The sequence below is a fragment of the Poromitra crassiceps genome (genome assembly GCF_964638095.1).
Source record: "Poromitra crassiceps genome assembly, chromosome: 17".
Lineage (NCBI taxonomy): Eukaryota > Metazoa > Chordata > Actinopteri > Beryciformes > Melamphaidae > Poromitra > Poromitra crassiceps.
In genome coordinates, this window is record NC_139635.1 from 18,724,162 (window position 1) to 18,796,250 (window position 72,089).

At 44.4% G+C, this 72,089-nt stretch overlaps 3 protein-coding genes across 4 annotated transcripts in view; all 3 read left to right on the forward strand.

Annotated features, from left to right (window-relative positions):
* Positions 1–14,709: 14,709 nt before the first annotated feature.
* On the forward strand, positions 14,710–42,464 carry LOC310792036 (reticulophagy regulator 1-like; the record flags this gene model as incomplete). The annotated part of the gene is made up of 8 exons (XM_083653718.1): positions 14,710–14,741; positions 25,059–25,176; positions 28,629–28,713; positions 31,490–31,612; positions 38,521–38,591; positions 38,970–39,093; positions 40,806–40,961; positions 41,911–42,464. The coding sequence occupies 8 exons, from the start codon at positions 14,710–14,712 to the stop codon at positions 42,264–42,266; spliced, it is 1,065 nt and encodes a 354-aa protein (XP_083509844.1). The 3' UTR covers positions 42,267–42,464.
* Positions 42,465–51,581: 9,117 nt separating this feature from the next.
* On the forward strand, positions 51,582–59,781 carry LOC310791691 (mammalian ependymin-related protein 1-like; the record flags this gene model as incomplete). The annotated part of the gene is made up of 3 exons (XM_083653346.1): positions 51,582–51,814; positions 54,760–54,968; positions 58,902–59,781. 3 exons carry the CDS (start codon positions 51,582–51,584, stop codon positions 59,093–59,095), a joined length of 636 nt encoding a protein of 211 aa, XP_083509472.1. The 3' UTR covers positions 59,096–59,781.
* Positions 59,782–62,153: 2,372 nt separating this feature from the next.
* The window catches only part of LOC310791771 (STARD3 N-terminal-like protein), a 46,846-nt gene continuing 36,910 nt past the window's right edge, over positions 62,154–72,089 (forward strand). For both annotated transcript variants that reach the window (XM_083653426.1, XM_083653427.1), the window contains exon 1: positions 62,154–62,294. The gene's annotated coding sequence lies outside the window, so the exon portion shown is untranslated. The remainder of the gene's footprint in view (positions 62,295–72,089) is intronic.

Below are 72,089 nucleotides of genomic sequence, written 5' to 3' on the forward strand. Positions count from 1 at the left end.
TGTCTCTCTCTCACTCTGTTTATCTTTGTCTCTCTCTCACTCTGTTTATCTTTGTCTCTCTCTCACTCTGTTTATCCTTGTCTCTCTCTCACTCTGTTTATCTTTGTCTCTCTCTCACTCTGTTTATCTTTGTCTCTCTCTCACTCTGTTTATCTTTGTCTCTCTCTCACTCTGTTTATCTTTGTCTCTCTCTCACTCTGTTTATCCTTGTCTCTCTCTCACTCTGTTTATCTTTGTCTCTCTCTCACTCTGTTTATCCTTGTCTCTCTCTCACTCTGTTTATCTTTGTCTCTCTCTCACTCTGTTTATCTTTGTCTCTCTCTCACTCTGTTTATCTTTGTCTCTCTCTCACTCTGTTTATCTTTGTCTCTCTCTCACTCTGTTTATCTTTGTCTCTCTCTCACTCTGTTTATCCTTGTCTCTCTCTCACTCTGTTTATCCTTGTCTCTCTCTCACTCTGTTTATCTTTGTCTCTCTCTCACTCTGTTTATCCTTGTCTCTCTCTCACTCTGTTTATCCTTGTCTCTCTCTCACTCTGTTTATCTTTGTCTCTCTCTCACTCTGTTTATCTTTGTCTCTCTCTCACTCTGTTTATCTTTGTCTCTCTCTCACTCTGTTTATCCTTGTCTCTCTCTCTGTTTATCTTTGTCTCTCTCTCACTCTGTTTATCTTTGTCTCTCTCTCACTCTGTTTATCTTTGTCTCTCTCTCACTCTGTTTATCTTTGTCTCTCTCTCACTCTGTTTATCCTTGTCTCTCTCACTCTGTTTATCTTTGTCTCTCTCTCACTCTGTTTATCTTTGTCTCTCTCTCACTCTGTTTATCTTTGTCTCTCTCTCACTCTGTTTATCTTTGTCTCTCTCTCACTCTGTTTATCTTTGTCTCTCTCACTCTGTTTATCTTTGTCTCTCTCTCACTCTGTTTATCCTTGTCTCTCTCTCACTCTGTTTATCTTTGTCTCTCTCTCACTCTGTTTATCTTTGTCTCTCTCTCACTCTGTTTATCTTTGTCTCTCTCTCACTCTGTTTATCCTTGTCTCTCTCACTCTGTTTATCTTTGTCTCTCTCTCACTCTGTTTATCTTTGCCTCTCTCTCACTCTGTTTATCCTTGTCTCTCTCTCACTCTGTTTATCTTTGTATCTCTCTCACTCTGTTTATCATTGTCTCTCTCACTCTGTTTATCTTTGTCTCTCTCTCACTCTGTTTATCTTTGTCTCTCTCTCACTCTGTTTATCTTTGTCTCTCTCTCACTCTGTTTATCTTTGTCTCTCTCACTCTGTTTATCTTTGTCTCTCTCTCACTCTGTTTATCCTTGTCTCTCTCTCACTCTGTTTATCCTTGTCTCTCTCTCACTCTGTTTATCTTTGTCTCTCTCTCACTCTGTTTATCTTTGTCTCTCTCTCACTCTGTTTATCCTTGTCTCTCTCTCACTCTGTTTATCTTTGTCTCTCTCTCACTCTGTTTATCATTGTCTCTCTCACTCTGTTTATCTTTGTCTCTCTCTCACTCTGTTTATCATTGTCTCTCTCACTCTGTTTATCTTTGTCTCTCTCTCACTCTGTTTATCATTGTCTCTCTCACTCTGTTTATCTTTGTCTCTCTCTCACTCTGTTTATCTTTGTCTCTCTCACTCTGTTTATCTTTGTCTCTCTCTCACTCTGTTTATCCTTGTCTCTCTCACTCTGTTTATCTTTGTCTCTCTCTCACTCTGTTTATCTTTGTCTCTCTCTCACTCTGTTTATCTTTGTCTCTCTCTCACTCTGTTTATCTTTGTCTCTCTCACTCTGTTTATCTTTGTCTCTCTCTCACTCTGTTTATCCTTGTCTCTCTCTCACTCCAGCAGGGTGGGGATTGTGTAGTTGTCACCTGCTGTTGTCTGTCAGAGAGGTGTCTTGTGGGTAATTGTGAGTTCAGGGTCATGTGCGGGAGATTATCCCACGACCCAGAATGCAAGCGGACAGCTGGGGCGTCTGAAACAACAGGCTGTGTGTGTGTGTGTGTGTGTGTGTGTGTGTGTGTGTGTGTGTGTGTGTGTGTGTGTGTGTGTTGCTCGGAGTGTGAATGCGGTGAGGCTGCCCTGATGAAAGTGCAACAACAACAAATAGTTTGTGTCAGTTTTCCCTGTAATTCCAGACTCTTCACACTCTGTGGATTCTGATCACCTGTCCTGAGGTGACCGGCAGAATTCACCTGATATGCACTGTGTAAAAATGTCAATATCTGCATGCTTTTTTTGCGTTGTTTATGGACTTATGGCTGCGAACGCTTTTTAGTCTTCGCTCTGTTCTGCCACCGTTGAAATCCCTCCCTGCAGCTATTGCCAAAATACTAATAGCATACAAAATAAAATGATCATTAAAGCCTCTTTTTTTGATATATCATGTAGTAAGCGTAAAAAAAAACAAAATATTAAATGTTAAAAATAGTCACGAATAAGGGCAAAAAATAGCAGGGGAAAAAAAAAGAGGCTCAAGAGGCGAATAGCTAATGTACACTCTGAGGACACGGCCTGGAATGCCATGCCATGTGGCCCTGGTGCCTTCTGAGGGTTGACTCCTTTAACAGCTCTCCTCACATCACCCGGAGGAGTCGTCCTGCTCCTCTGGCTAGCCACACTAGGGATGGTGTTACTCACTTCAAACCGTGCGTAAAAGGTGTTGAGCCAGGCGCAGACTGCATAATCGGGCGCTTCGGGCAGATGCCCGGTGGCCTGGCATGGCCTGCAAATTTTTTTGTTTTTTTGTTTGTTTGTGTGCAGGCCAGGTCATTCACTGAACAGCAGTCCAGTATGTATAAGTGTTCCTAGTTGCACAGATTGCAGGCAGGCAGGCTGCAGGCAGCCAGGCAGGGAGGAATGAGTTAACTTTTCAGTCAGAAGCTGCTGAGACCCCAGCGTGGGTGGGCGGGGCTTGCTGTTCAATGGTGCCAAAATGGAGAAGAAAAGAGGTGCAGAGAGGCGTGATTTCTAACCCCACATAGGATAAGCAATAACCACGCCCTGTGGCGCCGGGATTGGCCAGGAGCAACACTGGAGGGCACGCAGCCCAGCGATTTCATGAACCAAGTGAATAGCTCTTGAGAACGGACAGCGATTTCGAGAGCGGACATTGAAATGAATTATGGTCACCTACCTTCCTTAGCATAGTAATAATAATAAGCATAATAATTGTAATCTACACAATGTACACAATCTACAAAAACATGCAATAATATAAACGGTGTTGTGTTCACGTTCATAGCTCATATAATATAATGTATCATATCGTTAATTTCAAGCTCAATTCTTACCCAGAGAAAAGGTACAGCACTGAAAATGTAACAAGCAATAGTTTTTTAAACATCTTTATTTTAAAAGATGAAAAAACCCAGGTTCTTTAGGGTCAAACTTCAATGCTCCTGGCCAATCCCGGCGCCACAGGGCGTGGTTATTGCTTATCCTATGTGGGGTTAGAAATCACACTGCAGAGAGGTGGAAAGCAAGGAGCCTATGTTGTGTCTTGGCCTAAACTACAATATTCGAGAGAAATTAAATTAACACTAATTTGTATTTATTTATGTATTTATTTATTTATTTATATTAGGCTATATTTTTTTTTTTTTTTTTTTGAGAAAGGGACAGTGCATATTGATGAACAGTACAGTCAGTACATGTAAATATGCCAGATTATAGCTCGAAGGCTAGTTTCCATCTGGAGTCCCTTAGCAGGTTGAAAGCAAAGTGACAGATACAGTAACACATACATACATTAGGAAATATACAATATCAGTAATAGTACAATTAGTAAAAGAGAGAACAGGAAAAATAAATGATTAATGTAAAAGTTAGTACATGTGTGAGCATCCTGCACAATCACACATGGTCACAAGACTGGTTAATTCTCAGCCACGCCTTCAGATGGCCCTTGAAGGTGGCCAAGCTGGAGCTACCCCTTATAGAGGGAGGTAGGCTGTTCCATACAGCGCTTCCTTTAAAGGATAGCACGTTTTGACCAAACAGGGTTCTTCTGAGCGGAACTTCACAATCCCTGTTGGTGATGGCTCTAGTTAGCCGGGTCGGATTGGCAGTAGATCTATATTTTATAAAGGTTACAAGAGGTGGAGGTGCTAGGCCATGCAGGACTTTGTATATCAAGCAGGCAGAGGTGAATTTCCTGAAGTTGTCAAAGCTTAGCATGTTGAATTTGGTTAGAATATTGCAGTGATGATAGGTGAAGGGTTTAAAAAATATAAAAAATCCCATTGGTCAAATGTAAACAGTAGTGGCTGATCTGAAAGTATGGGTTGGATTGCTTTTGGGGTTTTCTTCACAAAAGTGGAGAAGGCGGCAGAAGCAGCACTAGCACTGCAGCAGGTGCTTCTGCAGAGCTGGAGGTGGTGTTGAACTTATCAGAATCAGAAACGTTCAGGTAGGCTACAATTTCAGAGCATAAAGTGAAACATGTAGGCTATATGCTTATTGCTTTCACATTAATGTGCTTTATGGGATTGTCAGTACAGTACAATACAGTTTAAAGTGGAGATGAAGCAGTTAGATTTTTTGATATTTGTATTTAACCTCAGACAAGCCAAGACAGGACACTGCACTCTTCCTTAAATGAAGTTTGCTGTGAAGCTTTTGTACAGAGGCATGTTTTTGTTTTTACGTCTTCATATTATACTTGCAGTTATCTAGGCAATGTTGAATTCTATTAGTGAACAAATAGGTAACATAACATGTAACATCACGTTAGCATTATATTCACCAAATCTTTCTTCAAATGGCCCAAAAATTGGATGCTTATCGCTTTTCGGGCTCTCCTGCATCTCAGCTGCAGGGCTACTGCGTGCGTAATTACGCAGCGTTCTGAGAGCCGTGCTCAGTGATGCAGCTCTATTTGAAGTTGAATTTCGTTCCACCAGCACACATTTTATTAATCAGCTACTTTTTTTTATTCGTTTCTATTAATATATATACATTGAATCCCACCAATTTAGTACGTAATTTTCCCCTTGGCGCACATAAAGACACATGCTTCCATCACTGTCTGCTTGATGGCGACAGGCACTTCAGCTGTAGGCTACTCGTGACAAAACCAGACATAGAATTTTCAGCAGTTAACTTTTGCAGTAGCTAGGCCTAGGTTACTGGCTATTAGGCTACTAGGAGATGAGGCAGTTAAGTTGAGCTGGGTAGTAACATTATAGGCCGACAGTATGCCCCGTGTCTCTCTCTCTCTCTCTCTCTCTCTCTCTCACTCTCTCTCTGTCTCTCTCTGTCTCTCTCTCCTCTCTCTCTGTCTCTGTCTCTCTCTCTCTCTCTCTCTCTCTCTCTCCCCCCGACGGGCTATTGCAGTGCTATTAAACGTAGCCTAATGGTTGGAAAAGATCAACATTTGCTTTTTATTTTCTCCTACCCTCTCCTCCCTAAAGTGATCTAATGTTACACCACAGACCTGTATGGTCAGGAATTATGTAGCCTAATAAAACCAGACAAACAAATTCTCATTTTTAAATCAAGGTGTGTTTTTTCTGCAATGTAGGCTATAGTTGAAAATCAACGTGGCATTCTGAGGAGGGAAGAGTGTCTGCGTGCGCGAGGTGTTGGAGAGAGAGTGACATTGTGACGTGCGTAATGTATCCAAGCGAGGATTTCCTGCACTGCTCGGAGAATACTGTGTGCGCTCAGGCGTACGCCTGGCGTAGTGGGTTTTGTTTACTGGCGTAGTGGGTTTTGTTTACTGGCGTAGTGGGTTTTGTTTACTGGCGTAGTGGGTTTTGTTTACTGGCGTAGTGGGTTTTGTTTACTGGCCTGGCGTAGTGGGTTTTGTTTACTGGCGTAGTGGGTTTTGTTTACTGGCGTAGTGGGTTTTGTTTACTGGCGTAGTGGGTTTTGTTTACTGGCGTAGTGGGTTTTGTTTACTGGCGTAGTGGGTTTTGTTTACTGGCGTAGTGGGTTTTGTTTACTGGCGTAGTGGGTTTTGTTTACTGGCGTAGTGGGTTTTGTTTACTGGCGTAGTGGGTTTTGTTTACTGGCGTAGTGGGTTTTGTTTACTGGCGTAGTGGGTTTTGTTGCGCTAAGACCTGCTATTTGGTGGCATCACAATTGAGAGCACCCAAGGCCCGTTTTTCTAACACATTGCGCTGGAACGCCTATTTTGGCACGGGCAACGCCCAAACCCCTGTTTACGCTCGGAACATAGCGACGGTATCTTCGCCAGAGCGCAAAATGACACTTGCGGGAGGCAGATGATAGGCTAAGAGGCCCACGGACACGGCTGGGCCGCGCCTACACCTGTGTCTGCGCTTAGATCCCAGCGCAAAACTGGACGGTGGAGGCAGACGATAGCTTAAAGTCCCTGGAAACCAAAATCCACAAAAACGTTCTAACTATGTTATTTAGGGTCTTATGTTAGTAATTATATGCCTCCGAAATTATTATGCATTACTTTCAACCCAAAGCCTTAAAATCGACACTTTTCTACAAGATTCTACAAGATACTTCCTCATTGAAGAGAACAGTGCGCGAGGTGCTAAAATGCAGGAGCTTATGACGTCATAAGCTCTATATAACCTTTGTACACGCGCTAGGGGTGCACCGCTCACGTTTTTTGCCACCGATCACCGATTGCCGATCACCTATGAGAAATATCTGCCCAACAGATCATCGACCGATTACCGATTACCGATCACCGATATATATATATATACGCCCTGGGGTGTCCGTAAAAACACGAGGCAGGAGACAGATGGGAGTTCAACCGTTTAGTTGTCAGTTCTCTTCAGTACAGAACAGCAGTATAGGCTCTTTACAGCATTATGACAGGAATAGTAGGATTGTGTGTGGTCTGGAAAAAGGAGGCAATAAAATATACAAACAGGTCAGTAACCAAGCTTGCTGTTATATAGGCCAATTATAGTGATAATTAACAACTAATAATATATAAATGATAATTAGGTAAACTGTAAGTCAGTTACTCTTAAACACCAGTCTTGAACCATGACTAAAGCCAAAGAGCTCCCACTCATAGAACCGGGGTTATGCACAATAACCGTCATACATTGGGATCCGCATCAAACGAACATCAAAACGACCCGCCCATCGAGGCCGAGTTACAGTGTTATAATTAGCAGCACTATGAGTGAGATCTACATAATGGTGACAGGGTTACATGACGGGAGAAACAACAGAATCACAAGCTACACACGAGCTAAACTCCATCTGAGTAGTGGCATTAATTAGCGCAACAGACAATTAAACCGCAAGTGCACGCCTAAACAAACGTTATTGCAATGATTGCAGGTAGATCGATCTAAAACCAAAAGGGAATGCAATACAGGAATATTAACATAATAATGACTTACTGGTTGGTCATATACGCACACATGGAAGAAGGGGATTAGAACATGTTCAACTGTCCAAAGAAAGGAAGAAAGTCCGTCTGAACGGAGCGCACATCCACATACTCAGCCGCACACTTTCGCTTCCTTCAAAGTGCCCGCGGGAACATCAATGCTTGCGTGGAAATTGTCTGTGTGTGCGCGTGCACTACCCCGACTACCACAGTACCACCGTGTCAATCTGGGACTTTAATACACATGGACTTAACAGCATGCAAATGCCTCGGTAGGCGGGAGGACTGGAGGTAACTTCTCTCTGCTGAGTCTGCTCTAATCACCAGCTGATTTGTGTGATTCAAAGACGCAAGGGGTGTGTTGACAGTCTGGTGCGGTGTGTGCATGGAGGTGAGTACACTGACGAAAGCAAAGCGTGTGCTTTGCAACACAATGATATAAACGTTAGAGCACAAATATGAAAGTTAAACGATAGACATTGAAGACATGAAAATGGGCTGCCTCATGTTTCTCACGTGCAGCATGATCGGCTATGCGATCGGCAACATTAAAGGAATATCGGAAACAGCAGATCACATATTTGAGGTCCAAATCGGCCGACACAGATTGCGTGCCGATCGATCGGTGCACCCCTAACACGCGCACAATCTGCCCTTCTCCTTTTGTCCGTTCTTTGCCCCCAGTGACAGCGCTCCCTCAGTGTGCGTCTGCCTCCCACTCTGTGCCGAGCGCTATGCTGCTCTCTCTCTCTCTCTCTCTCTCTCTCTCTCCTCTCTCTCTCTCTCTCTCCTCTCCTCTCTCTCTCTCTCCTCTCCTCTCTCTCTCTCTCTCTCTCTCTCCTCTCTCTCTCTCCTCTCCTCTCCTCTCTCTCTCTCTCTCTCGGGACTAGTGTGAGAGAGAGCACAGAGAGAGACACACAGCCTGGTGACGCGAGGTTAACTCACACATACACACACACACTGCGCTGTGCAGTCGCAGCAACATCTCTTCCTCTCCGAGCAACGAACACACGCGCACACACACACACACACACTGTGTGTGTGTGTTCGACACACGCACTGGATCTCTCTTTCTCCGTTTCCCTCCCCCCCTCTCTCTCGCGCTCTCTCTCTCTCGGAGGAGAGAAATGTTCCTGCTGCAGACGGGACACGCCCACACAGTCCGCGGGAGAAAATGCACTCTAAAAACTAATTGATTCCTATGACTTTTGCCAGACTGTCAAACCTAAATTTATATACTTTGCGACGTTCATCATCATTCAAATTTGGCTGGTGGCTTATTAACATAGGGCCCTGTGATGTGATGAACTCAAAATGCTAAATAATAAAGAAATATTTCTGGTTTCCAGGGACTTTAAGACGCAGGGAAGATAGCAATAAGAGGCGCGCAAACGGCAGCGGAAGCGATAGCGCCGTACGAAGATAGGGCCCTAGAAGTTCAAATCTTAAGGCATCCCTTAAAGCACAGATAAAGTACACACGTTAATTAAGATAATGTTGTCTTTAATTTTAAACAGATCCATTTTGAAGAAAATTCTGAGACCTGAAATTCATGAGTCAACTTCTCCAAAACACAGACGATTGTATCTTGCAAACCACAATAATTTTGCCAGTAGCTAAAGATCTTAACGGCCAATACACACACCAGAACGACAAAAGTCGCTTTAAGTCGCAGTCGCACATTCATTGTGTATCGAATGTGTCTGTTATCGCCTTCCAAAGCATCCTGGGACACCTGGCAACACGAACGTCACGTCTTTCAAATGGAAAGACAGGAAGACAGCCAATCAGGCTGCAGCGAACGGCAGGGCAGTGCAACTGTGACTTCAAGCGACTTTTGTCGTTCTGGTGTGTATTCTGTTATGTGATTGGACCCATTGTTTTTATTTTTCGTATTTTATATGATTATTTTAATAGTTAATATTTCTATGGTTGTCAATAAACTAACTATCAGCCGTAAGATACGCCGGTTACAATTTTTGAGAGTAGGCATCAATTTATTTATTTTTTCAAAATGGTGGAGATATGATTTTGGAAAGTGAAATCATCAATTGCTACTAGTCCAAAACACCTCCATGAAAAGCAGGACAAACTGTATGTAATTTGGTCCGTCGGCTTCCAGGAAACGCTAGCAGGTTGTGAAACCTGAGAGCAGGTTGTGTGTGTGTGTGTGTGTGTGTGTGTGTGTGTTTGAGAGAGAGAGGGAGTTTAGTTGTATATGTGTGTGTTAGAGAGATGAGACTGAGTGTACGTGCGTAAGATAGTGTGATTAAGAAACAGGAAGTGATGTGTGTGTGTGTGTGTGTGTGTGTGTGTGTGTGTGTGTGTGTGTATCTGTATAGCAGCTAGGATGACACAGCTATTTCCCCCACTGCCTGAACGGATATTATTCCAAAGAGGCGTGACACCAAGGCAGTGAGCCAATTAAATCTCTGGAAAGAGGGGAGGGCAGGGGGTGTGCCTTACAAGGGGAACTCAGATTGGAGGAGCTGGATGTTGGAAAACAAACCGGCCATGAGGGTGTCATCACAGTCAACTGATATAATGAAGTCACCCGATTAAAAATATCATTAGAAAGCATCGTCATGGTGCTTTTTGTTTTATCCGCTCACAATCACACTTTTCTATTTATAGAGTTGGACAAACGACACACACATGCTTTTTAATAATTGTTTGTGTGATTGTGAAGTTCAAGCGTATATACCGTATTTTTTAAATATTGGTTAATATGACACTTCAGTGATGACCAGGTAGTCGTCACTTGAGATCAATGATCCCTTTTTGTGTTGTATTAAAATATTTGTACATCGCTTTGGATAGAAGCGTCTGTCAAATTGTAAATCATAATATAAATTATTTGTAAGAAAATATGTATATTTATGTTGAACAGAACTTGATCAAAGGCGTAGGCTACTGGAGGGCGGACAAATCTAAACTCAATTCACACAGCGTCGGCTCACAAATATTTATTATGAATACAATTCATGCTGTACATCATAGTAGCAACAAACGCATGTAAGGCATATACGGGTGATATCTTTTAAATGAAGACTAGCTGGAGGCCGTAGTTTAAACTAGGGATGTCACAATACTAGATTTTCTACTTCGATACCGATACCTAGGAAAATATCGATACTCGATACCATTTCCGATACCACGGGAAGAGGGGATGATGACACATCAAGAGGCATAAAAATAAAGTTAGACAGATGGACGGACAGACGCACACTTCTCCATAATCTAGGCCTGATCAAACTTTGAACTTGGACAGCAGATTACCGCCACTCTATAGCCACCAGAACACGTTTAGCTTGTTGAAGCAACAGATACCCAATGATAGGGAGGGGAAAATCAGTGATTTTTAATTAAAAGAAAGCACTGATAGTATCAAAACTGTTGCAAATGAGTATTGTATCCGATTCAAATTTTCAGTATCGATACTTTTCAATACTATCGATACTTTTGACAACCCTAGTTTAAACGCTCCTTATTATTATTTACCATTACCCTATATGACTGTATTGTCTTGTTTATAGAACATTATGTTCACCACATGACTATGGACCAACTGTGTAGCAAGCAAAGCAGTGCTAGCACCTGAGAGATCATGTTTGCACAACTTCCAAGAAAGTCTGATCGTGTGCTCGTGTCCACCTGATAGGCCGTCAACATGCTGTGAAGAGCAACAGATACAACCTGCTACTCAGAGAAATATCACTGGCAGAAGATGAGGCAGACGTATTGCAGGCACATGACGTAACTAAGCAACCGACATCACAGCACGGATGCTGATGACGTATGAGGAGACACACACACACTCACACTCACACACACACACAGCCACACACACACACACACACACACACACACACACACACACACACACACACACACACACACACACACACACAGCCACACACACAGCCACACACACACACACACACATATATATATACATACATATACACATATATATATATATACATATATATATATATATATATTAGGGCTGGCACGGATCAGAAAACCCACGGATCGGATCGCGTGACGGATTTTGAGCCACGGATCACGGATTTTTCGGATCAGCAAAAAAATATATAGATCAGATTTTTTCTCTCAAAATTAGATTTTCGATTAGATTTTTTTAATACTATTATAATTCTCTAACCATTTGTTGCCCTGCACAGCTCAAAAAATATTTTTTTCTCATAAGTGACAAGTATGCTTTTACTCTGAAGGCAGGCAAAACTTCCTGTTTTAGGTGACACTGCTATGCCTAACTTCGTGGCTGTTGCTTGCACCAGTCACATGACACGGGTACAGACCTACAGACCAGACCAGGTCAGTCTGGAAATATAACGTTGATGCTACGTTAAGCTACTCAGTGGCCCCACGTATTGTTTTGTTGTTATGTGTCCTAAGGCAACATTTCACCGTCCGGTGATAATGTGTTTGTGAAACGTGTGCGCGTGTGTGTGTTGTGGCTCTCGTTATATTGTGCAGCGCGCAACACGCTGATCGCATTCCTGTGCTTTTTCAGAGGTGTTGAAATAAGTTTGTTGTCACGCTGTCTTTAGGAGCCACTAGCCACAGCCTTCAGAGATACTTTACAGTGGCGACAAGGGTTGAGGAAGCTCACTTGTGCTTGCCATGATTATTCCTGTCTGTGTCTGGCTGCGCTGGGCGTTCTCATACACTAACGTTAAACGTTAAATGAAACGAAAGGGGGGGGGGGGGGGTCCGCGGACCACGACGTTCCGAACCGTGTGCCGAACCGTGGGGGCTGATCCGTACGGGTCACGGATTATCCGTGATCCGTGCCAGCCCTAATATATATATATATATATATACCGTAATTCTTCCAATAAGCGCCGGTACTCTAATTGCCGCCGGGTCTTCCATTTCCCGCCGGGTCCAAATTGATTTAGCATAATAAGCGCCGGACTCTTTTTGCCGCCGGGGCCGGAAATGGAATCTTTTTTTGGTTACCGTTGTTATTGTTGTTTTTGTCGTCACGAACCAAGCCGCGAGCTACCGAACACACCCGAAGCACGAGAGAGCAAGAAACAGTAATGACGTTGTTTTGGAGGAAGTCAGGCGGAAGTTTCATCCTGTCAGACAGTTTTATATTTTATTTATACATGCTGTAACCGACATGTTTCAAGTATGCATACCGCATTGTTTAATGCTACGGATTCCTGTAGGCAACGTGCTGAGACGCTGTCTAACCAGGAGCAGTGGGCAACTTACGCTAACGTAGCTCAGTTGTGCCTTGTAAAAGTGCATTTCTCTCAGCGGAACAGCGATCATAAATGCAGTATGGATTATACCCATTATACTGGACATGTATTGGAAACTTGGCGTCTACCTACTATTTGGTAAGTCTCCTTGTTTTGTCTAACGCTAGTGCTGCAGTGCTGTTTGTTTGGTTGGCGTTAGCTTGGTAGCTAGCTACGTTAGCGTGCCTTCTGCTTTGCTGGGAGTGTCTGGCAAGCGAGACTAATAACGTTGCTATGACTTATTTCCAATGAAACACAAACAACTGAATGTGTGAGCGGTGGCTAATGTTACTTGTTTAAAATATGGTATGGCTGCTTGGCAGAGGAAGAAGAGGAGAGCAATGAACTGATACAGTAGTTGGATGATGATGGCGATGAAGACGAAGGCTATCAATTGTTTTCGTTCATTCCAGTCCGTTGTACAATACTAGGCATGTTCAAAACTGCCTGTACCTACCCTCTTGTGTGTACTAAGTACTATCTCACTGGTTTAAACTGCCTGTACCTAGCCTCTTGTGTGTACTAAGTACTATCTCACTGGTTTAAATAAGCAATTTGATACTTTCCATTTTTGCTGAGCAGGCATTTCTGTTCAAAAAATAATAATCGCCTGGCTCAATTATGCCCAAATGGAAATAACCGCCGGACTCTAATTGCCGCCGGGTCTTCCTTTTACCGCCGGGTCCAAATTGCTTTAGCATAATAAGCGCCCGGGCTCTTATTGGCAGTTTTACGGTATATATATATATATATTTATTTATTTATTTATATATATAATTGAGTATGTGTGGGCGATATTTATGTTTGTTTGTATAAATTGTATGTATATTTAAATTCTGTGTCCAGCCACAGCTACGACGTTTCAAGTAGGGGTGCACCGATCACGTTTTTTGCCACCGATCACCGATTGCCGATCGCCTATGGGAAATATCTGCCCAACCGATCATCGACCGATCACCGATTACCGATCATCACCGATCACCGATATATAAACTCCTCAAAGAAAGTTTGGAAACGTTATTTTAGGTCGATTATTTCTCCCCTTTAATAATACCAATTGGCATTGTATTTTATATCGTTGGAAAGCCTGATTAGTGATAGGGCTTTTTTTGATTTCAAAATAAATAAATAATAATAATACTATAAAAAAATATCGGCAATCAGCCGAAATATCGGCAATCAGCAATCAGCCGAAATATCGGCAATCAGCCGATCGCATATTTGAGGTCAAAGTCGGCCGATACAGATTGCTTGCCGATCGATCGGTGCCCCCCTACTTTCAAGTGTGCTCGGGCTGAAACTTTCAGGGGGTGTAAAAGGGCACCAGTGCGGGTGACCTGACAGAGCCGGAGCTTTTTAATGAGCTAATGATGTGATGTCATGAGATGGGGAGTATACTCATCACCAGCTATAGCTGATGCTAGCCTCGTTAGCTTACCGTATAAAAGGGCGAGAGACCTACTCTGTACAAAGATGAGATACTGACCCTCGACTGTTAATCAAGTAATGGCCAGTCAATTCCATTCGGATTAAAATTGAGGAATGAAGAATATCTCATAGGTTGTCCCTTCCTGCCCAAGTAAACTAGCAACCTGTGGGAAACATTGTGTCAACAACACTGTGTCATTCGCCAACAGATGATGACGCAAGCATACACCCATCCCTCCATTCACCCCATGTCACACTGTCACAGAGGGAGGTGTGATGGGGACGTTGGAGGTGGTGGGGTGGGCGAGGGGGTCTAGTGTTTCTAACGCCCCCTCCTCCTCCTCCACCCAGTCCCTCTGTCCTCCTGATGGCTGCCTGTTGGAATGTCGTGTGACCAAGTTATTTTTAGACGAGCCTGCTTGAAATAGTCAAACCCGGGGCTTCATTGAAGATAAACACAAGCTGCTCTCGCACCGTGTGGCACGTAAAAACGCCCAGTTTCTTTGGATTGAGCCGAAGTTTGTGTTGGAGACTTTGCCGCTGGCACGGACCACTTCTAGTCGTCTCTCGCTTCCTCCTCCTTCAAAAAAAAAATTAACTGCCGTCATCATCATCATCATCGTCTTCTGACTGCCTGTAGTCGCATCAGCAAATCATCCTAAAGCTCTGGAGATGTCTCCTGACGACCGCGGGGCAGGACTGAGGTATGACAGCAGCCCCTCCGGGTGTGTTCAGTTGCACAGACTAGAACAGACTGGCTTGTTTCTGTCTCTTTGCTGCCTTTTGACAACAGTTACAAAGCTATAGTAGATGGGATGCAATCCTTTTTCATTGTTTGTGTTTATAATAACGTTCAGTCGTAAGTCATTTGTAAGCCTTTAGTTAATGATGAACTAACCGTTTACAAAACATGAATATACATTTGTAGATGATTAATAAATCTTATGTTAACATATGACAAATGTGTTGTAAGTCATCTATAAACTTTTAGTAAATGAAGTGTTCCTCACCTGTTGTAAATGATGTGTAAATAATTTACAATGAATTTACAAGGCTTTCTGCATCCCCTAATCTAAAGTGTAAACCAGTCATCACACATACATGTGTTACATACAAGGGGGTAGTAGCTCTGTTTGTCAAAATTGAAGCCAATGCAGAAGTGTCCTCTTTGCCTGCAGGGGGCGACCCATTGGTTTGTGGACTTCTGTTTTGAAGCCTCAAGTATGGCCTCATCAGTAAACACTTTCCTAATGTGTTTATGGTCTCAATAGTAGTTGACTATGTTGTAGTTGCAGACTATGTTTTGGGGCGTGATTGACATGTCGCTTGTCCACTGATCACACAGCTCGCCGATCACGAACCAATAGCAGGCCGTGCTCTGTGGGAAACCCCTGGACTTGTGTCAAGATCCAAGATGGCAATGGCCAAAATGTCATACGTGAGGCATAAAAAAACAGAAGTCAACAGACCAATGGGTCGCTCCCTGCAGGCCATTCGAAAGAATGCAGGTTTAAGTGCACTGCTGCATTGGCTTCAATTTTGACAGAGCTACCCCCTGTATGTTACACATTTATGTGTGATGAATGGTTTACACTTTAGATTAGGGGATGCAGAAAGCCTTGTAAATTAATTGTAAATGATTTACACATCATTTATAACAGGTGAGGAACACTTCATTTACTAAAAGTTTATAGATGACTTACAACGATATATTAACATACTGTAGAATGTATTAATCATCTACAAATGCATATTCGTGTTTTGTAAGTGATTAGTTCATCATTAACTAAAGGCTTATAAATGACTTGGGACTGAACGTTATTATAAAGTGTTACCCAGTTGTCTGATCATCAGCGATTGACCATCTACTCACATTTTTCTTATCCCATCTGAAGAAGTTAGCTCACACATTTGACCAAAATGGTCAAATTTCTGGTTTGATTAACTCTCAGCGTCAACCACAACATGGCATGAGTCTTCTTGGAAAGCAGTACTTTACTTTACTTTACTTTATTTGGACAGGACAATGCACATTAATAAAACAGTTAAACACGTACAGAATCATCCATATGTGACAACGGTAAAAGTGCCGGGGTTAGCCAAAGCTAATTTTCACCCGCAGTCCTCGGAACATAAACAACTAAAAACTACAGGATAAATACAGAATACGGAAATAAAAAACAATATAATAAAAATGCACAAGGGGTAACAAAGAACATACACAAGGGATAACAATACATACACAGAATAAAAGCAATACACACAAACACATGAGATAATAAAATGTAAAAAAAATAAAATGTCCAAGAGAAGGCTATTAATTATGGGTGCACTGAGTACACATCTCAACACATATGTGTACACACATATGTGTGTACACATATGAGTACACATCTCAACACATATGTGTGTACACATATGAGTACACATCTCAACACATATGTGTGTACACATATGAGTACACATCTCAACACATAGGTGTGTACACATATGAGTACACATCTCAACACATATGTGTGTACACATATGAGTACACATCTCAACACATATGTGTGTACACATGAGTACACATCTCAATTTGCATAAATAACATTGTCAGCTAGGACATTCATTTCTTACTTTACTGATATCAGCTGTCCGTCACTGTGAAGGCAATCTGGGCACCCAGAGTCTATCAGTCTGAAGACTAATAAAACTCTAATAACCCAGAGTCTATCAGTCTGAAGACTAATAAGACTCTAATAACCCAGAGTCTATCAGTCTGAAGACTAATAAGACTCTAATAACCCAGAGTCTATCAGTCTGAAGACTAATAAGACTCTAAGAACCCAGAGTCTCTCAGTCTGAAGACTAATAAGACTCTAAGAACCCAGAGTCTATCAGTCTGAAGACTAATAAGACTCTAATAACCCAGAGTCTATCAGTCTGAAGACTAATAAGACTCTAATAACCCAGAGTCTATCAGTCTGAAGACTAATAAGACTCTAATAACCCAGAGTCTATCAGTCTGAAGACTAATAAAACTCTAATAACCCAGAGTCTATCAGTCTGAAGACTAATAAGACTCTAATAACCCAGAGTCTATCAGTCTGAAGACTAATAAAACTCTAATAACCCAGAGTCTATCAGTCTGAAGACTAATAAGACTCTAATAACCCAGAGTCTATCAGTCTGAAGACTAATAAAACTCTAATAACCCAGAGTCTATCAGTCTGAAGACTAATAAGACTCTAATAACCCAGAGTCTATCAGTCTGAAGACTAATAAAACTCTAATAACCCAGAGTCTATCAGTCTGAAGACTAATAAGACTCTAATAACCCAGAGTCTATCAGTCTGAAGACTAATAAAACTCTAATAACCCAGAGTCTATCAGTCTGAAGACTAATAAGTCTTCAGTCTTCATAAGAAACATTCAACTCCCACTCCGTTCAACTCCCACTCCGTTCAACTCCCACTCCGTTCAACTCCCACTCCATTCAACTCCCACTCCATTCAACTCCCACTCCATTCCCGCGTCAATCGGACTGTAAAAAATGACCACGGCGCACGGAAGCAGAAGTCTCGATGCGGACGTCCGCTCTACAATGGAAACCCCGAAATATCGTCCGTCTCTCCCAGAGTCTTATTAGTCGTCAGACTGATAGACTCTGGGTTCTTAGAGTCTTATTACCGGTAGTCGTCAGACTGATAGACTCTGGGTTCTTAGAGTCTTATTAGTCGTCAGACTGATATACTCTGTGTTCTTAGAGTCTTATTAATCGTCCGACTGATAGACTCTGGGTTCTCAGGGTCTTATTAGTCATCAGACTGATATACTCTGTGTTCTTAGAGTCTTATTAGTCGTCAGACTGATAGACTCTGGGTTCTCAGAGTCTTATTAGTCGTCAGACTGATAGACTCTGGGTTCTCAGGGTCTTATTAGTCGTCATACTGATAGACTCTGGGTTCTTAGAGTCTTATTAGTCATCAGACTGATAGACTCTGGGTTCTTAGAGTCTTATTAGTCACCAGACTGATATACTCTGGGTTCTCAGATTTTTATTAGTCACCAGACTGATAGACTCTGGGTTCTCAGGGTCTTATTAGTCACCAGACTGATATACTCTGGGTTCTCAGATTTTTATTAGTCACCAGACTGATAGACTCTGGGTTCTCAGGGTCTTATTAGTCACCAGACTGATATACTCTGGGTTCTCAGATTTTTATTAGTCACCAGACTGATAGACTCTGGGTTCTCAGGGTCTTATTAGTCACCAGACTGATATACTCTGGGTTCTCAGATTTTTATTAGTCACCAGACTGATAGACTCTGGGTTCTCAGGGTCTTATTAGTCACCAGACTGATAGACTCTGGGTTCTCAGAGTCTTATTAGTCACCAGACTGATAGACTCTGGGTTCTTAGTCTTATTAGTCATCAGACTGATAGACTCTGGGTGGCCAGATTGCTGTGAAGCTGCTGCTGCATACACAGAACGTAAACAGGTATTAGCTGCATGGGAGTTCAGATTTCTGTATCATATTGACACAGCCAGGAGGATAAACATATTTACCGTCTCTCCAACCACATGTGAACAGCTTGGATGTTTTTGACGCCATTCCTTGCGTTGTTTGTCTCGCTCTATATTTAAAGCGCCGTCCGTCACTGGGCTTGTTAGAAGCTCAGACACGCTGCTCCCTGAGTTGTTTCAGAGATGAGTGAAACGCCATGGCTACATGTCCAGCAGCTGCTTGTATGGTAAGCCCCTCCCCCATGGCTGTCCAGCAGCTGCTTGTATGGTAAGCCCCTCCCCTTTCCTGCTGTAAACCAGCCCGTCAGCTTAGAACATTGAAGGACTGAAGTGTCCAGACTCCTGTGAAACATAACCGTCAGGTGGACGAGTTGAGGCACAGATGGATGGACAAGAGCGGTGGTCTACTGATCTGGAGTAATAACGTGATATGTTCTCTTAGTGGTATCTAAGATATGGCCCAAGTCTTATAGTGGCTAATAGTCAACATAAGACTCTTTGAGCACAGACCGCAGGACTGAGGCATTTCAGGCTTGGCCACCTATGTGTATTAGGTCAACAGTTCTAACAAGCCGTGCAAACGCTTCTGGATTAAACCGGACACCAAAAACGATCTAGGTGTAATTCATAGAAGATCCAGAGGCGGTAAGACAGAGAATCCACCCCAAAGTCAAATGTATCTTATTCACAGGGTAAACACTCTGTTTTAATTTGAAGAAAAATCTGAAAGAACTGTCCAAAGCATCTGACTTTGAACTCGGGAGCTTCTGAGATTCTGATAATGAGAAAGGAGATTATTTCCGCATTGGAACTTCCCTGATCTTTTCCCAAAGGGAAATAACGGCGGTGCCAAGAGGTTTACCCAGGCAGCATCTTTATAAACCACTGTCCCACATACCAGTTGACTTGGAGAAACCTTTTAGTCTGTTATCCGAGAATGTTTACAGCTCTCTCCCAGGAGAGGTGTGGTCTTTCGTGGAATGGAGAAACTCCTATCCTCACCGATTGCCTTGCGTTAATGCCGTCACCTGTTCGGTCCATCGAGTTTCCCTGGAAAGCCATCTCCTCGGGAAGCATGTGCCTGGAAGGCGAGAGGGGAGAGAGGGGAGCAGCGAGCTGACCTTTCGTCACGAGGGTTGTGATGTGAGACTGAGACCAGGCTGGGCGAGAGGGAGGGCCGGGTGTATGTTTGGGTGGAGTGAGAGGGAGGGCCGGGTGTATGTTTGGGTGGGGTGAGAGGGAGGGCCGGGTGTATGTTTGGGTGGGGTGAGAGGGAGGGCCGGGTGTATGTTTGGGTGGAGTGAGAGGGAGGGCTTAGGGTGTATGTTTGGGTGGGGTGAGAGGGAGGGCCGGGTGTATGTTTGGGTGGGGTGAGAGGGAGGGCCGGGTGTATGTTTGGGTGGTGTGAGAGGGAGGGCCGGGTGTATGTTTGGGTGGAGTGAGAGGGAGGGCTTAGGGTGTATGTTTGGGTGGGGTGAGAGGGAGGGCCGGGTGTATGTTTGGGTGGTGTGAGAGGGAGGGCCGGGTGTATGTTTGGGTGGGGTGAGAGGGAGGGCCGGGTGTATGTTTGGGTGGTGTGAGAGGGAGGGCCGGGTGTATGTTTGGGTGGTGTGAGAGGGAGGGCCGGGTGTATGTTTGGGTGGAGTGAGAGGGAGGGCCGGGTGTATGTTTGGGTGGTGTGAGAGGGAGGGCCGGGTGTATGTTTGGGTGGGGTGAGAGGGAGGGCTTAGGGTTAGGGGGGGGGGGGGGGGTGGTAGGTTTGTGGGTGAGTCTGGGGGAGGAAGGGTTACCGGTTCAGGGGGAAAGTATAGGGATGGAGCTTCGCCAAGCAGAGTGGGATGTCGGCCATCACCGATAATGATGGTGAACTTTGACTTTTGTTTAGTTTGTCTCATAGATTTTAATTGATATGATGTCATTCCCAATACAAATTGCCATTCTTGAATGGTCATTTTGCCAGTAGCTACACTTAGGCTGTGTTACTGTTCTGATGTAGCTACACTTAGGCTGTGTTACTGTTCTGATGTAGCTACACTTAGGCTGTGTTCACATGTAGCGACACTTAGGCTGTGTTACTGTTCACATGTAGCTACACTTAAGCTGTGTTGTGTGTTCACATGTAGCGACACTTAGGCTGTGTTCACATGTAGCGACACTTAGGCTGTGTTACTGTTCACATGTAGCTACACTTAGGCTGTGTTCACATGTAGCGACACTTAGGCTGTGTTCACATGTAGCTACACTTAGCCTGTGTTACTGTTCTGATGTAGCTACACTTAGGCTGTGTTCACATGTAGCTACACTTAGGCTGTGTTCACATGTAGCTACACTTAGGCTGTGTTACTGTTCTGATGTAGCTACACTTAGGCTGTGTTCACATGTAGCGACACTTAGGCTGTGTTACTGTTCACATGTAGCTACACTTAGGCTGTGTTCACATGTAGCGACACTTAGGCTGTGTTCACATGTAGCTACACTTAGGCTGTGTTACTGTTCACATGTAGCTACACTTAGGCTGTGTTCACATGTAGCTACACTTAGGCTAGGCTGTGTTCACATGTAGCGACACTTAGGCTGTGTTACTGTTCACATGTAGCTACACTTAGGCTGTGTTCACATGTAGCTACACTTAGGCTGTGTTCACATGCAGAATTGTAGCTACACTTAGGCTGTGTTCACATGTAAAATTGTAGCTACACTTAGGCTGTGTTCATATGTAAAATTGTAGCTACACTTAGGCTGTGTTCACATGCAGAATTGTAGCTACACTTAGGCTGTGTTCACATGTAGAATTGTAGCTACACTTAGGCTGTGTTCATATGTAAAATTGTAGCTACACTTAGGCTGTGTTCACATGCAGAATTGTAGCTACACTTAGGCTGTGTTCACATGTAGAATTGTAGCTACACTTAGGCTGTGTTCACATGTAGAATTGTAGCTACACTTAGGCTGTGTTCACATGTAAAATTGTAGCTACACTTAACTCATTGAGTGCCAATGACGACTTTAGTCGTCAATTGCTTTAGTAACGTTGAGTGCCAAAGACGACTAAAGTCGTCAATTGCGTTTTTTGACGGTGGGACGTGTATCAAAGCCAGATCCATCTCCTGTGAAAGTATGGTGGCTGTTGAATGTGTAAAAGCTATTTTAGGGACCCATTAGGTGGCGACAGTGCTCTCCAGATTAGAGAAAGGCCAGGAGAAAAGAGAGAAGAAGTCATGAGGAAACGGAAATCGCATCGATATGCATGAAGCATAACGTTAGCTGTGCCTGTGAACAGCAGTCAATCTGCTGACACCACAATTGAGCTCCTCCGTCTCCGCTGCAATAGCCCCTCCATATGATTTAGTTGCCGACACCAGCCTCTTTCTGAAAAGTTACATTATTCTCAGCTGGGAGCCGGGACAGGCTGTGAAAAAGCGGGGGGATGCAGCGCACTTTTCAGTGCAGACTAGAGATCGACCGATTAATCGGCCGGCCGATTAATTGGGGCCGATTATTGGCATTTTTAATTAATCGGCATCGGCCTGCAAAAAAAAAAAAAAAAAAAAATTGGCAGGCCAGGCCAGGCCAGGCAGTCCGCCACTGAATGTGAGTCTTCTCATGCACCCATGAGCCTACTGTAACGTTACGTTTCCTCAGTCACCACCATCTTCTGCAAACACACTTCTCCCATCAAATGACAGCAAATCTAAACAGTTACATTATTATTATTATTATTATTGTTAATGTATAGAACAGTGCATGAATGAGTTCTCTGACATACTGCTCTCTCGCTATAGCCTACCAGTCACTACTGAAATCTATACCGCATAACCCAATGTATTTTTCTATTTAATAAAAAGAATAATCAAAAACATGTTACTGTACTGGCTAAGATAACATCTTATATTAGATGTAGGCCTACAGTATAATGTTATATTAAATTTTCAATTTGCATGAATGGATAATGGAAATCTAGGCTACTAGATTTCTTTAAAAAAAAATACCAACAGAAGAATATTGCACATTTTTTGGGGGCGCTACCCACACGTTTAGCTGTGTGTTTCTCATTCCACGAATGCACAATCCTTACAAGTTGTACCCCGTTGTAAAGGTGACTAATCAGGCTTTCCAACTATATAAAATACAATACCAATTGGTATTATTAAAGGGGAGAAATAATCGAGCAAAATAACGTTTCCAAACTTTTTTTGAGGAGTTTATTTTAATCGTATTTTATCGAATGAAAAAAATAAAATAATCGGCATTATATATCGGCCATCGGCCGCCCTGCTCTCCAAAGATCGGCATCGGCATCGGCCATTGAAAAAGCAATATCGGTCGACCTCTAGTGCAGACGGAGCAAAAGCAGAGCGAGAGCAAACGCAGTGACACTGAGTCGCGCAGAGACACTCCCACGAAGGAGGAGGAGGAGGGGGGTGGGGCACGCAGGGCAGCGTACAACACACAACACCCACACAGCAGGCTCGATTGACAGAGACAGGCAAACAAGCTATCTGATGCCCACCAGCAGTAAATCAAGACCAGCAAGAAGGTGTAGGGTCTGCGCACGCAGGGGCCAGCGCTGCTGGTTGCAGCTAAAAAATATTATTTTGCCAAACAAAATTCCTTTGTTTTCACTGTTTTATTGAAGTAAATTATTTTTGAGGTGTCACATCAGAAAATATTACCTTCAGAGTCAGTCATGTGCTTGAAATGCTATATTTCACAAAAGGCTCAATATCTCAGCTTCTAGATGGAAACGCCAATTTTTTCTGTTTTTGACCTATCTTCTCCGGCTGATAACTAAAGAACGGAAAATGATATCAATAAACTTTTTTTTGCTGCTGATACAATAGAGTCTCATCGTTCTTTGTGCGTGTTCGGTGTTTACATAGTAATATCACACAATATTCTGTGGGCCTCGAGAAATCACTGAAAACGCTCTGAAACTCTGGCACTGGGAGTGTCCGTTCTCCAAAAGTGGCTGGCACTCAATGAGTTAAGCTGTGTTCACATGTAGAATTGTAGCTACACTTACGCTACGTTCACATAGGGCACCTACGCCTTGCCTTGCCTCAACCCACGCCTACGCCTGCAGACCTTGAGCTGGGCGTGAACCTATTACACGCTTTTGCGATCACACCGCACACCTTTGCACGCTGAACCAGTGTGTAGAGGTAAAAGCACTCGCCTACCACCAGGGGGCGTCTGGGTAGTGTAGAGGTAAAAGCACTTGCTTACCACCGCGGAGACCCGGCTTGGTCAAACGTTCCTACAGACACAATTGGCCGTGTCTGCGGGTGGGAAGCCGGTGGGGGTCTGAGTCCTGGTCGCTGCCTAGCGCCTCCTCTGGTCAGTCGGGGGGAACTGTTTGGGGGGAGGGGAACTGGGGGCAATGTGGTGTGATCCTCCACATGCGCTATGTCCTGCCGGTGAAACTCCTCACTGTCAGGTGAAAAGAAGCGGCTGGCGATGGCACATGTATCGGAGGAAGCATGGTGCTAGTCTACAACTCTCCCCAGATTGGCAGAGGGGGTGGAGCAATGAATGGAGCAGCAGTACCAAGTACAGTACAAGTTGGGGGGGGGGGGGGGGTATATGGTATTCCTATTCGCTGGTCAGGCAGTTGCTCTCATTCCAGAAGGTCTTCCTATTGGCTAGGGTTGTCTTAACGCTTATCTGACTGAGCCAACGGAAACCAACAACAAACATTGCTGAGGGTTGATTTGCCTTCGCTGATTGCATAGCTTAAAAGAAATGTAAACAGTGGTGGGGACAGAATGGGACACTTCACAAAGGAGACATGTCCCCAGTGTCCCTGTGTAAATGTCACCTATGCCAACAAAATAGACTTTAGATTTTGATTTAGCAATCATCTAAAAATACCCAGTGAGCAGGGTTGTGTACCTACCTTCTTTCCCACATAGTCCACATTGTTTATTTTGTACATGGTGCTATTGATAGCACTGGACCTATGGCAGCATGCAGATGAGATGTTGGCGCCCCCTTACTGTCAGTGTGAGACCAGCAGTTTGTAAACGCACTACTAACTTTCATCTTGACATTTCTCTCAACTTGCAGATTCTCTCAAACTCCCACCAGTTTCCCCTGCTGTTGTTGTTGTTTTTTACATTGAACTTATTTTACTTATATTTGTAACCCTACCCCTTTGAGCTTCCAAACAATCCTGTTCACTTGAATAGTGTAAAAATAATATCCATATCTCTCTCTATATATATATCATATTTATAATAATAATAATACATTTTGGTGGTTAGAAGAACTGTCTTTCTTGAAACTGTAATAAAGACAATCCTGAGCATTGTAACTGTGGGGAGGTTGATGCTGTCTCATTCATTTCAGTTCAAAGTTCAACTGGAGCTTGGTAATTGGTTAACGAGGCCGTACTGTCATTGTGACTCATTTTGAACTTGATTGATGATGCCTGTGTGTTTTGAACTTGACTGATGATGCCTGTGTGTTTTGAACCTGACTGATGATGCCTGTGTGTTTGTGTTCCTGCAGCTGGGAGATCATCGACTCAGGCCAGCAAAGCAGGTCTGGGATCAGCCCACAGCTCGGCGACTCCTTCAGACTTTTCCTGCAGGAGACGTCGTCTTTCAAACAGCAGAACCCTGGCAAGGTGAGGCAGAGACTTGACTGACCACTCCACACTGACTTGACTGACCACTCCACACTGACTTGACTGACCACTCCACACTGACTTGACTGACCACTCCACACTGACTTGACTGACCACTCCACACTGACTTGACTGACCACTCCACACTGACTTGACTGACCACTCCACACTGACTTGACTGACCACTCCACACTGACTTGACTGACCACTCCACAATGACTTGACTGACCACTCCACACTGACTTGACTGACCACTCCACACTGACTTGACTGACCACTCCACACTGACTTGACTGACCACTCCACACTGACTTGACTGACCACTCCACACTGACTGACTGAACTTTTCCCTCACTTACTGCATCATAACTGATCAGAGAAGTCATGTCTGGTTGTCTTGCCCTCTGAAGGTATTTGGGACATACAGATTTCATCGTAGACGGCGTTTTTGAGGTTTCGTGCATTCAGTTGATAGAGATGGTCAAATGATGTGCAATTGCATTTTCAGAATTTCATTTAGAGAAGGAGCCAGCACTCAGAGAATCCTTTTGAGGGTTTTTATTCCTGTTGCACCACAACGTACGCGTTTCAGCGTTAGCCTTCGTCAGCGTTGACGAAGGCTAACGCTGAAACGCGTACGTTGTGGTGCAACAGGAATAAAAACCCTCAAAAGGATTCTCTGAGTGCTGGCTCCTTCTCTATTGCTTCAAGAAACTATTGTGCCGTGCACCTAAGACTTTAAATTATCCGGTGAGTGTGCGGGCTGATAGCTCTCCAGCTATATATCTGCTTCAGAATTTAATTTAACCATTTGCACCAACGTATCAAATGTGCGGAAACATTGAGTGTTGAGGATAAGACGAAATCTGTATTCAATAAAACACATGGCCACTTCCAAAGCCAGGGGGTCATGTGAAAATCATTGATTCATGGATTGAGAAAAAGGCTGATTTGTACAGATTGCCTTGTTCTCCAATACAGAGCCAAAGTGAACATCACTTCCTGCTTCAGCACTGTACCAGCGATTTTCATCCGCCATTTATTTTCCCATAGACATTTCGTAAAATGCTTATAAAAATTGTTTTACTTCGTCAAACCAAACGGTTCAGATATATTTAGAAACAGGAGAGACCACATAATATTTCACTCCAAAACGTTAGATAATCGATTTAAAGAAAATATTTTTTCGGGTGTAGTTTTTTAACCTTTTGGTCAGAGTGAAATGTTCTATGGTCTCTCCCGATTCTAAATATAGCTGAACTGTTTAGTTTGACAAAGTCAAACTATTTTTATAAGCATTTTACGAAGTCCATAGGAAAATAAATGGCGGATGAAAATCTCTGGTCCAGTGCTGAAGCAGGAAGTAGGCGGTCACTTTGCCTCTCTATACAGTGACACTGGAGAAACACTACGGGCCCTATCTTCGTACGGCGCTATCGTTTGCGTGCCTCTTATTGCTATCTTCCCAGCGTCTAAGCTATCGTCTGCCTCCACCGTCCAGTTTTGCGCTGGGATGACGCAGGCGTAGGCGTGGCCCATGCGTGTCCATTGCCACTAGCCTATCATCTCGCACACTTGCCTCGCGCGAGTGTCATTTAGAGCTCTGGGGAAGATACTGTCGGTATGCTCCGAACGCAAAGAGAGGCTTGGGCGTTGCTCGTTCCAAAATAGGCATTCCAGCGCAATGTGTTAGAAAAAATCGGCTTGGGTGCTCTCAATTTTAACGCCAGGAAATAGCTGGTCTTAGCGCAAACGCAGACGTACGCCTGAGCGCAGACAGTCTCCACATCTCCGTGCAGTGCAGGAAATCCTTGCTTGGATCCATTTACGCACGGCATGGATGTCACTCTCCACGAGTCGCACCTGCACACACTCTTCTCTCCTCGGAAGGCCACATTGATTTTCAACTCTATAGCCTACATTGCAGACAAAACACACCTTGATTTAAAAATGAGAATTCGTTCGTCATGGTTTTATTAGGTTACATAATTCCCGACCATACAGGTTTGTGGTGCAGTGAGGTAACAGTAGATTGCTTTTGAGAAAGTTGTGACGGTGTTGTGCCAAGCTGCCTCTCCCCACCCTGGCCGGCCCAAAACACCCAGGGGACCGACCCGTAGTGTCCGGCCAGTACAGTAACCTATTTCCCTGCAATTGCACGCATGCAAGACCAGCTTCTCCACAGCGCGGATGGCGTGACCGCAGTCAATGGCTTAACCAGAGTGGACAATTCTGACATAGGCTATCGAAATTAACCTGACGCTGCCAGATGGACAGTATAGCTCCACATACATTTCACTAAACCAGTCGATCTGGGAATGCAGTAACCAGACCCGCTGACGGAGGCAGGCACTTTTTCCAAGCTACTTGGCAGGTGATTGGATGACCCATCTGTCTATCACCGCTGGTGGGTGTTAACTTCAACCAATCAGAACGCCGAAGGTGCCTGTGCCTGATCTCCGTGGTATTCATTGATTGAGTCCTCATGGTTGTAAAGTCACCTTCGAAGCATTTAGTTAGATTATAACGAACTAGTTGTGTGGCTTAACCTTCCCAAATGTTGAGGGTCGTTTTTTAGAATGTAATACATAGAATTGGGAACGTTACATTCAATTTCATTCAGACTGCCTGTCACTTCCGCGGCGGCAGCCATGTTGACGAGTGAAAAGAACTACAAAGACCATGTACCCACTACTTGCCCAGACGAGCCTGAGCCCGCCTAAGGCTGCCGCTGATTCGTCGGACCAGCATGGTTCGGCCAATCATCTTAACTGCCTGTGCATGACAAGATGGATTACGTCGAGAGAATCTCTTTTGATCTTGCGAGGTTATCCATCTTGCAAGCAAGGTTATATTGAAATAGGCTAGAAGTAAAATCTCACACATTCCTACCCGATTAAAGAAACAAATATTGTTTGATGTGTATGCCTATGTTATAGCCTATATGAACGAAACGTCTAATTACAGTAAGCGCACGCTTTGGGACAACACTGCGTAATTGCGCGGCGGCCCTCTCTCTCTTCCCTCTCTCGTTCCCCCCCCCCCCCCCTCTCTCTCTCACTCTGTCTCTTTCTCTCACCCTCTCTCTTTTCTCTCTCTCTCTCCCCCTCTCTCTTTTCTCTCTCTCTCTCTGTTTCTCTGCTTGCTCTCAGCACGAAGGAGGCTGGTGTGTGATGGCGGTGACGCTGTGGCTTTTAAGGGGAGTGATCTCACCTTGTGAATCCTATATGGGCATAAAAACGCCTATGGACGTTTGCGCCGAGATGCACCGAGATGACGTGAAGCCCAGCGGGCCGACACGCCCACAATTAGGGCTTTGCGCGGCGCTATTCGATCAGCGCAAAACGGGCGCTAACGCAAAATTACCGCCGTCGGGAAGATAGAGCCCTACATGTATATCCATCTCAGATTATTTTGTGTCATTTTCACTATTTCTTTTCTCTCCGTTCTAGTTTTGCCTGCTGGTTTGCAGTTTGTGCACCTTCTTTGCTGTCTTAGGACGCTACATTCCAGGGATTGTTATCTCTTATATTTTCGGTGAGTCGACTGAACAACTTCCATGAATACACCTTTTCATCGCAATGAGGGACAGTGATTTTGTTTGCTCCTAGCGAGCCACAAGTGGATAAAATTACATTTCACTTTGAGCTCCACAAATGAGAGACTTCGTAATATATCATCATCCAATCCTGCTGAATGATGGTTGCATGTGTTTGTTACCTGGTCCCTGAACAGCCACTTTTTTTTTTGTCCAAAGTTTTTTTATTCGTTTTCTGTATATCATACAAAATACAAAATACAGATTTAAATACACTTGACACTTTTAAACAAAAACCCATCCCACGAGAACCCCTAGCCTATTACACCACATACATCATGTCATACATCACAGTATATCAATACACAAAGACACATAAAAGAAAAAGAAAGAAAAGAAAAAAACACACAACAACAACAAAAACAGATTAATGAAAATAAATATGAGAAAGGGGGGGGGGGGGGGTAAATCTATACATTTGAAATGCTTGAAGCGTCCATTTTCTCTACCTGGTCCAGGACTGGCTGCCAGATGGTATAAAAGTCGAGAGCACAACCCCTTGTAGCGTATCGGATTTCTTCTAGGGTTAGATGATACATAAGATCTCTGACCCAGTGATTGAAAGTTGGAGGAAACTTGTTTTTCCATTTAAGGAGTACAAGTCTTCTAGCCAGAAGTGTACCAAACGCTATCATCTTTTTACTGCATTGGTTGAGGGAGAGATCACACGGGACCACACCAAAGATTGCAATTATGGCAAGAGGTTCAATGGATATTTCCAGTATATCAGACATTTTTTTAAATATGGACTGCCAAAAACCTACTAATTTTGGGCAAAGCCAAAACACATGTGATAAAGTGGCTGGGGTTGTTTGACAGCGATCACAATTAGGATCCATGTTTGGTGTAAATTTGGCCAATCTCGCCCTGGACCTGAACAGCCACTTTTAATGGAAAAACTCACAGCCAATAGTGACAAGCTTTGCTTTTGTTTTTGTTTTGTTGCCATGGGAACATCAGGGTTTTTCTTGCAGTTTCTTTTGGTCAGCAGCAGTGTAGTGTGAACAGTTAAATAATAAGGTGGCTGATGAACTGTGACCTTCAGTAGGCCCATCATAATCAGGCAAAGTTCACCCTATATCACCCAAAAATAAAAAGTCTGTCTTCATCTCCTCCCCATCATTAGATTAGATTAGATTAGATTCTTTAATGACCACACAGCCAGGCTGGTGGAATTTGTTTTCAGTACAGTTCATACGTAAGCATGTCCAACATCATGATACATACATACATAAACACAATAACAGTACACAATACAGTTATAGCAGCAGTGATATGGGGGTAGTTATATAGAGTTCAGTGTCCTTATAGCAGTGGGGAAGAAACTGTTTTTAAAACGGGTTGTCTTGGTGGGCAGAGACCTGTAGCGCCTCCCAGAGGGCAACAGCTGGAAGATGTGGTATGTTGGGTGAGTGGGGTCAGAAATGATTTTTTTAGCTCTATTTATTGTCCTTTGGCGGTGGAGTGATTCAAGTGACGGAAGGGGGGTGTGGATTATTTTGGAGGATTTATTGATGATTCTCTGTAGTTTGTTTTTGGAGTTGCCAGTTGAAACACAGGTGCAGTTAGCTCCTCCCCCTCATGCCAGTTGAAACACAGGTGAAGTTAGCTCCTCCCCCTCATGCCAGTTGAAACACAGGTGAAGTTAGCTCCTCCCTCGCATGCCAGTTGAAACACAGGTGGAGTTAGCTCCTCGTTCTCATGCCAGTTGAAACACAGGTGAAGTTAGCTCCTCCCCCTCATGCCAGTTGAAACACAGGTGAAGTTAGCTCCTCCCTCTCATGCCAGTTGAAACACAGGTGAAGTTAGCTGCTCCCCCTCATGCCAGTTGAAACACAGGTGAAGTTAGCTCCTCCCTCTCATGCCAGTTGAATCACAGGTGAAGTTAGCTCCTCCCCTCATGCCAGTTGAAACACAGGTGCAGTTAGCTCCTCCCTCTAATGCCAGTTGAAACACAGGTGAAGTTAGCTCCTCTCCATCATGGCAGTTGAAACACAGGTGAAGTTAGCTCCTCCCCTCATGCCATTTGAAACACAGGTGCAGTTAGCTCCTCCCTCTAATGCCAGTTGAAACACAGGTGAAGTTAGCTCCTCTCCATCATGGCAGTTTAAACACAGGTGGAGTTAGCTCCTCTCCATCATGCCAGTTGAAACACAGGTGAAGTTAGCTCCTCCCTCTCATGCCAGTTGAATCACAGGTGAAGTTAGCTCCTCCCCTCATGCCAGTTGAAACACAGGTGCAGTTAGCTCCTCCCTCTCATGCCAGTTGAAACACAGGTGAAGTTAGCTCCTCTCCATCATGCCAGTTGAAACACAGGTGAAGTTAGCTCCTCCCTCTCATGCCAGTTGAATCACAGGTGAAGTTAGCTCCTCCCCTCATGCCAGTTGAAACACAGGTGCAGTTAGCTCCTCCCTCTCATGCCAGTTGAAACACAGGTGGAGTTAGCTCCTCTCCATCATGCCAGTTGAAACACAGGTGAAGTTAGTCCATATAACACACAGGGAGGTTACAGCACAACTGCAGAGAAAACCACTCACCATCGACTTCAGTTATACTGTACTGAAGTCAATGGTGATGTATATTTTCAGAGAAGTAGAAATGTATGTTTCCCCCTTAGACCGTATCCATTTGATAATGATGATGCAGTCACTAAGATGCATGTTAGTGGTTTTTCTGGACACACATCTCATAGCATCTCGTGACCTTGCTCTGCAGTGCTGGGCATCTTCCTGTGGCCTCTGATCTCGTCTCCTGAGTTTGGCTTGTGGCTGGAGCCAGTTCTGCAGAAACTGGACTTCGGCATCCTGGAGTTCCTTCAGAAAATCAAAGAGAATCACGGTAAGCTATCAGCAATATGTGACATATGCAGGGCCGCTGCTGGCCATTTGGGTGCCCTAAGCGTAATTGTTTTGTGGTGCCCCCCCCCCGCAAAACTTTCAATAACTGTCAAACGAAAGACTGCAAAATCATTAATTATGAACGATACTAGTGTATCTCACATTTCATTACATGGGGCAAACAAACAATTGTTAGAATTACTGTACATGTCAGCAAACAAGTGATTGTTAAACTGTACATGCAAGCAGGGGCGGACTGGGATCATAATTCAGGCCGGGCACTAGATACCAAGCAGGCCAGGCCGATACAGGCCGACGTGCGTGCCGGCGTCCGAAGGGCGGCGGCGAAAAATTTGGGCTGTTTGAAGCCCAATTTGGGCCGTTTGAAGCCAGATTTGGGCTGTTTGAAGCCAGATTTGGACCGTCTGAAGCCCGATTTGGGTCGTTTGAAGCCAGATTTGGGCCGGTTGAAGCCAGATTTGGGCCGCTTGAAGCCCAATTTGGGCCGTTTGAAGCCCAATTTGGGCCGAGTCCAATTTTACAATGAGATGCACCCACTTTAACCCTGAATAAAGTAATAAAACCACTAGTAAACCAGTAGGCGGCGCCTGGCCTGCTGTTCAGTGAGTGGCCTGACTGAGGGCACCAAAAAAAAAAAAAAAAATTTTTGGTACCCTCAGTCACATGATGCCCTACGCAGTCTGCGTACTCTGCGTATAGGGTGCGGCGGCCCTGGACATATGAGATGTAGTATGTCTTCTTTGGTGCTAACTGTCATTGTTGTGGTGTTTTTTACGCACTGCACATCCCAAAGATCGCCTGTCAATCAGTGTGGGCGGAGCTTGTATTTTCTTTGGATGTAGTTTGAGTTTCTCTTCTCTCTGTTCAGACATGGGGCCATATTGTCCTACAGGCACTATCGCTTGCACACCAGTTTGCGCGCCTCTTTGCTATCTTCCCTGCCTCGTCGGCAGGATAGCAGTCCGCCTCGCGCAAGTGCCAATTTGCGTTCAGGTGTTGTGCCGAGTTTTGCACCCCCGCCGCCAAACACATCCCCACCTCACGGAAGCGTATTGTAATGATTTATACAGAAACGTAACTGTGCGGAACTCGGCACGGCACCGGGCGCAGGTGCAAATTGGAGGTGTGCCAAATCATCTGCGCACGGCGCAAACAGGATTTCCACCAGAATTATTCACAGGTGTGGCCTGGCAAAGCCTGGGCATTACCTCAATCAAACCAATCAGGTTTGCTCCTGACTGCTATCGGTTTGCGGACTGCTATCCTGCCGACGAGGCAGGGAAGATAGCATAAGAGGCGTGGAAACTGGTGTGCAATGGGGGGGCATGGTGGCTCAGTGGTAGAGCTGTCGCCTCACAGCTAGAAGGTCCTGGGTTCGATTCTCACCTGGGACGCTGTGAGCGCTGAAGGAATGCGTGCCCGACCCGTCCGCATGTCCTCGAGTGCCCACCGCCCGGGTGGGGTCGTCAAAAAGGGCCTTTCTGTGTGGAGTTTGCATGTTCTCCCCATGCCCCCTGGAGGTTTCCTTCATATAGGAACCCCTCACCAAAAGACATGCAATATCCTGGTTGCTAATGTGGTGCCTCCTCTGGTCATTAGGGGCGCCTGTTCGGAGGGAGGGGAACTGGTTGGAATAGCGTGAACCTCCCACGTGCTATGTCCTACCGGTGAAGCTTCCCCTGTCAGGTGAAAAGAAGCGGCTGGCTAACTGCCCATGTCTCGGAGGAAGCATGGAGCCAGTTTCGGCTCTCCCCAGATCGGCAGAGGGTGGAGCAGCAACCAGGATAAATAAATTAAAATTAGCACTAATGGGGAATAAAAATGGGGAAAAAATATAAAAAAAACAATCAGATTCCCGTCTCTCAGTCCTTTTAATATAGTTTGCTGTTTGTTGCCGACACACACAGACACACACACACACACACACACACACACACACACACACACACAGACAGAGAGGGGGAGAGAGAGCTGGCACAAAGCTGCTCCTGGATAGCAGGTTAATTTCACACAGAGCATCCTGAGAGATGTGTATTACCAGTAACTAGTAGCAATAATAACAATATACCAATGGCCAAATACTTACCCATACTAATGATAATAGCTACTACCCATATTAATACAGCAGTGCATCTTTGCACAAAGCTCCCATGTTTAAGGTACCTCCGTTTAAGGTAGATTTAGAACAGATAACAAATTGTGTGATTAATTTGCGATTAATCATGATTAACTATGGACAATCATGCGATTAATCGCGATTAAATATTTTAATCGATTGACAGCCCTAATATATATATATATATACTGTATATATATATATATATATATAAAATATATCAGTCCTGGCATGACACAGTCCTGGCATGACAAAGGCATTAAAGTGATAGGAGACTTGTTTGATGAAGAGAATATCGTAATGCCCTTTGATCTGGTCAGAAATAGATTCGGAGTCCCAAGAACAGATTTATTTGCTTATTTCCAGGCTCGACATTTTATTAATAGGGATGCTAAATTACCCCAGGATAAGAGCCTTCTTGGGCATATGGAAGAAGCTATCATCCACTGTGCATTGAACAAAGGCTTGATCTCGTATTTTTATGATGACTTTCTACACGACAATGTTCAGAATATAGATAAAGTGACAGCAAGATGGGAAAAGGATCTTCAAATTGAATATGACAAAGAGAGCTGGGAAGAAGCTATTAGAGCCATTAGAGTCATTGTATGTTTTTCTGTAATAGATTCAAGGAGATGCAATATCGAATATTACACAGACAACATAGAACACCTCAATTCCTGAATAAAATTGACCCGAACAGATCCCCCCTTTGTACCAAATGTAAAGTGGCAGTTGGAAGTTATAAACATTGTCTTTGAATGTCTGAAAATAGCCAGATTCTGGATGTGCATAACAAAGGAGCTGAGTTTAGAATGTGTTATTTGCTTAGATCCAGAGCAGTTTTTGTTGGGGCTCCCTCCCAAATCAGGGGTGCTAGATCTGCAAAGATCTAAGCTATTAAACAAACTTCTCTTCCTGGCAAGAAGATGTATTATTATTATTACGGTACTATTAAATTGGATCCAAGAAAAAACCCATCTGTGACGCAGTGGTACAGATACATCTTGAGAGTACTTCCTATGGAGAGACTCAGCGCCAGAATGAAAGATAATGAAAACAACTTTATGAAAACATGGCAGCCACTAATAGATTACCTGCACCAGGATCTACGCAATATACTCCAAAGAGGAAGTACGGCGGTAGAGTGGAGAGCTCCAGAAACCCTTTTACGTTTCACTTGAAATGGAAAGTTGCGTGTATGAAGAGAGGATGTGTGTGAAGGTAGTAGGGGTGGGGGAAAATATCGATTCACCTAAGTATCGCGATTTTTAATGGCACGATTTTTTGAATCGATCTTTTATTCCAGAATCGATAATCGCAAAAAAAAAAAAAAAAAAAAAAATTTTTTTTGGTGCTTGCAGTCAGGCCACTCACTGAACAGCAGGCCAGACGCCGCCTACTGGTTTACTAGTGGTTTTATTACTTTATTAGTTAGTCTGAAGTAATAATTACACTTCAGGGTTAAAGTGGGTGCATCTCATTGTAAAATTGGACTTCAAACGGCCCAAATCTGGCTTCAAGCGGCCCAAATTGGGCTTCAAACGGCCCAAATTTCACGTGCGTCGGCCCATATCGGCCTGGCCTGCTTGGTATCTAATGCCCGGCCTGAATTATGATCCCAGTCCGCCCCTGTTTTTAACTATATCGCCCAGCCCTACTCATGATATAATATAGTGTATGATTCAACTTTTCCCATGTTCTAATCTAGTGTAAAAAAGCAAACAAACTGAAAAAATAAACAAAAAAAAATAAACAAAAATCGCAATAAATCGTAATATCGAATCGCAATAATCGTAGAATCGCAATACTTAAGAATCGCAATATAAATCGAATCGGCACCCAAGAATCGTGATAGTATCGAATCAGGAGATAAGTGAATCGCCACAGCCCTAGTAGGTAGCCTACCAAGCAGTGGTGTTGTGTATGTGTGGAGGATATCCAAGACAAAAGTGTTGACCCCACCCCCCCCACTTTGTTGTCTTTTCTTTTTTTTACTGCCGTTTTGTTGTGTTTTGGGATGTATTTGTATTGGGATGTGTTTATGTTTTGTTGTGTTTTGGGATGTATTTGTATTGGGATGTGTTTATGTTTTGTTATGTTTTGGGATGTATTTGTATTGGGATGTGTTTATGTTTTTTGTGCTGTCTGTCTTTTACATGGGTTACTAATCATAGACTTACTAGTCTCATTTTGTTCTAAATGAATGATGATGTAATCTGTGAAAAATAATAAAAACTTCATTATATATATATATATATATATATATATATATTTATAATGAAGTTTGTATATATATTTATATTTATAAGTTTATATATATATTAGGGGTGTCACGATACACTCAGTTCACGATACGATACGATACACGATATTGGGTTCACGATAACGATACGATATTTTAACAATATTTTTTTGCGATCGATTTGTAAGTTGAGGGGGCATCCTCCACGCTAATTTGAGTAATTTCACCATTTTCATCCTCCGTGTCTGTAACGTCCCTCGTCCGTTCAAACAAAGCAATGAAAAGGAGAGCGAGCATGCAATCAGATGCAGATCAGTGCCACCATGTTCAGCTTCTTTTTCTCACGATATGAGATTTCATCTCAATGATACATATTGTCACGTTTTGATATCGCGATATATTGTGCGACGATATATTGTGACATCCCTAATATATATATATATATATGTAGTTTTTTTTATAATATGCTGTAAATCTCCCCATGCGTAATTTGGATAGGCCTATCTCACAACAACACCATCACATCATATACCTGTTAAATACATCTGTGATTTGATGTAATTTGGGTTCTTTTGTAGCCTGGTAAACCAGCCCGTCACGTGAACTCACATTTCATTACGTTCTGCGAGACGATCTGGCCCCAACTCTTCACCCAGTCCTTAGCAGGGGCGGGAGCAGGGGCGGGCGTAGTTGTGTTGACAGACAAACGCCTTCAGCCAATCAGCGTACCAAAACAAGTAACATCATCACAGGGCGCTGTTTAGTTCAGAGCCAGCAGCAGCATTACCAAGCTAGCGAAGTAGCGTTCATCACCAATGGTGCAAGTTGATAGATCAGACTTTTGCTAAATCCAGTCGGTAGAATAGCGAAAACGTCTTTTCTGCCCAGAAACTCTGCAAGCGCATACTCTTGCTCTTGTTTAATTGTTGTTGTTGTTGTTGTGAGTCTATTTCTGCAACAACTTCACTTATGGCTGTGTTTATGCTAACGTTCACGTTACTGCTAGTTACTTCGGAAGCCGCCATGTTTGCTACAGTGTCGGCCTACGTATTCACGTCATCAACTACGTCAGTCCGCCCCTGATTGGCCAACTTGCGCTGTCAATCACAGGGCACTGAGCGCAGTCGCTGATTGGCTCTTCCGCTTTGCAGCTTCTGCTTAACACCCTCCCAGGCCTTTGGGGCCAGACCGTCTCACAGAACGTAATGAAATGTGAGTTCACGTGACGGGCTGGTTTACCAGGCTGCTTTACCAGGCTGGTTTACCAGGCTGGTTTACCAGGCTGGTTCTTTTGTTGAGTGGAAAATAGAAGCGTTTTTGCAACGGGCAAACAGGGACATTTGATTGCCAATAATATTGCAGATCATCAGACCTGGCAAAGACCATCCTGCAACACTGTACAAGGAGGCAGGAAACAGGGGAGACAAAAGAAAAGAATGGAGGATAACATCCAAGAATGAGTGGACTCAATTAAAACTCAGTGAAACAGAGAAAGATGGAACAGATCGGCTGTGGTGCCCCAACGACCCTCCGGGTTATGTGATAGGTGAAGGTTAAGGTGAATATTGCAAGTAGGCTACAATGTCCAAGTTTTCTCAATTCGTTACCCAATTTGAGCAGCAGAATTTGTCGTCCTGGTGTTTGGCACGTCTGTGTAATGACCTATCCAAAAGGAATTCCCCTGCACAGCGCGGAGAATACTGGTGCGCCAAGCACAGCGAGGTATTTTTGCGCTAAGAGCTGGTTAAGAGCTGCTATTAGGTGCTCTTAAGATTGCGTGCACGCAAAGAATTTGCTGCATTCTGTCGATAGCAGAAAGCAAGCATTTTGCGGGGACACCCCTGGTGGGCATAGAGGTAATAGCGCGGCAGGGAGAATACGAATGCGCTTGTGCACGCCCCCAATTTGCATTGTGTGCGGCATTAAACGAGCACAAAACAAGCGCAAATCAAAATTATGGCTTTTGCGACGATGGGGCCCTTCTACCAAACAAACCAGAACATAAAACACATCACTTCCTTGTTAGGGTTGATGTTGAACTTGGCCTTCTCCATCAAATACTTGCTTCATTTGTGTATATCATACAGAACCAGACCTAAAGCTACCAAATCAAATGTATTAGATTCAGTATGGTACTAGATACCGGGGGTACGGTGGCGCAGTCGGTAGCGCTGTCGCCTCACAGCTAGAAGGTCCTGAGTTCGATTCTCGCCTGGGACGCTATGGGCGCTGAGGTTGTGTTCCCCCCCATATCCTCAGTGCCTACTGCCCAGGTGGGCTATCTCGTCGAAAGGGCCTTTCTGTGTGGAGTTTGCATGTTCTCCCCGTGCTCCCCAGGGGGTTCCTCCGTACATAACCCCCCCCCCCCCCCCCCCCTCCACCAAAAACATGCAGAAGATTGTCATCGTCATGCGACCAGTGACGACAACATCCGAAGTTGGCCCCGGGCGCTGGAAAGTTATTTGTCCGTCTACTAACTGTTTTTAAAACAAAACCAATAATAAAATCTCTGTTTTCTTCATTTCAGAGAAGAGACTGGCCCAGGCCCAGACTGAGAACGAGAGCATCGAGGCCGACCTCTCTTCCATGTTTCCTAAGGTTGGGAATCTCATCTCCCCTCTACCCTCAATTTAAATTCATCTGGAAGAAAACGTGAACGCTTTTAGCCCTATTCAGAACATGGGGTAGTGGTGCACTCTTGTGGCCGAAGTGAGCATTATAACAAAGGAAAATCAGCCTAAAATCAGATGATCCTAGCAAAAGCTTCCTCCCCATCTGTTCTTAAGTCATAAACACAGGAGAGAAAACAATTTAGATCAGACTTTTTCTCTCTCTCTCACATGTTTCTCAGGGCTTCTCTAGGTTTAACTCCACCAGTCAGAGTATTTCTGTCTCTCTCTGTATTTTAGAAAGTAACATCTAACCGTTAGATGTTGCTTTTAGATTCTAACATTTCAATCTGTTTTCCTGTAACAGCTGGACTCCACAGCCTGTAAGGAAATGTCTGTATCTGACACAGAGGTGTCTGACGTGACATGGACGGACAACGGCACATTCAACCTGTCAGAAGGACATACGCCTCAGACAGAGAACTCAGAGGGTAGGTGTGGCATCTCCATACCCTCCTACACCAACATCTCAGAGGGTAGGTGTGGCAGCTCCTTACCCTCCTACACCAACATGTAGGCTTGTGACAGGACATATGCCTCAGACAGTAGGTGTGCCAGCTCCTTACACTCCTACACCAACATCTCAGAAGGTAGATGTGCCAGCTCCATAGCCTCCTACACCAACATCTCGGAGGGTAGGTGTGACAGCTCCATACCCTCCTACACCAACATCTCGGAGGGTAGGTGTGACAGCTCCATACCCTCCTACACCAACATCTTAGACGGTAGGTGTGACAGCTCCATACCCTCCTACACCAAGATCTCAGAAGGTAGGTGTGACAGCTCCATACCCTCCTACACCAAGATCTCAGAAGGTAGGTGTGACAGCTCCATACCCTCCTACACCAACATCTTAGACGGTAGGTGTGACAGCTCCATACCCTCCTACACCAAGATCTCAGAAGGTAGGTGTGACAGCTCCATACCCTCCTACACCAACATCTCAGAGGGTAGGTGTGACAGCTCCATACCCTCCTACACCAACATCTCAGAAGGTAGGTGTGACAGCTCCATACCCTCCTACACCAACATCTCAGAGGGTAAGTGTGACAGCTCCATACCATCCTACACCAACATCTCAGAGGGTAGGTGTGACAGCTCCATACCCTCCTACACCAACATCTCAGAGGGTAGGTGTGACAGCTCCATACCCTCCTACACCAACATCTCAGAGGGTAGGTGTGCCAGCTCCATACCTGCCTACACCAACATCTCAGAGGGTAAGTGTGACAGCTCCATACCCTCCTACACCAACATCTCAGAGGGTAGGTGTGACAGCTCCATACCTGCCTACACCAACATCTCAGAGGGTAGGTGTGACAGCTCCATACCATCCTACACCAACATCTCAGAGGGTAGGTGTGACAGCTCCATACCTGCCTACACATGCTCACAATCACACATAAGTCTGAGTCCAACATGTAGGTTTGTGACAGGGAGCCTCAAACTAAGAAGCACACCTGATTGAGCAACTTGAGTTTGATGGGACAGCAACATACTGTACTAACACCACCAAGGGGGTTTGTTTTTAGTATTCTCAACATTATACATTTTCAACAATTTACCTACACGTTACTCTTTGCACATCACTCTTTTGCCCAATGGCCAACAATTATATCACATATAGATAATCTATTCTAGATTAATGTCCCATTTATACTGTTAGAAATGCTGTTTCAAATGCACTCAAGATATACTAAAAATGGATAACAATTTACACTCACATGCAGTCGTCCAATACTCACAAACACTCAAATACATTAGAGCAAAAAAGAAAGAATGAAACAAATGTTGGATAGTGAAGAAGACTAAAAAATGTTGTAAACCTGTACAAATATAGCACCAAAAATAAAGTTGAATCATCAAGTCATCCATAGATTTCAAATGTTGTTTTAATATGAATTTAAACTGTGCCATATTGTAAAGTGTTGTGCTTATTTTCGCACAATCAGCACTGCCTAAATCAAAGTACAAAATGACTCTACATCCACTTGTTTTTAATCACACTCAACCAAACACATGTTTACATTCAATGTCGAGGATATACAACAAATTCAACATCGCTGTTTCCACTGGTCTGTTTGTGCTGGTTCTGGATTGAGGTTTGAATCTTAACTTGCACGTCCTCTCTCCAACCTCCAAGACCTCGACAGAGAAGAAGCGTTTACCGGCGGCCTCCCAGAATTCCCCTCCCTTGACAACGGCATACTGACCAACGGAGACGATGATGACGACCTTAGCATCGGACTCCCCACGCCTCCGCCTAATCCACAGCAGCCAATTGAATCCAAGCGTACAGGTAGGGGTGGGCGATATGGCCCTAAAATAATATCACTATATTTCAGGGTATTTCTGCGACAACGATATTCTTGACGATATGAAAAAAATACTGAGAAATATGTCATTATTCATTTCAAGAAGATGCAATCGCAAACAAAAATAAGTGTTATAGTTTTACATCCGCGTAAATGTAAGTTTGCCTTCAAATATGCCTTTGAATATGACCGCAGTTTGTTCATATACGTATAGTTTGTTGTACATGCTCTTTTGTAACCAAACCAATTCCACACGGCTGAAGCCACTCCCCATTTTGGAATTAACTCCTCCCCCGTGGAGCCGCTTTCAGTCATGTTTGTTGTTGCTGTGCGTACGTCACACCTCACAGCTAGAAGGTCCTGGGTTCGATTCTCAACTGGGACGCTGTGAGCGCTGAAGGAGTGCGTGCCCGTCCGCATGTCCTCGAGTGCCCACCGCCCGGGTGGGGTCGTCAAAAGGGCCCTTCTGTGTGGAGTTTGCATGTTCTCCCCGTGCCCCCTGGGGGTTTCCTTCATATAGGAACCCCCTTCACCAAAACATGCAATATCCTGGTTGCTAATGTGGTGCCTTCTCTGGTCATTAGGGGCGCCTGTTCAGAGGGAGGGGAACTGGTTGGAATAGCGTGAACCTCCCACGCGCTATGTCCTACCGGTGAAGCTTCCCCTTTCAGGTGAAAAGAAGCGGCTGGCTAACTGCCCATGTCTCGGAGGAAGCATGGAGCCAGCCTCGGCTCTCCCCAGATTGTCAGAGGGTGGAGCAGCAACCAGGATAAATACATTAAATTATCACTAATGGGGGATAAAAATGGGATACAACAGCGGGGGGGGGGGGGGGAGAATATTGCCATTATCACGATATGAATTTTTGATGATATGATAATGAATGTAATGATATATCGATGACGATACAATATGGCACATCCCTACATACAGGTCCTTCGTACAAAGACCATCCCGCCAACAAGACCCTAGAATTGGTCAACCAGGTGGCGGGCGATGTCATCGCCGCCGCGGTCACGGCCGCCATCCAGGAGAGAATAGAAGCCGCCGTCGGCTTGGCGATGGCAAAGGAAGAGCCGGGAAGGTCGAGACTCCTGGAATTGGAGCTGGCCGAGGAGTCTGACAGCGAGGTGGAGGACTTTGAGCTCCTGGACCAGGCCGAGCTGGAGCAGCTGGAAGGGGAGCTGGGGCTGGGAGAGGAGGAGACCCAGGCCAAAGAGGAGGCTCAGGACAAGAGCAGCAAGCCGCCCTCCAGAGGATTCCTCTCCAAACTCCTCGGACGCCATTGATTCAGGAAGAGAACAGCAGGAGGAGACACAGGGGCGAGGGGAGGTGTGTTCATAGAGGACTGTTGAGGGTACAGTCAGACTCTGACTCCAGTCCGAGTCCTGGACACATTTTCAGGACTCGTGACCACTAACTAGTGAATCGACGTGGACTTGAGCACTGATGACTCGAACATTCAGGCATTGGGACTTGGAGTTAGAGACGAGGACTCAGACTTGTTAATTGATGAATAAATAAATAAATTAATCTTTAACGTTTTTGTAATAGGCCCTAATAATTTGGCATAATATATTGATAGCTCTCTTAATAGGCTACCGTGACATCATTCAATGTTCACCTACATGTGGATTCATGCTCATGTTCAGTAACTCCACAATCTGACTTGGCCTGATGTAACGGGGACTCGACTCCGACTCTTTTTTTGGTGACTGAGACTTGAACACTGGGGACTCGGGACTTGATTTGGACTCGAGATAGAGTGACTGGACTCTGGAGCTAACACCCATGAGATATAGTGACTGGACTCTGGAGCTAACACCCATGAGATATAGTGACTGGACTCTGGAGCTAACACCCATGAGATATAGTGACTGGACTCTGGAGCTAACACCCATGAGATATAGTGACTGGACTCTGGAGCTAACACCCATGAGATATAGTGACTGGACTCTGGAGCTAACACCCATGAGATATAGTGACTGGACTCTGGAGCTAACACCCATGAGATATAGTGACTGGACTCTGGAGCTAACACCCATGAGATATAGTGACTGGACTCTAGAGCTAACACCCATGAGATATAGTGACTGGACTCTGGAGCTAACACCCATGAGATATAGTGACTGGACTCTAGAGCTAACACCCATGAGATATAGTGACTGGACTCTGGAGCTAACACCCATGAGATAGAGTGACTGGACTCTGGAGCTAACACCCATGAGATAGAGTGACTGGACTCTGGAGCTAACACCCATGAGATAGAGTGACTGGACTCTGGAGCTAACACCCATGAGATATAGTGACTGGACTCTAGAGCTAACACCCATGAGATATAGTGACTGGACTCTGGAGCTAACACCCATGAGATAGAGTGACTGGACTCTGGAGCTAACACCCATGAGATAGAGTGACTGGACTCTGGAGCTAACACCCATGAGATATAGTGACTGGACTCTAGAGCTAACACCCATGAGATATAGTGACTGGACTCTGGAGCTAACACCCATGAGATATAGTGACTGGACTCTGGAGCTAACACCCATGAGATAGAGTGACTGGACTCTGGAGCTAACACCCATGAGATATAGTGACTGGACTCTGGAGCTAACACCCATGAGATAGAGTGACTGGACTCTGGAGCTAACACCCATGAGATAGAGTGACTGGACTCTGGAGCTAACACCCATGAGATATAGTGACTGGACTCTGGAGCTAACACCCATGAGATATAGTGACTGGACTCTGGAGCTAACACCCATGAGATATAGTGACTGGACTCTGGAGCTAACACCCATGAGATATAGTGACTGGACTCTGGAGCTAACACCCATGAGATATAGTGACTGGACTCTGGAGCTAACACCCATGAGATATAGTGACTGGACTCTGGAGCTAACACCCATGAGATAGAGTGACTGGACTCTAGAGCTAACACCCATGAGATATAGTGACTGGACTCTAGAGCTAACACCCATGAGATATAGTGACTGGACTCTAGAGCTAACACCCATGAGATATAGTGACTGGACTCTGGAGCTAACACCCATGAGATAGAGTGACTGGACTCTGGAGCTAACACCCATGAGATATAGTGACTGGACTCTGGAGCTAACACCCATGAGATATAGTGACTGGACTCTGGAGCTAACACCCATGAGATATAGTGACTGGACTCTGGAGCTAACACCCATGAGATATAGTGACTGGACTCTGGAGCTAACACCCATGAGATATAGTGACTGGACTCTGGAGCTAACACCCATGAGATATAGTGACTGGACTCTGGAGCTAACACCCATGAGATAGAGTGACTGGACTCTAGAGCTAACACCCATGAGATATAGTGACTGGACTCTGGAGCTAACACCCATGAGATATAGTGACTGGACTCTGGAGCTAACACCCATGAGATATAGTGACTGGACTCTAGAGCTAACACCCATGAGATAGAGTGACTGGACTCTGGAGCTAACACCCATGAGATATAGTGACTGGACTCTGGAGCTAACACCCATGAGATAGAGTGACTGGACTCTGGAGCTAACACCCATGTGAGGAGTGATCAGTCTCTGAAATGTGGAAGCAACATCAGAATCATCCTAGCCAGATCGGTCAAACAGGTGCTGCATCTATTTTTGCCTTTTCAATGGAACTTTTATCACCTGATCAGTGGTCAGATCCAAAATTCACAGCGCAGCAGAGCCGTATACACCGCAGATACAAACCCACTTAAACTCACAGTGCAGGTACAAAGCCACTTCTTTTTGTGTTGTTTTTTGTTTTAATCTGAGCCTTAAAGAAGGACGGTTCACCCAAAAAATAACAATTTTGTCATTATCTCCTCCCCCTCATGCCAGTTGAAACACAGGTGAACTTAGCTCCTCCCTCTCATGCCAGTTGAAACACAGGTGAAGTTAGCTCCTCCCTCACATGGTAGTTGAAACAAAGGTGGAGTTAGCTCCTCCCTCTCATGCCAGTTGAAACACGGGTGGAGTTAGCTCCTCGCTCTCATGCCAGTTGAAACACAGGTGGAGTTAGCTCCTCCCTCTCATGCCAGTTGAAAGTTGAAACACAGGTGGAGTTAGCTCCTCCCCCGCATGCCATTTGAAACACAGGTGAAGTTAGCTCCTCCCTCTCATGCCAGTTGAAACACAGGTGAAGTTAGCTCCTCCCTCTCATGCCAGTTGAAACACAGGTGAAGTTAGCTCCTCCCTCTCATGCCAGTTGAAACACAGGTGAAGTTAGCTCCTCGCCTCTCATGCCAGTTGAAACACAGGTGAAGTTAGCTCCTCCCTCTCATGCCAGTTGAAACACAGGTGGAGTTAGCTCCTCGCTCTCATGCCAGTTAAAACACAGGTGGAGTTAGCTCCTCCCTCTCATGCCAGTTGAAAGTTGAAACACAGGTGGAGTTAGCTCCTCCCCCTCATGCCATTTGAAACACAGGTGAAGTTAGCTCCTCCCTCTCATGCCAGTTGAAACACAGGTGAAGTTAGCTCCTCGCTCTCATGCCAGTTGAAACACAGGTGAAGTTAGCTCCTCCCTCTCGTGCCAGTTGAAACACAGGTGAAGTTAGCTCCTCCCTCTCATGCCAGTTGAAACACAGGTGAAGTTAGCTCCTCGCTCTCATGCCAGTTGAAACACAGGTGAAGTTAGCTCCTCGCTCTCATGCCAGTTGAAACACAGGTGAAGTTAGCTCCTCCCTCTCATGCCAGTTGAAACACAGGTGGAGTTAGCTCCTCGCTCTCATGCCAGTTGAAACACAGGTGGAGTTAGCTCCTCCCTCTCATGCCAGTTGAAAGTTGAAACACAGGTGGAGTTAGCTCCTCCCCCTCATGCCATTTGAAACACAGGTGAAGTTAGCTCCTCCCTCTCATGCCAGTTGAAACACAGGTGAAGTTAGCTCCTCGCTCTCATGCCAGTTGAAACACAGGTGAAGTTAGCTCCTCCCTCTCATGCCAGTTGAAACACAGTTGAAGTTAGCTCCTCCCTCTCATGCCAGTTGAAACACAGGTGAAGTTAGCTCCTCGCTCTCATGCCAGTTGAAACACAGTTGAAGTTAGCTCCTCCCTCTCATGCCAGTTGAAACACAGGTGAAGTTAGCTCCTCCCTCTCATGCCAGTTGAAACACAGGTGAAGTTAGCTCCTCCCTCTCATACCAGTTGAAACACAAGTGAAGTTAGCTCCTCTCTCTCATTTCACTCTTTTCACTTGGCATGAGATGGGGAGATGACAGAATTTTAATTTTTGGGTGAACTATTCCTTTAAAGCTGACGCCACATTTTAAATTGACAAATGACCCGATCAGATTTGCGTGTATCCTTGTTTGCAGTTATTACGACATTGGCTGTCATAGTAATGACACAGGCGTGCACACGCTGACGAAAAGTCCATTTGTGATCTTTGCGATGTGCAGAGCGTCTGCAGATCGCAAAGCTCTGCAACGGCCTCCACAAACACCGCTCGGTTCAGAGGTCATGATTGTTTATTTTTAAAAAAAAATCAGATTTTTCTCCCATTTTCTCCCCAATTGTACTTGGCCAATTTCCCCCTGATGCCCCAGTCGCTGCTCCCCCCCTTGCCGATCTGGGGAGAGCTGTCAAGACTAGCACCATGCTTCCTCCGACACATGCACAGTTGCCAGCCTCTTCTTTTCACCTGACAGCGGGCAGCTTCATTAGTAACAATCATAAGATTGAGTGGTTATTACAAAGGTAGTGCAGCTACGAAACGTACCGCAGAGGAGATTGTGTGCTGTCTACGAACACAGTGCTGCTACCACATTTAGCATTAAATGCATCACTCTACAGACACGATCTTCTCACCATGGAGACCCTGAATGCCACATGGTGCGTTCTCTGTCCAATATGGGATGGTAACATGGAAGTTGCAAAGACAATTGGAACCACAGCAAATGCTCTTTTCTACCATCCACTTGAAGTGACATTTTGGCTGGCGCTAGTGCAGTTTTGCGGCTAAAGAATTACGTTCCAAATTACAATCCAGGTGCCTGGTGATTGGCCTAGTTTCAAAAGCCTCTTCAGGCACGGTGGCTGCAATGTAGATGGCCTGGAATGCTCCCAATACCCACTTACATGCTGATTTTATTCATCCAACTACATCACCCAGAATTCCACAGCCTCATTTGACTAGACGTCAAACCAAAGGACAATCACCTTTGCTAGCAATTGAATCATTGTTTGCTTTGTATTTTTTTTTTTTTTTGTATATACTTTTTCAAGAAACCATTATGTAGGCTAGTCGAGGGACTTGACGTTTTATCGCAACATGCAGCAGGTCTTGAAATATGCATGGAAATCTCATTTTTACATATGGATACAATAAGTCATATTTTACTTCCGGTGATTTGCATAAGACCCACACTCAAAAACACATTGACCTCTTTCATGAGTTCCCTAAAAAAAAAATCAGATTGACGCATTTAGTGGATTGTGGGGTAATTGAAAGAAATCATGAACTGATTATAAAAAGCTAACAACTCTGGTTTTATAACTTAAGATTAAGCTAAACTAAGTTTGAAATGACGTAAAATGTATAAAAGCAAAATGTTACAAAGATGCTGCATTTTCATTCACACCTTTCTTACTTAACCATGCACCTAGGACAGTCTGGATTCAGGAATCAGCTGTGGGTTCACTGAATGGACAGTCTGGATTCAGGAATCAGCTGTGGGTTCACTGAATGGACAGTCTGGATTCAGGAATCAGCTGTGGGTTCACTGAATGGACAGTCTGGATTCAGGAATCAGCTGTGGTGGATTCACTGAATGAAACCCAACTTTCTTCAATGTGCCTCGTACATATTATAAGGCATTGTTTTTATGATAACGACACACTGCAATGTATAACTTATCCTCTTTAATTCATATTGTAATGCCTTGTATTATAAAATGAAAACAGGACTATTAGTCCAGTAAAAATGTCACTTGACCTCACACTAATTGCAACAAAACCAAACTCAACTGATTTTGTATCCTCAATATGTCCTCAATGAAGGAAAAAAAGTGTTAAGGAAATGTATGAAGGGAGATTTTTGAAAATGACCCATATGATGCTACCAAAAACGTTTTTTTATTTATTTTTTAACATTTTTTTTTTTTTTTTTTTTCCCTCCTTGAAGCAAAAAACACATACAGGATATAAGTGATGAGATTTATGGCACATAAAAAAAAAAGGCTTCCATAGGCTACCATCATATTTAGGTCATTTTCAAAACTTTCCCTTCATACATTTCCTTAACACTTTTTTTCCTTCATTGAGGACATATTGAGGATACAAAATCAGTTGAGTTTGGTTTTGTTGCAATTAGTGTGAGGTTGACCCACATATTTGCATAAAATGCCTGGACTATATTTGTTCATCAATGCCTAAGAGGACTTTAGTGCCTGCATTTCATTTATAGCCCATGCAATGACAAGGCACTAGGCTTGTTCCATAATACCTGAATGACCAAATACGGCAGATTCAGGCTTCCCTAATGAGAAGCTCCTCAAAAATGTCATTCAAAATAATTAATTCGCCCTTTGCCATCCTGTCATATCCTGTCATAATGTCATATCCTGTCATAATGTCATATCCTGTCATGTCATATCATGGCGGCCTCCATGCGATTGCCTTACAGTGACAAATCCACTGAACCTGTTTCAAAAAGCCGTTTGTGAGTCGGGAACCAAAATGCATAAGCAACATTACATGTATGTAACATGTACTGTATGTATGAACTGAATGTCAAAGCAACATTACATGTATGTAACTGAACTGAATGTCAATAAAAATATTCAAACGCAAAACTGGAGTCCTTGTGATTTGTCCTCAGTTCATATTTGTTTGCTACATTTTCACTCACATAATCTATTGAAACTATTAGGGGTGTGGGGGGTGTGGGTGTGGGGGGGGGGGGGGGGGGGGCGGAATCGATACAGCATAGTATCGCAATATTTTGTGTGGCAATTATATTGTATTGAATGCCAAGTATTGTGATAATACATCCATTATATAAAATGTCAAGTACGTCGTGCAACATTTATGACTTTACTGTGTTTTTTATGACAGTGTTGTCAGTCTGTCTGATTGACAATCATAACAAAGATAATCAAACTTTTTGTGTGGAAAAACCATCAGACACAAATTATTATTCAAAGTAGAGTATTTTATTTCTTAAAACATGACTTTAGGGGCTCTTTAAGCAAAAATGAAAAGAAGAATAGAATTTCACACGAGTGTACTTGTGCAACCGGAGTGATAATAAACATCTTGAAATAATATTTAACTGAAGCTTCACTTCAAAAGATGATAGTGCAAATAAAATCATATCGTAATCGCAATATCTGTCAGAAAAATCGCAATTAGATATTTCCCCCAAATTGTTCAGCCCTACTCCCCACAGCCACCTGCAATGCCCGTGCCTTGCCAAAAGGGGGCGACAGCATTCTGTTGAGTCCTTAGTCCTTGTCAAACTCCTCCTTGGCCTCGGTGACTGATTTCAAGGCCACGCCCCTGCTGCAGCAGGTCTGCACAGACAGAACAGCAGAGGTTGATGTTGATCTAGTATCATTAAGTATACAACTGCTGTTTCAGTTGCAGTAAATTATACTTCATGAGTGTACTTCACCCACAGACTACTTATTACTTAAAGGAGAATTTCGTTTTTTTTTAACCTGCAGCCCTCTCCTCACATTAATTATGATCTGACGACTCACCCAGTGCTCTCCGCAGCGTTTTTGTCCGTCCTAGGCGTTGTTTTGAGATCAATAGCGTCCAAGCCAGTCCTAGAATGGAGCTCTGTGAGGGCCAAGTGGCAGCATGCTTTTCCTCCCTTTAAATAGATAGTTTTATTCCCGTTTTCGACGCATATCGTCATAAACTGTTCCCTAAGGAACGATCAGACTGCATTTCTCTTCCGGGCTCTTTTCACTAGTTACAGGCAGCCCATTTTTGCCTGTCGGGTCAGTGAGACACAACAGGAAAGTCCCGCGAGACTTATAGAGTTATAGAGCACAAAATGCTCTATAACTCAGATATATGAAATGTGTTTTTTCAAATGTCAATTTTACATATATCTGAGTTAGAATAGTTTGCCACGAGAAATGAAATATTGATGTAGGCTATGGCAGTGAGTTTGCTAAAAAAAAAAAAAAATGCCCCCACTTCCTCCCTTTCGCTGCTCCCTTCTCCCCCACATCCCCCCTCTCCCTTTCCCTTCTCTCTCCTCCCCCACATCCCCCCGCTCTCCCTCCCTTGCTCCCCTTCCTCCCTTTTCCTGCTCTCTCCCATGGATGTATTAAAAGAACTGGATAGGGGACGAGCCACGCCCACCCATGCATTCGGACGGAGGCTGCTCATTGGCGCATGAAGCCATGGGGGGTTTTTCTTCCTGGTTTTACTTCCTGACCATGCGGCCCAAGGCGAAGTGCGCATGTGTGCCATGACGTATTCCATGACGTCTCCCACCCCTCCCACCCATGGATGTAGATGTAGATGAAGAAAATACAATACAATACAATTAAAAGAGTCGTTTTATACTTTGAGTGACACCCGGAAAAAATTCCCCTGGGTTTAACTGCTGCCGGGGTCCCCATGCAAGTGGATGGGAATTTTCCTTTCTGGGGTGCATGGCGTCACGTGACTTGCAATACAGAGCTTCGCCACCATGTTCAAATGGCTTCACAACCCAGCGCTATTCCTGGGGGCTTGCTCTCTCCTCTTTCCCCCTTCCCCTGCTCTGTCCCTACCTCCTCCCCTTCCCTGCTCTCTCCTCCCCCACATCTCCCATTCCCTCCCCACCTCCTCCCTTTCCTTGCTCTCTCCTCCCCCACATAGCCCCGCTCTCCCTACCCTGCTCCCTCCCCAACCCCTTTTCCTGCTCTCTCCTCTCTCCTCCCCCACATTCCCCCTGCTCTCCCTCCCCTGCTCTCCTTCCCCACCTCCTCCCTTTCGTGATCTCTCCTCCCCCACATTCCCATTTTCCCTCCCCATCTCCTCCCTTCCCTGTTCCTTGCCCCCCCCCAACATTCCACCCCCCTTTTCTCCCTTTCTCTCTGCCTTTCTCTGTCATATGATTGTTCAATCTTGTTATTATTACTACTGTAATTGCTACTGTTGTGTCAGCTAGACTTAGCTAGACATATTTTCTGTGAAGTCCTCTGAGACATGCTTGTGAATTAGGGCTATACAAATAAACTTGACTTGACCTGACTTGACTCAAATGCATTAAAGTTTGGATTTTTTTAAATTGGCTCGCTCATTTAATGCAGTGATGCAAGATATAGTTTGAGTAGAATTCTTTCTTCAGCACTACAATATCAATGGATATTATGTATCTAAATGCATTTTCCAAGGTTATGTAGGCTATATATTTAATTTGTGTGACAGTTCAATTTGTATATTTGATTTGATCGAGCTTTCAATGAAATCTTTTATTTTGAAAACTCCCGACCGGAAGTCGAAATGAAAATGATTGCATGTTGCTCACTTTATCCAACGCAGCCAGCCGCAGTGAGTGACCCGTTATTAACAACAAACGGGCCTTTACCGGGGGTTCAGCTTCCCCAATCCAGCCTTCCATACACCGTCATCATCCTCATGCACCGACTCGTGTTTCTGTTCGTGGCCGTGGCCGGAGCGCCTGTCCTCGGCCTGGCCCCTGGCCCTGGGCTCGGCCAGCAGCCCTGCCTCGCCCCGGGGCAGTGGGAGGGCAGGTCGGTGCAGTACGACCACAGCACCGGCAGGAACACCCGGGCCGCCGTGTCCTACGACGCCCCGAGCCAGAGGATCCGCATCCTGCAGCAGAACAAGAAACACACCCCGTGTCAGAAGTAAGCGCTCGGTTTATTATTGTGGTACATAGCTACATAACGTTATTCATAGCCTAGGCTTTGCTGCCCATTGATTTCATGAGGCAAACAACCATTAGGCCAAAATATCCATTATATTCTCAGAAAAGCATTCCCCCCCCCCCCCCCCCCATTAAAATAATACCCTACCTTCATCAAACAAAAATAAGCTAAATTTTCTGAAAAACTTTGATTTATGATTATGATTATGATTTATGGCCTCCATTAAAAATACCCTTTTCAATAAAGCATAAATCCTCCTTTAATATCATATTGTAATCACAGCAAATACAGAAATCAGTTAGCCTACATTTTCATAAAAGCAAGGATTAATGTATATGCCTTAACTTAACCCATAATTGAAAAACCATAGGCATATTGGCATCGGTTCAATCCCCGGGACCGGCAGGATAAATCAGAAGAAGCAGCGCTTGCCCCTCCCTCATTGCCGCCCACCACTGAGGTGCCCTTGAGCAAGGCCTTTAATCCCAACCGCTCTCCCTTTCAAAGACCTACAACTTAAAGTAAACCAGTTTGATAACGCTTCATATGCTGTGTTGTGTGTGTACACCCTCATCAAGTTTTACATCGGCATACAAAAGCATGTGACCATTAGGTGGATTGACCCTCCATTATTGATTGAGCGTAATGAAGTGTGTTTATGCAGCAGTGACCCTGCGTTAGAGGCACAGTGACCCTGCGTTAGAGGCACAGTGAGCCTGCGTTAGAGGCACAGTGAGCCTGCGTTAGAGGCACAGTGAGCCTGCGTTAGAGGCACAGTGACCCTGCGTTAGAGGCACAGTGAGCCTGCGTTAGAGGCACAGTGAGCCTGCGTTAGAGGCACAGTGAGCCTGCGTTAGAGGCACAGTGAGCCTGCGTTAGAGGCACAGTGAGCCTGCGTTAGAGGCACAGTGAGCCTGCGTTAGAGGCACAGTGACCCTACGTTAGAGGCACAGTGACCCTGCGTTAGAGGCACAGTGACCCTGCGTTAGAGGCACAGTGAGCCTGCGTTAGAGGCACAGTGAGCCTGCGTTAGAGGCACAGTGAGCCTGCGTTAGAGGCACAGTGAGCCTGCGTTAGAGGCACAGTGACCCTGCGTTAGAGGCACAGTGACCCTGCGTTAGAGGCACAGTGACCCTGCGTTAGAGGCACAGTGACCCTGCGTTAGAGGCACTGGCAGGTCTGAAAGGCGAGGTTGGGAAATAGTCCCCGGTAAACAGAGACAAAGCTTGCTTATCGCCTCTATGACTGGTGCTCTGCAATGTGTTATATAATTACCGTTTCATCACAGAATCATCATAGTCTACCTCACTTACAGTAAGAGTAAGAGAATAGGTGTGTGTGTGTGTGTGTGTGTGTGTGTGTGTGTGTGTGTGTGTGTAGGTGTGTGAGTGTGTGTGTGTGAGAGAGAGCGAGAGAGAGAGAGAGAGAGTGTGTGTGTGTGTGTGTGTGTGTGTGTGTGTGTGTGTGTGTGCGCACGCACACGTGTGTGATATTAGAGTCTGAGGTGGGCTTAGATCAACAATACCACCCAGGCCAATATGGGGATCAATGACTCAGCAGATGAGGCCTGCTAAGAGTTTTCGAAACCAACGATTGATTGGAATAATATTAATAAACTGATACAGTCAGTAATGAATCTTTTTGTGTGCAAATGCTTTGTGTGCTTTGATAATGCATTATTATTATTATTATTATTATTATTATTATTATTATTATTATTATTATTAGTATGTATACATTTATTTATTTATTTAAAAAGGATCCCCATTCACTGATGCTTGTGGCACCAGCTAATATTACTGGGGTCCAAAATATACAATACTATAATGCAATACAATACAATACAATACAATACAATACAATACAATACAATACAGCCTTATACAACATTACATTAGTGTGACGTTTACATGTTATTAATCAGATACACAAACATCTTGTAGGTGTAATATTTAACACATTTGCATTTTGGGTTATGCTACTTACATTGTTACACACTATGTAGGCCGGACTGGACTATTGATCAGCTGGCTGTTAATGTGTTCTTAAATGGAATTTGAAAGAGGACTTATTATTAGATTGACGTACAGTATGTGAAGGGGACAGCTAATTCCAGTGACTGATGGCACGATAGATTTTTCAAGGCGTTTGATTTTGGACCAGGTGAAATACTTTATTCATAAGGGCTTGTTTTATAGCGTTTAAAGAAAATAGGCATTCAAATGTGTTTAATCTTTTAGCTGGGAAAACAACCAGAGAGAGAGAGAGAAAGGGATTGTCCAAAAACAATTGCATTACATTAATTATATATAACTTTGATTCAACATAGGTATCGGGGGGAAAGTACCGTTATTGGATATTGGTACCAGCAGAGATGTGACCAAGTCAAGTTTGCTTGAATCCCAAGTCAATCTCAAGTCTTTAGGCAACAAGTCTTAAGTCAGATCCCAAGTTTAAAATTTAGATTGTTTATAAGTCAGGCCCAAGAAAGTCAAGTCTATGTCATTAATGTCAAGGTTAAATTCTAAATGCAGAACAGCAGGACAACTCAGAACAAATCATGAGTTCCGTATATCTATTTAATACATTAAAGCAAAATTAATATCTTGGACTTTTTATTGCAATTTGGTTTTAATAGGATAAAAAGTTGGTGACTTTAATTTCTATAATCAGTTTCAACGTCAATAAATTCATTCATTCCATACATGTACATTTCATTTATACAAACTTTAGAAACCTTTTCACGTCATCAAAATCAAGTCCCAAGTTACCAGAACCCAAGTCTAAGTCTCAAGTCTTCTCTTCATGCATCAAGTCAAGTGTCAAGCAATTAAAATGATGTGACCCGAGTCCCCACCACCTCTGGGTACCGGTACTGAAAACGTTCAAACGGGCCGTGTCCCCTCTCGTCCCTCTCGCCGCAGGTTCTTTGAGTACATCTACCTGTACCAGAGCATGGTGATGTTCCAGATCGACCAGAAGACCAAGCAGTGCTCCAAGGTGGCCCTGACCGAGGCCTGGGACCCCTTCGACATCCCGGACAACTCCACCTTCGAGGACCAGTACTTCATCGGCGGGCCGGGGGACATGGTGGAGGTGCAGGAGTGGTCCGACAGGAAGCCGGCGCGCCAACGTGAGTCTGAGGAGAACCCCGGGTTGTGTCTCTTCCTCTGTGATGTAAAAAGCAAAAACAAATCAGTGATTTTGTGATCCGTGATAAAAAAGCAAAACAAAAAACAAATCCGTGATTCTGTGATCCGTTGCGCTGCCTGGGACTGGGAGAGGAGACTGGAGAATTGTGTTGAGTTTTCTCTCCTTTCACTGCCATTGTCTGGAGTAGAGATGTAACGGTATTAGAGCCCAACCAATATATCGGTCCACCGATATTATCGGCCGATATTGGCCGATAACGGTATCGGCCGATATGTTGGCCGATATTGCAGATATTTTTTTATTTTGTATTTTTTAAGTTATAGACAGCATGTTGTGTATATTTGATCTTTTTTCTTAACTCGAGTTCTATTTGTTCTATTTGTGGTTTTGTATTTCTAGTTATTTATAATTATTAAATTCCCAGTGAAGTTTACTGTTTCATTGCATTGATTTCATTTTGGACAATACAGTTTATTGATAAGCTGTAAAATATCCTGCCTACATTACATATCTCAAGTCATGTCAAGTTATATCTTTGTCAAGTGTTTGATATTTGAGGGATCATTGTAAAAAAATATATATATTATGTGTATATATAAGAATATCGGCCGATATATCGATATCAGAATTTTTTTACTCCTTAATATCGGTATCGGCATCGGCCTCAAAAATCCGGTATCGGTCGGGCTCTGGTATGAAAATTTCACATCACGATTATCGTGACCAAAATTATCACGGTTATCGTATTATCACGGTATTTGTAAAAAAATTGCTGAAAATGTTCAAAAGGTACTGAGAGACTCACTGAAATCATTTTACAACGTTTTATATTGAAAACTAAGAACTAAAAAGGATTGATACACTGATTACACTCCAAGGCTGCACGTTTGCATCTGGGAGACTGTTGGCAACTTTGGTTGATGATGGACAGTATTTACCATGTTTTTCAAAGCACTGTAATCATGGTAACACGGTAATCACGGTACCACGGTTTTAATGATAATGAAAATTTGAAACGGGTCCGGTTATTGTAAGGAATTTGATCACAGTTATCATTCAAACCGGTTATCGTTACATCCCTAGTCTGGAGGAACAGTCTGAAAATCACTCTTAGCACATAAATGAACAAGAACAAAGCAGATTCTGGCAATTAGCCTATTTCACTTCCCACCCAATTGACCCATTTTGTGTCTAAAAGGCAGGAAGTAAAACAGGTGCAAGCAGGACATTAATTAGGGCCCTGGAACACCTAACTGGATTGGAAACCCTCATTAGTGTTCTGCTTGAACCTGTGTTACTTCCTGCCTTTTAGACACAAAATGGGTAAATTGGGTGAGAAGTGAAATAGGCGAGTAGAGATCCAAATTCCCCCCCCCTTCCGGTCGGGCCCTACACGCACCAGCGTCTGAAAAAATACGAACGGCGGTGAATGGCGAGAGACAATAATTGTTTTGATCCCGTTTGAATTGGCCTTTTTTTTCCACAGCAGCCATTTTGTGTCTAAAAGGCAGGGTAAACACAGGTGCAACAACCAAAACATTAATGAGGGTTTCCATTTCCAATCCATCTAGGTGTTCCAGTGCTGTGGCCCTCATTAATGTTTTGGTTGCAGTTGCACCTGTGTTTACCCTGCCTTTTAGACACAAAATGGCAGCTGTGGAAAAAGGTCCACTGTGCCATCTTCTTCTTTATCTTTTTTTTTTTTATCTTTATTGTTTATTGAAGCAGGGACAGTACACAATAAATATATTGCACCAGAGATAGCTAAAAGCTAATTTGCATCTGTAGTCCCTGGGCACACAGAGTCCTGTGCGCGCACAGTACATATCAAATACAGCAATTAAAGGAAAATCCTAATGTCTAAACATTGAGGTAACACATATGATATTTGTCAATTTAAAAGACAACTGTAAGTCAAGAAAGTCGCAGTTTGTCATAAAACTGTTGCACTGTAAGTTAGAAATCAGAAAGACGACATGAGTGAGGTCTCTCCCAACAGGCCACGTTGGTGTTGGTGTGACGTACAGATGGTGTGAGATGAGGGATGTAGTTGATTGAGCGGTTTCATACAAAACTAAACGTTAACGTTTCAGTTTTACGACAAACTACGGCTTTCTTGATTATGCAAAGTTATCTTCATGGCACAGTTCATAAGGTCGTTTAAAAAAAAGTCATTGTCTTTCACCCTTTTCCACCACTCTTTTTTTTTTACACTGGTGCGTGCTGAAGCAGTAAGTGACACACACTTTGGCTCTCTCTCTCTATGTATATTTAAAAAAAATAGTCATGGTGCGGAATTGTTTTTGTTTTTTCAGTTAAGTGTAACACTGAAATCGGGTCAGAGAAAACTTATGCTGATGGAACAAAGGAAGTAATTATACATTTACCAATAACTGTAAATGGTTGAGAGAGAGAGGACTTGTCACTTGGCACTCTTTACCTTTATTTAGAAATGTAGACATCTCTACCATCATTGATCCTTTATTACATTATTATAATATGGTTGAGTGGGTTCACTTACACTGACTCTGTTATATACAGGATATCCCTTGTTTCTAGGCTGCAGCTTGCATATTTTGCCGTATGATTCAATAGCTGTATTCAAGAGAAATTGCACGGGATCAACTTTAGGTTAATGTAATTGTAAGATAAGCTTGTATCTCTTCTCTGTAAGAAGTAGGGTTCTCCAGTACACAAACACTTACAGTATAATAATATAATCGTGCTTGTGGGAAAACACCAGCACATTGTATGTTACTGTCTAAGTAAGAGTTCTACTCAAGTTCTACACGAAGAAGAAGAAGAAGAAGAAGAAGAAGAAGAAGAAGAAGAAGAAGAAGAAGAAGAAGAAGAAGAAGAAGAAGAAGAAGAAGAAGAAGAAGAAGAAGAAGAAGAAGAAGAAGAAGAAGAAGAAGAAGAAGAAGAAGAAGAAGAAGAAGAAGAAGAAGAAGAAGAAGAAGAAGAAGAAGATCTCTGTCAAGCTAAGCATGACATCTAATGGTAAAAAGCATGCTGCTGAAATGGCCATCTGCCATTGGCTGATCTTTGGTATAGACTACAACAGGTGGTGACATCACGTGGGTGGGTTTAGTTCCTCTTTAAAGGAACTGTTTGCCCACAAATTAAAATTCTGTCCTACTCCCCCTCATGCCAGTTGAAACACAGGTGAAGTTAGCTCCTCCCCCTCATGCCAGTTGAAACACAGGTGAAGTTAGCTCCTCCCCCTCATGCCAGTTGAAACACAGGTGAAGTTAGTCCATATAACACACGGGGAGGTTACCAGCACAACTGGAGAGAAAACCGCTCACCGTTGACTTCAGTTGTACTGTACAATGGTGTCAGTGGTGACTGGTTTTCTCTCCAGTTGTGCTGGTAACCTCCCCGTGTGTTATATGGACTAACTTCACCTGTGTTTCAACTGGCATGTTTTGGTTCAACTGTTCCTTTAACTTCATCATTCATTGGTATCTCTAATAATAATATTTTAGAGTCTAAAATAAGCATGATCCAAGTCGGTAAAAGTTGTGTGTCATTTTGCCAATTGCGGACCGAAGCCCCGGCATGTTCTGGGGCGGCTGTATAGCTCAGGAGGTAGAGCGGGTCGTCCACTAATCGCTTTGGATAAAAGAGGTCGGTGGTTCGATTTCCCGGCTCCTCCAGTCTGCATGTCGAAGTGTCCTTGGGCAAGATACTGAACCCCCAATTGCTCCCGTCGGTGTGCCAGCACCCTGCGTGGTAGCCTGCCGCCATCGGTGTGTGAATGGGTGAATGTGCCTACTGACTGTAAAGCGCTTTGGATAAAAGCGCTATATAAAAGCAGGCCATTTACCATTGACCATGTTCTCACTTTAGAGCCAAACCCTCCAGTTTGTGGTCCCAGCTGCAGGGTAACGTCCCGTGTGTCTCTCCCCAGATGAGAGGTGGGTGGGGGTCTACACCCTGAAGGACTGCTACCCGGTGCAGGAGACCTACACCAGGAACAGCAGCGTCACCACCTCCACCCGCTTCTTCGACCTGCAGCTGGGCATCAGCGACCCCAACGTCTTCACCCCGCCCCCCACCTGTCAATCAGCCCGGTCGCACAGGATGGCCGAGGACCACTGCTGAGCTGACCTCTGACCTTACATGTTGTCTTCTAAAAGGGATTCTTAGACATTGTTAGTCTGGTGGTGTAGAGAGTTTGATAGCAATGTTAGCATTCCTTATTGGAACCAATAGGACTTGCTAGCTGCAAACTAGAACAAACTAGCTAATCCCTACTGGTATCCGTTTCATTAGGAATGCTATCTGACAACCTACATGGAGAAAACGACTTTTTAGCATTCTTAGCCTTCCTCAGTCCAAGTTCCAACTAATGGGAATTATAGCTTTCGGCCAACCCCAGAGTCTATCAGTCCGACGCCTAATATAAAGACTCTGGGACAGATGGCCGATATTTTGGGGTGTCCGGTGTTGAACGGACGTCCGCGCCAAGACTTCCGCTTGCGTCATTGTGTAGAGTCCGATGACGTCTCATATGCAGCTATATTATTATTATTAGCCGAAATTCCATCTGGACCTAAAACACCGACAATCGATCAGCTCCAACTCCGTTCTCGCGTCAATCGGACGGCAAACAAAGACCGCAGCGCACGGAAGAGGAAGTCTTGGGGCGGACATATCCGGTCAACACCGGAAACCCTGAAATATCGGGATCCTTTAAAGTGTCCAGCTGTGTCTCTGAACCTCTGAAGCCAGTTTGGCTGATTTCACATCAGATCTTCACTTTTTGGGTCATTTGCCTTCTGATGATCACCGACTACAGGTCATACTGTTACCCTTCTGCTCAGGCGTGGACTGCATAATCGGGCACGTCGGGCAAATGCCCGGTGGCCTGGCCTGGCCTGGCCTGCAAAAAAAAAAAAAAAAAAAAAAAATTGGTGCCCGCAGTCAGGCCACTCACTGAACAGCAGGCCAGGCGCCGCCTACTGGTTTACTAGTGGTTTTATTACTTTATTCAGGGTTAAAGTGGGTGCATCTCATTGTAAAATTGGACTCTGCCCAAATTGGGCTTCAGACGGCCCAAATTGGGCTTCAAACGGCCCAAATCTGGCTTCAAACGGCCCAAATTGGGATTCAAACGGCCCAAATCTGGCTTCAAACGGCCCAAATCTGGCTTCAAACGGCCCAAATTGGGATTCAAACGGCCCAAATCTGGCTTCAAACTGCCCAAATCTGGCTTCAAACGGCCCAAATTGGGATTCAAACGGCCCAAATCTGGCTTCAAACGGCCCAAATTTTTCGCCGCCGCCCTTCGGACGCCGGCACGCGTGTCGGCCCGTATCGGCCTGGCCTGCTTGGTATCTAATGCCCGGCCTGAATTATGATCCCAGTCCGCCCCTGCTTCTGCTTATTTACTCGACATCACTGCTCCTTTTCATTTGAAAGTTATCTGTGTTGAGATCGTTTTGAAGCAGTGTTGTGATTTACTTTGCACTCATTTGAATTGCTACTGAAATTCAGGTTGAATACAGTGTGACTGTTGTGGCTTGTATGAGAGAGAGGGAAGGCTGTTTTTGTATTGACGATTTGAAGTGAAGAACTGTCCTGAAGTCCTGACACTGTTCAATAAAGCTTGAATACTAAAGTTGACTGATATGAGAAATACAGTATCAACATGTTTGTGACAAACTGACAAAAAATTCTCCCAATTCCTTAAAGTTGGTCTCAGCATCTTTGTGAATAGGGTTTAAGAGGAAACTGGACTTTTAGTGCTATTTAGTAGTTTTTTGTTTTGTGAATATGGCCAAGGTACTGGCTCTCTTACGAAAACGTCTGTTTGAAATACCACATAGCCTGCACACGTGCCCATTTGAATGAAGTGATCATAGTCCAAAGACACAGTCATGTGCAGTGTTGGGGGTAACTCATTACAAAAGTAACATATTACATGCAATATATTACTTTTAGCAGTAACTCAGTAATGTAACTTATTGCCAATAGGATTTCAGTAATATTATACCACTTTGTCAAGTAACACAAGTTACAAATTGAGTTACATTTTTTTTTTAAATCAAAACACATTTAAATAAAGATACAATCATTTCCTAATCAAATTGTGTGTTTTAGATATAAAATATATCTAAAACACATATATATATATTTATATTTACATATATACATTTTTTTAACACTATAGATGACAATAACAAAGTAAAAGGATAACATTTAGAATTTTGGATGGTTTACACTGACTTCAAGACGCTTGAAACTATTTTTCAGGATGGTTCCGGGGCGGCGATCTACACATACAGTAATATTGTAAAGTAACTTATTACTTTAAAATGGATAGTAACTCATAATATATAGTATATTACATTTTGTAAAAAGTAACTTGCCCAACACTGGTCATGTGTGATCTTGCTTTAATTTAATGGTCAAGATTTTCTGGCTGAGAAAACTGCAAACAAATTGATATGCAATCACCGGAACGATATTCTGTAGCCTGTCAAATGAAATAGGAATCCCATCATCCAACTGTTCTCAGAATCAGACATTAAGAAATGGAGAACTAGCTACAGGCCTATTAGCCTATTTCGCCTAAGAAGTTGATTTCAAAATTCTTAATATTGATCCATTCAATGAACTGCTAAGAGTGAGCACTCTGAGTGACATTTAATGTCGATCACAATAACTGTTGCATCTGTGATACTAGAATTGAAACTACAGATCTACTCTGACATTCTGGGATGCTTTACATACATGACTGGCTGGCTGTCAACCAAAATACAACGAGTCTACTTGCTGGCCTCCCAAAGAAGAAAATAATATTGTATTTGGTATTAAGGGACTTGATATTGAATATTATTTATATTATAGGCCTATATATATTTATATATATATTATATATTTATTTATTATATTTTCAATGGAATGACGTTAGAATTCAGTATCTGCAGAAATTGGCGTCCTCTGTAAAACTTTGGGTTGCCAATAGTATTTAGTACCTCTGTTTGTGAAATGCTAGTCTGCAAGCCCAAGAGCTGCTGCCCTCCAACATGGCCACCAGAGGGCGCGCTGCGTCATGGAAGCCCTCTTTAGTATAAACTACATATCCCAGAGTCCTCTGCGTCTGTCCTGCCCCCCCCCTCCTTCCCCTCCTGTAACTGACCACGTGAGGCTACCTCCATCCTGTCCGAGGGGAAAACAGATGACTCGTCTGGTGCTTGGTTGAAATCCTCCGCGACAGACCCAGCTCGTCTTCCCCAGGACCGAAACCACAGACCCGGGACAGATTACACCGACACAGACCGCTTGTTTCTGGAAGGTAAGGGCGCTTATTATGGAGACATTACCCGCGTTTACTGCACGGCTTCCTGAAACACCTCGCAAACGAACTGCGCGGATGCTGGTAAACATCTTGAATTGTGCATTCCATTAGCGTTACCCTACCATTGCAATTCTGCACACTGCAGTGTGTGACTTTTGTTGCTAAAATTGCTTCCAAAACGCCCCTTCCTCGCTTTAATTAAGCCGGACGAATGAGTTAAAAGGCGCCTCCTACGTTGTTGTGTGGCTGTCACATTTTTGTATTGTAAAGAGCAGCTTCTCTTTAGGTTCCTTAGTTAAATAAACACAAACACTTTCACTTTCTGTGGGATCAGTCATTGTTGTTGTTCAGTTGTAAACAAGGTTGCAAAGAAAGCCGCATTCGGTGCCTTTAACTCGGCTACAGTGTAGCATCAGTGACATCATCTGCTGCACTGATGTAGCTGCGCGGTACGGGACAGTGTTTCCTGCAATTATTAGCCGATAGACAGGAACCTTCCACCACCATCACATCAGAGGTAGATGGACCTCTGACTGTGCAGAATACTGTTGATTTCTGAGACACACATCTTTCCGGTGATACCATCGACTACTAGAAAATGTAAACAACCACTTACAAAGTCACATCATAGAATGTGGATGGAGGAGAACTTGTGAAACGGATGGTCTCTCTCGTCATCTGTGATCATCACTACAGCAGAATAGCATGGGGCTGATATCAACCACCGTTCATTTTTCTGTCCCACAAATATGTATTGTCACATTTCTGTGCCACATAGAATTTTGATTGATATTATCATCCCATCTCTCCTGATTGAAAAACGGATTATCTGACTAATGGTGGAAGCACCAACCCCAGCCAATCATCGCGAATGTGCAGGCCTTGTATTTCTCGTAGCAGCTGAAAACCCCACGTTGTCTTTGCTGCCTCGGCTGCAGATGTGAGAGTTAGCTGGTCACTCTGCCACTTCCTCCCGTAAAGCCTTGAAACCCGCGCGCCGTGCGGCTCGCTCCGCTTGTCCAGTTCCGCGTCCCACTTCCTGTTCTGCTTAAACCCGGTTGAATCAGAACGCTTCCAAGTTCAAGTTCAAGTTCAAGTAGTTTATTGTCATATGTATAATACAATGTATAATACAATGATATTCTTTATGCTCTGAGCACCCTCAGCCTTACATACACAAGGACATGGTCACAAAGACAGAAAAAGGGTGTAGACCTACATAATTATGTAGGCTACACGTGATACAGACATGTCTGTACACAGTACATGTAGACATAACACAAACCACGATACAGTACAGTACAGTAATGGTGCACAACAAAGTGACAGTGCGTTGCAGTGTGTGTGAGTCAACTGTTCAGCAGCCTGACTGCCTGAGGGAAAAAGCTGTTACTGAGACGGGTGGTGTGTGATTTGATGCTCCGGTAGCGTTTTTTGGAAGGGAGGAGTGAGAACAGGGTATGAGCGGGGTGGCTGGTGTCTTTGATAATGTTTTTGGCTTTCATTTTACAGCGAGTGGTGAAGATGTTATGGAGGTTTGGTAATTCTGTGCCGATGATTTTAGCTGCTGTCTTCACAGTCCTCTGCAGCAGTCTGCAGTCCTGGGCGGTCAGGTTGCCGACGTACCACACTGTGATACACCCTGTCAGAACACTTTCTATGGTACAGCGATAGAAATTCACAAGGCCTTTGGTGCTCAAGCCAAATTTCTTGAGGCGCCTCAGAAAGTACAGTCGCTGCTGTGCCTTCTTGAGGATGCACTTGGTGTTGAGAGACCATGTGAGTGTGTTTGTGATGCGTGTGCCCAGGAATTTAAAGCTGTCCACTATGTCGACAGATGACCCGTTGATGGAAATGGGGGTGTGAATGACTTTGGACTTTCTAAAGTCAACAATGATTTCTTTGGTCTTATTGGTGTTTAGAGAGAGGTTGTTGTTTTGGCACCATAGGGTTAGATCTTCTATTTCTCTCCTATAGGCCCTCTCATCACCGTCGGTTATTAATCCAATCACTGTAGTGTCATCCGCAAATTTAATGATGATGTTATTTCCAAATCTGGCGACACAGTCGAAGGTAAACAGAATGTACAACAGAGGACTGAGGCAGCAGCCCCCAGCCTCGTCTCCAACTTCAGCTGACACCGCTCCAGCAGGAACAAGATAGGGATGGGCAATATATCGAGATTGTATCGATATCGTCGTGATATGAGACTAGATATCGTAATATTTCTTATATTGCGTAATTGTTGTCTTTTCCTGGTTCTAAAGGCTGCGTTACAGTAAAGCGATGTCATTCTATGAGCTTACCAGACTGTTGAGATGAGATGAGATGAACTTCATTGTCCCCGAGGGGAAATTTGTCTTGGGCAAATAGTGCCGTACAACAGCCACATATCGCAAGTATCGAGGTTTTGACACAATACATACAACAGACAGGAAAAAAACACATCCAGCATACAGTGTGGTCCCTTTCCAACATGCGCTTTCCACTGGGAAATTGTGCCAGCTGTGTAATATAAAAATAAAAGACAGCAAACACTGGTTAGTTCAATTTGGTTCAACCACTTCATCCTAATGACATTCTAAGCGTATTGCACAGTCATTGTGGGTTTATTGCACAACCCTCATTGCAATTTCCCATATGATAAAGTAAAAGAATTGAAGATAAAATAAATACAATTTTTGGAGGTACAAACCTCACCTCAAGAGCAGTAGGGCACTCAACTAAATAAAACCAGAACTCAGTATAAGACAGTACAATAGAGAGTTCTGCTTTGTTTAAAAAAGAATTCAGCTCTACTGTTCTCGCTGTTCTATTATTTGCCTTATAGGGAAACGTCATGATGCTGTGACTGGTAGGAGAAACTCAAGAAAGAAGAAAAGACTGACATTGACTAGTAAAGTGGGGTTTATGCTAAAGTCAACTCCAGGCTTGAATTGGACAAACCGTATACTAATGCTGCGTCCCATTCAAAGTCGGAAGTCAGAAATTGCCAATTAGAAACAATGTGTGTTCTGTTTTAATGGATTTAAGCTAATGGGATACATTGTTTGTTTGTTGTTTTTACCCCGCTAGCCGGACGCTTCTCGCTCATCATTAGCGCCCCGGGGGGACCCACTTAAAGTCGTAAAAATGAACCCAACGGAGCCCAAGTGGCGCGTGGGTCAGAGTCACGTTTCACACTGAAAACATAACTTGTCTGAGATGACAGGCTGAGAGGCGGGCCATAGTAGCATGTCGATGATTTGATTTGACTGTTCTGGGGACTGGATTGGGCTTTGGCCAATCCTGGCATGGTCCGCCCCCCAAATCGAGTGGGATTCAGCTCGGCGAGCCGCAGCAGGCAGCCACCTGCCTTTGTGTTGCGGCGCGGAGGTGTGCAGCCCGTCGGCCTGGAATCTCCGAGGGGCGACCCCTGACAACCAGGCTCTCTGAGGCGCGCGCCAGTTACGCTATTAAAGGAGAATTTCGGGTTTTTTTACCTGGAGTCCTCTCCTCACATTAATTATTATCTGACGACTCACCCAGTGTTCTCCGGTGCGATTTGGAGCGTCCTAGGCGTGGTTGTGATCTAAATAGTGTCCAAGCCAGTCCTTGAATGCGCTCCGTCGGGGCCACATGGCAGCGTGCTGTTACTCCATGTGAATAGACAGTTTTCTTCCTGTGTTCTACCCATATGGTCATTATATGATCCCTAAAGAAACATCAGACTGCTAATCACCCCTGGGCTATTTCCAGTAGTCTTTACCAGGGAGACAGGACAGAGGCGCGAGAGATATGAGCGCAGGAGCTGAGCTTCCGCACACAGGCCAGCCGGCAGGAAAGTCTCGCGGGACTTGACGAGAGTTGGTGACACTGACCACGAATAAGGATGAAATCCCTGGTAAAGACTACTGGAAACAGCCCGGGGGTGATTAGCAGTCTGATGTTTCTTTAGGGATCATATAATGACCATATGGGTAGAACACGGGAAGAAAACTGTCTATTTACATGGAGTAACAGCACGCTGCCATGTGGCCCCGACGGAGCGCATTCAAGGACTGGCTTGGACACTATTTAGATCACAACAATGCCTAGGACGCTCCAAATCGCACCGGAGAACACTGGGTGAGTCGCGTCAGATAATAATTAATGTGAGGAGAGGGCTCCAGGTTAAAAAAGAAAACGAAATTCTCCTTTAAATACAAGTGTGGGGGGGCAGTTAGTGTAAACACAGTGCGTCGCTGTCCGTACTGCACCCCCCCCCCCCCCCTCACTTCCTGAATGGTATTGCATTAACTCATTGAATGCCAATGACGACAGCTGTCGTCAATTCAAATACTGACGTAGAGTGCCAAAGACGACGATTGTCGTCAATTGCGTTTTTTGACGGTGGGACGTGGATCAATCCCTGATACATCTCTGGTACAACTATTGTAGCTATTGGAGGTCTATAACCTATTTTACAGAACCCTTAGGTGGCGACAGTGCTCTCCACATAACAGAAAGGCAAGGAAAAAACAAAGAAGAAGTCGTTATGGAAACGGAAATCGCATCGCATCCGTATGCATCGATATGCTGAAGCACGTTACTGCAGCTGTGCCTGCAGCAGCCAATCTGCTCCCACAATTGAGCCGCTCCGTGTCGGTTGCGACAGCACATCTGCACATCCACACCGTGGAGTTGTTATTATTCTCAACTGGAAGCATCGTTGCCGGTGACAAACACACGCGGAACGCTGTAAAAAAGCCTGGCTGTTCCGCACCCTTCACTGTGCGCACAGCAAACTCAGCAGAGAGCCACCACAGACAGGAGGAGGAGTGTGCAGTTGAGGCGGGGCGGGGCGGGGCGGGGGGGGGGGGGGGGGGGGGGGGCACGCAGAGCAGCACGCAACACCCAGACAGACCCAGGCAGCAGGACAGGATTGACAAACGCAAGCCAGAATATCCGATACCCACCAGCAGCAAATCAAAACCAGCAAGAAGCTGCAACCAGCAGCGCACGCAGGGGCCAGCGCTGCTGGTTGTAGCTAAAAATATTATTCTGCCAAACAAAATTCCCTGGCCTAAACTGTTTTATTGAAGGAAATTATTTTTGAGGTGTGACTACATTAGAAAAGATTAGCTTCAGAGTCAGTGATGTGCTTGAAATGATTAATTTCACAAAAGGCCAATTATCTCAGCTTCTAGAAAAAAATTGCTTTTTTTGGATGAATCAAGCTATCTTCTCCGGCTCATAACTAAAGAACGGAAAATGGGATCAATAAACTTTTTTTTGCAGATGATAGAATAGAGTCTCATCGTTCTTTGTGCGTGTTCAGTGTTTACATAGTAATATCACACAATATTCTGTGGGCCTCGAGAAATCACTGAAAACGCTCTGAAACTCTGGCACTGGGGAGCGTCCGTTCTCCAAAAGTGGCTGGCACTCAATGAGTTAAGGACTTTTTGATGTAAAAGACATAAAAGTGGATTTTAGGCAACAAGTTGGAAGCGGCGACATCTGTCGCTATCTAGAAGAGGATGTTGGGCATCAGATATCGTCTTCACTTCAAGTTTCTGGCTCAGGTAAATCATCTTTGAAGACGTAGCCGCGAGAGCGGAAAGGTGGTCTATGGGGAAATGCTAAGTGGGTCCCCGGGCGCTAATGCTCAGTATGAGCGAGAAGCGCCCGGCTAGCGGGGTAAAGCTTAGGACATGCTCCAGGAAGGCAGCGCGAGGCGGAACTCCGCAAACCGGGAGCGCACTCCCCGCTCGGGCCGAGGTGTTCATAATCAGAGCGCTGCTCGGAGCACCGCTGTTTAAATAGTACAGTGAATGGCCCATGATAAAGTCAATGAAACTCAATTAAAAGTCAATGGAATGCCATTATGTTCTGCGGTTTCACTGTCAAACGATCGTATCGGCACAGGAATAGAATGGTGTCCACCCGCTATGCCGACCACCCGCAATGCCGACCTTAGGTTTAGGCGTGGGGGGTGGGAGAGGTTAGGTTTAGGGTTAGGGTCTGGGGGAGGTTAGGTTTAGGCGTGGGGGGTGGGAGAGGTTAGGTTTAGGTTTAGGGTCTGGGGGAGAGGTTAGGTTTAGGCGTGGGGGGTGGGAGAGGTTAGGTTTAGGTTTAGGGTCTGGGGGAGGTTAGGTTTCGGCGTGGGGGGAGGTTAGGTTTAGGCGTGGGGTCTTGGCGAGGTTAGCTCCAGGCGGTCCACCGACACGCTGCACGCCGCCTCGCTCAGCTGGTTCTGCCTGTGGGCTATCGGCATTGCGGCCTGTCGGCACATAGACGCGGCACCGAATAGAATCGCCAATCCTGTTTTTGTTGAATGTAAATAGGCCTAGATCTGTCTCAACACAGCACATTACTTGAAGTGACTAAAAACGAACAGTTAGAAATCAAAGTTGACCACGTGGGTCAAGAAATGTGGTCAAAACATGGCTCAGTGTAGCCTACTTACTTCTTCATTTCTCTTCCTGTCTCCCATGGATCTATTGTCTCCCTGCAAAGCGGAGCAGAGTGGTGCGCTGCTAGAAAAATCTGGGGCCACGCATTTACGGCGCTGCGGTGGCCCCGCCCCCACCGCCATGACGTCGTCATATTGGCCGCCCGCACGGCCCTCGCGGTTGGAAGCGCGCGTGCAGTATTTGCCGCCCTTTAGGGGGTTTTGACTGTTTTCCCCACTTTACCAGAGTCACAAACAACTAAATGCCTTCAGACCAGTGGGCAAGCCCACCGCCCCCTTTCCCAGGAAGATGCGGAAGTCTTTGTTTAAGCTGTAATTCCTCGAATGACCACTTGGGCTCGGGGGCAGTAGGCAGATCCCCCCCATGTTAAAATGCCCGACTTTGTAACGGGATCAAACATCTTTCCAGTTAGGGGCGAAACACGGTTTTGGTCTGTGTAGCTAATTTCACCTTTTCATATAACAACTGTAGGGGGGTCAATTTGTATATAACTCGCCAGTTTGGATTAAAATAGATGATAGAAAAGGGGCTGATTGACAGCCAGGTCACCTGTCCAATGATCAGGCAGCTTGCCGATCACGGACCAATAGCAGGCGGAGCTATCAATCAAGATGGTGACGGCCACCGTTTGAACTCCGCCAGGGAGAAGAAATGTAATGGATAGCTACGTCCATATTATTTCTGTCTATGCTTCAGACAGACATTTTGTATGTATTTGGTGTAGTCTGAAGTATGTCACCACAGCAATAGGCTATCTCGGCTCAATTGGTGCATCAAATAACATAATCGTGATGGGGGGGGGGGGGGTGTTTGTCCAAGCGTCAGCGTCTGAGGGGAGGCCCACAGTCTCAGACTTTGAGAAACCCCTGGTGTACAGAGTTGAAAAAGTGTGCGAATGTTAGGAGAGATGTGCTCATGATGAGAGTAGCATCTTTGTATATTTGTAGCCATAAACATCTGCTAGTGCGGTGACAATAACATACTGTATAATACGGTATATCATATCCACCTTATTTTTGAATGCCCCACTGTAAAAAATAATTGTGCGTACAAGGTCCTGTTTAACGTGACTATTGTTGCAGCTTGTCATTTCCTAAATGGTATTCTACTTGATTTGAAAAGATGGCCACCTACACTCAGTCTCTTGTACCCTGGCTGAATTGAACATAACTTGGTCAATAAGTATGTAACATACAAAATAAAACAACCCGTAATATCTTAATTTTATGTAGAATGCAGAGGACATGTAACTGTTTAGTTAAACTTGCATTCCAGGAATATTGTGCTCTTAACACATTGACTGCCAGCCTTTTTTCAATGTTGTAGGTAGGTTCTGCCAGTTTTTTTTTTGAGGATTCTAGGCTCATTTTACAAGAGCCGAGGATTCTTTTCTGTTAGGACTTCGTGAACACCAATAATCTAAAAAGAACTAATAGAATGTGTGCTTTCTCTGTCTAAAAGAGTTAGTTTGTAGAGTTAGTAGTTATGTAAGCATTAGCAGTTGAATACAGCATGGTTTCAGCATCAGAAAAAATATTCAGAGATAAACGGCTTTTTGTGAAATTCGATAGAACAGTCACTTTAACCATTCATTTTTGGCATCAGTAAGACCTAAACAATAGTTTTGAACAGTAATTTCCTCCATAACAGCAGGAAACTCCCCTCTGCTCAACTCCTCCCTCCGTGGGCGTTCTTCTTGGCTGCAGCGCCGTGTCACAAGCACTTTCCTACCTGTGCAAATGCACTTTCTCATACTCTCGACCTCTCAAATAAATTTCTGAATAGAAATTAAATTACTCTAAATTAGAGCGAAAAAGAAACAAAAAAGAATGGGTTGAAAATCCCATTCTAAAAGCCTTTTATGGCTGTTTCCAATTTGGTGCTATTTTGCAAGGCAAAATGGCCTGCTGCACCACAAGCTTGTCACCAGTCTCACTGCCCCGCTGCCGCTGTGCGGCTGTGCCTGGCTGTGCCTGTCTGCGTGGCCGCTCCCCGAGGAAGCCCGGCTGGACTCGCCCGCCTCCCGGAGCCCTGGCCGAGAGCTCCGATGAAGCCCCTGCGACTCTGGTCATATTTACGCTGCGTGCCTCAAAGTGTGCTCCATCCGCAATCCACCATGCAAGTTTGCAATCCCGCACCGCCAGCAATCAGCGCGAAAACGAAAGCGCCTCCGCCAATCCATTTTCATGAGAATGGAAATGGATCACACTGCTTTTTGCTTGCCTTCCTCCTTCCTTGTCGCCACTTAGTGGGTCGGTGGAATGGGTTGTACACGTTGTACACGTCCAATACTTATATAAGAGATGTAAAAGGGTTAGATGCACATCCCACCGTCAAAAAAAAAAAATCGATGCCAACAACGTGTTAACACGTCGCTGGCAGTCAACAGCTGGATTCTGAAAACGTGTTAACACGTCGTTGGCAGTGAACGTGTTAAAGGAGAATTTCGGTTTTTTTGAACCTGGAGCCATTTCCTGGCATTAATTAAGATTTGGCCACTCACCTAGCGATGTCTGCGGCGTTTCTGGGCGTCCTAGCGTTGTTTTGAGATCAATATCGTCCAAGTCAGTCGTAAAATGGAGTTGATTTGGGGCCAAGTGGAAGCCTGTATTTCCTGCATCTAAATAGCTATTTTTCTTCCCGTTTTCGCCAAATATCGGCGTAATCTGATCAGTCTACATCCAGCAGAGTAATATTTCACCCCAGGCTGTTTCCTGGAGTGCACAGGGATCCACTACAGGGATCAAATTACCTCAAACGTGATCTAGGTCACCAAGTCTCGTGAAGTCCCGCGATACTTCCTGTCGACTGGCCAAATACAGGCAGGACGCTTTGCGGTCGTGGTTTTAGCGTAACCTATGTGGGGTTTGGCATAACCTTCGTTCTTTCGAATCCCACATAGGTTACGCCAAACCCCACATAGCTACGCTACATAGTTACGCTAAAACCACGACCGCAAAGCGTCCTGCCTGTATTTGGCCAGTCGACAGGAAAGTATCGCGGGACTTCACGAGACTTGGTGACCTAGATCACGTTTGAGGTAATTTGATCCCTGTAGTGGATCCCTGTGCACTCCAGGAAACAGCCTGGGGTGAAATATTACTCTGCTGGATGTAGACTGATCAGATTACGGCGATATTTGGCGAAAACGGGAAGAAAAATAGCTATTTAGATGCAGGAAATACAGGCTTCAACTTGGCCCCAAATCAACTCCATTTTACGACTGACTTGGACGATATTGATCTCAAAACAACGCTAGGACGCCCAGAAACGCCGCAGACATCGCTAGGTGAGTGGCCAAATCTTAATTAATGCCAGGAAATGGCTCCAGGTTCAAAAATACCGAAATTCTCCT